The sequence below is a fragment of the Staurois parvus genome, unplaced genomic scaffold (assembly GCF_062004578.1).
Source record: "Staurois parvus isolate SC_StPar_1 unplaced genomic scaffold, SC_StPar_1.0 ptg001181l, whole genome shotgun sequence".
Lineage (NCBI taxonomy): Eukaryota > Metazoa > Chordata > Amphibia > Anura > Ranidae > Staurois > Staurois parvus.
In genome coordinates, this window is record NW_028318977.1 from 2,710,089 (window position 1) to 2,767,999 (window position 57,911).

The 57,911-nt window shown below is 47.5% G+C and overlaps 1 long non-coding RNA gene across 1 annotated transcript; it reads right to left on the bottom strand.

Moving 5' to 3' along the window:
* Positions 1 to 306: 306 nt before the first annotated feature.
* Positions 307 to 16,463, bottom strand: LOC149438575 (uncharacterized). The gene is made up of 4 exons (XR_016307891.1): positions 16,326 to 16,463; positions 11,926 to 12,069; positions 535 to 618; positions 307 to 408 (listed from the first exon to the last, which is right to left on the bottom strand). It is a non-coding gene; the product is annotated as an uncharacterized LOC149438575 (long non-coding RNA).
* Positions 16,464 to 57,911: the final 41,448 nt, after the last annotated feature.

Here is a 57,911-nt window from a genome sequence, read left to right on the forward strand (position 1 = left end):
AGTAATAAAGACAGCTCACTGCTACTATCTCTCCTTGTATAGGGTAACTGGTCTTGTTTCCACCCCCTCTTGTAGATTTCTGCAAACAGCTCATAGTAGGTGGAGCCTTCTTGGTCCCTCCCAAAGTCCTTTTTTTTGTTTTGTTTTTTTGCAGTTTATACCCTCTATTGCTATTAAGGAAAGTTTTTGTGTCCATAGTTCTGCTTTAAATCCTGACAAATTGTTGGTAATGGTGACCCCTCTGTATTGTGTGAAGAAAACTCAGCGTTACAAGTCAGAATTTTTCATTTAAAAAGAAAACAGAAATTGTTATATTAGGATTGAAGAATTCTTTATTTAAAGACAATTCCTATGTGGAGGGATTTCTTGCTGGTCCACAAATGTCTTCAATATCTTCTTATTGTTTGTCTGGAAAGACAATAATGAGCAACATTAATAATAATAGTGTGTGACTGTGGTGGGATCTTAGAGTGCAAGCTCTTCTGGTGCAGAGGCTGATGTGATTGGTTCAGTATTCTCTCTTTACTTTCTCACCTAATGCTTCCACTGGCTCCAGGGGTCCCTGCAGACATTTCCAAGGAAAGATTTTGGACCACACTTGGCAGTTTATAGGTGGTTCTGTGGAGAGAGGATGGAAGGGAAGTTGGTAACGCTCTACAAACCATTCATGAAAGGTATTCATTTCTACTATCTTGGTAGCACAACAATAATATGGCGTTGAAGAACTTTTCCCCTTTCACTTTTGGTGGAGTGATGGTGGGAGGAGTTCCTATAGAGAATGGTGAAAGGTGAGAGGAGAGGTCCATGTACTGGAAAGTTATGATAACAAGTCCAGTATTAATGAACCCGAACCTGTGAATGGTAACATTGGTCCTTTAGTGTAACAGACCTTCAGAAAAATGTTTTTCATTTCCAATATTTTTTATTTGCAGATTTCTAGTAATGCACATCAAACAGAAACAAATGTTTAATAGGGGGAGTTATTATCCATCTGAATCAACCAACAATAACATACAAAATGGGAGGAGGCCTGAGAATAGGTGTTTACATCTACCCCCCATTCAGTAGAAGAGTTCCTAGACTCCAGATAACCAGTCTGTAGTCAAGAAGATAAGAGAAAAGAAAAAAAAGAAAAGAGTAAGTAAAGAATACTGTACAGTGCAATGACAATGGTCCAATCTTGGACTGCAGAAGTTCCTTTAGGCTCTACAAATTCCCTACAAGATAGTTACAGTAATCCAAGGTTCCCAAATCTTTTCAAACTATAGAATTTTATCATTTAGGATGGCTGAGCACTTGGCCTTAATCAGATCAAACAGTATTGTGGGAGGTTTCCACGACTTACCTATCACAATGCAGGCCACCAAGAAGATGAAAGAGATCAGTTTCCTCACGCATCACGGAATTTCTAAAATTGGGTTGTCTGTTAAGCCCTTTTGTGGATTGTTTTTAAGATTTGTGCCCATTAATGAGCAGAAAAAATTGTAGACCTGAATCCTGAATCTACAGACTTTCAGACATTCCTGCTAAATATGGAGGTATGAACCATCTTGGGAACAGCCTCTAACGCGGCATGGGGAGACTCCTGCGATGTAGAAGGCCAATCTCGATGGAACCATATACCATCAAAGTAGCACTTTGCTTATAGAATCAAATTACAAAGTATTAGTATATGTTCTGGATGCATTTCCCGCTCATTTCTGGCAATCTGCAAGATCCAACTCCACTTGCAGGTCCTATTCCCATTTTAGCAGATACTGTTGTTTAGAAGAAGATGACATTAGCGTAGAGTAAATTAAGTAATATCAAACCATAATAATTGTTGTATCTTCTATGTACAGATTCAAAGGCACTCTGGCTATCAATATCCCCTAATCGTTGTACTGACTGTAAGAAATTAAGTAGTTCTGTATACTGGTAGACCTCTGTGTTGGGGAGTTGCTATCTCTTTCGTAATAATTGGAGCAAAAAAACCTCCCCCCCCACACAGAAGTTCCCTCTGCGCTAAAACCATTTACTTGTCCACCATTTGAAAGACGCAGGGTTGAGACCAGGGGTGAACAATGGATTAGACGATATAGGATCAAGGGAGCAATGGGTAGATTGAAGATGATGGGATTTATTGAGTCTGAACCAGAAGCTTAAGGAAAAGACAAGGATGGGATAAAGACTAGGCGGTCTTGCTTTTGACAGTAGCCACATCAGCTGGCTAGGAGGCCTGTGGGGAGTGGCTGAGTACTCTGTGGACATCCAGGGCATCAACGGTTTGTGAGCATGAAAGCAGACAAATTGGGCCAATTGTGCGCTTGAAAATATTTCCAGAGATCCCCCAGGCCGCCTCTTGTTTTAGGAGCGAAGAGCGTCTGTCTATTCACCCTGGGTCTCATGTCCCACCAATGGAATAAGCAGCTTCCGTTGAAACAGAATAAGATCCAAGTTATTTAAGGCTATCCAATGAGTTTGAAAATAATACAGTACCTGGGGCAAAATATTAATTATTGACAATATGCAACCTACCAAACCATGAAGGGGGCTTTATAGACCATCTAGTCAAGTCAGCTGTCAATTTTTGAATAGCGGGGGGGTAGTTATGCTGGTATAAAGTGCTTTACAATGGTGTCAAGTAAAACCCAGATAAGGTAAAGCATATCTCCCAATTTTTTGAGATAGGAATGAGGGACAAAAGCAAAAGTATGTAGGCATGGGGTACACCCCCTGCCATGCCTCCCCTTAAAGGAGAATTGTACAAAAAAAAATGACTGGTTAAACCCACAAGTGCTTTTTTTGCCACTACTATTCCTTTATATTGCCTTTTGGAATTTACAAATGCAACAATTTAGAAATTGGATGAAATGTTTAGCACCGGGAAACTTTTTGATTGATAAGTAGTGGATTTTCTATACAACTATAGAGATCAGAACAAAATGAGGGACAAATGATGAGTGCAATGGAACCGACCCCGACTCCTCTTGGGTACTTCCATTATAATACCGCTTCCCGTCCGAACACCGGCCACAGACACCATCGCTGACCATTCAAGACTAGACGACACCAGTCTTGGAAGTAAACCAGAAAAAAGACTACTTTATTTTAACACAGATGCAAGATATATACATTCAAGGGAACAATTCCTCCTCCCTGCAAAATGACACAAGCCGGGGAAATCCACACCCAGTAACAAGAGACACACCAGCAGACAGTTCCATCAGGGGGAGGGCTGCCGGAAACACCCCCCACCAAGCCAATACACACAAACACATACATTCCATAATAGTTTGCTCCCAAGCAAGACAAACAATAGAACAACGGGATGTAACCACATGGCATTAAACAATCCACAACCCCCCACCCCACCTATACATGTCTACACAATATTAGAACATATCACCCTGCACCTCTAACATGCACAGGGTGACTTACACATAATAGGGATATGGGGAGCTGAGACAGGGGTCTCCCCACCTCTCCAAAGTGAGCTGGGTTCCATGGGCCTCCCACCCAAAGTGATTCCCATCACAAGGAGGAAAGAGGGACAGAGGGACTTTGTTCCAAATGAGAGACAGTCCCTTGAAATCAGGGACAGTTGGGAGCTATGGGTAAAGCATCCTCTCTCTATGTAAACTCGAAATATCTTTTCACGTCCCCTAAAGTCTGACTGTCCAAGGACAAACTCATGGCCTGGGATTTTGTGCGATCAACCACTAAGGCCGACCATGGCCGGCCCCACCATTTACACTGTACCTTGTCCGCTGAGCTTTGCCACCCTCCTCCATTCGCACCCTTAGGGCCAGAACAGGAGAGGGCAGCCTGGTGTGGTAAGCTGTGATCAGTAAAGTCCAGGCAGTGGGTTGCAGCGGTAGAGGGAAGAGAGCCAGGAGATGGTGCAGGCCATCAGTGGAGCTCTCCTCTATACAGCAGATGACATAGGATCGATCTAGCAATCCTATATCATCTGCTGTATGAAGGAGTGCTCCACTGACAGGAGGGGGAGTGCACAGCCCTGTGTAAAGTGTTGTATAGAGGAGTGTTGTCCTGTGTCTTTGTAGTGAGAGGTTTGCAGAGGGGGGAGGCTATTTGTGATGGTTAGGGTAATTTGGGGGGGGTGCTAAGAGGAGGATTGGGGGAGAATATGTGCTAGGAGGGGGATTTCTGGGGCATATGTGCTAAGAGGGGGGATTGGGGGGGGTATGTGCCAGAAACAGGTAATGGAAGGGGGAATATTTGCTAGGTGTAAGTGTTGGAAAGGATATGTACTAGGAGCGGGGCTTGGGAGGGGTATGTGCTAGGAGGGAGTATTGGTGGGGGGATATGTGCTAGGAGAGGGTTTGATGGGGATATATTTGCTAGGAGGGAGGATATGTGCTAGGATGGGGATTGGTGGGGGGGATATGTGATAAGAGGAGGACTAGGGGAGGATATGTGCTAGGAGGGGGATTGGTGGGGGGATATGTGTTAGGAGGGAGGATTGGGGGAGGATATGTGCTAGGAGGGGATTGGTAGGGGGGGATATGTGTTAGGAGGGAGGATTGGGGGAGGATATGTGCTAGGAGGGGATTGGTGGGGGGATATATTTGCTAGGAGGGGGATTGGTGGGGGGATATGTGATAGGAGGGAAAATTGGTGGAAGGATATGTGCTAGAAAGGGGATTGGGATATGTGCCAAGAACAGGTCATGGAAGGGTGCTATGTGCTAGGAGGGGGATTGGGGGGGCATGTGCCAGGAACAGGTAATGAAAGGGGGCATATGTGCTAGGAGGGGAATTGGGGGGTATGTGCCAGGAACAGGTAATGAAAGGGGGCATATGTGCTAGGAGGGAAGGTTGGTGGGAGATATGTGCTAGGAGAGGGATTGGTGGTGGGATATGTGCTAGAAGGAGGATTGGTGGGGGGGTATATGCTAGTAGTAGTATTGGTGGGGGGATATGTGCTAGAAGGAGGATTGGTGGGGGGATATATGCTAGTAGTAGGATTGGTGGGGGGATATGTGCTAGGACGGGGATTGGTGGGGGAGGGGGTATGTGCTAGGAGTGAAGATTAGCAGAGGGATATGTGCTAGGAGGGGGGATTTGGGGGAATTATGTGCCAGGAACAGGTAATGGAAGAGGGAATATTTGCTAGTAGTGGGGATTGTGGGAGGGGGGTGCTAGGAGCAGGGATTGGAAGGGACATATATGCTAAGAGGGGGATTGGGGGGATATGAGCAAGGAGCAGGGAATGGAAGGGGGATATGTGCTAAGAGGAAGATTGGGGGAGGATATGTTCCAGGAGGGGGATTTGTGAGGGGATATGTGCTAGGTGGGGGGATTGGGGGGGATATGTGCTAGGAAAAGGTAATGTAAGGGGGGATATATGCTAGGAGCAGGGGTTGGGGGGATATGTGCTAGGAGCGGAAATGGGTAGAAATATATGTGCTAGGAGGGAGGATTGTGGGGAATATGTGCCAGGAACAGGGAATGGAAGGGGGGGGGGTATGTGCTAGCAGCAGGGATATGTGCTAGGAGTTTGGATTGGGAGGGGTATGAGCTAGGAGGGGGGATGGGGGGAATATGTCTATGAGCAGAGACTGGAAGGAGGATATATCTAGGAGCAGAGATTGGAAGGGGGGATATGTGCTAAGAAGGGGGATTGGGGGGCGAAAGTGCTAGGAGGAGAGATTGAGGGGGATATATTCTAGGGATTAGGGGTGGGAATTATTGGTAGGAGGGGTTGGGAATTTGTGCCATGAGTGGGTGGGGTAATTTGGGTTATGAAGGGAGGGCTGGGGGACAAGACGGGGCTGAGGGATGGACTACAATTCCTACAATGCATTGTGTCGGTGTACAGCCATGGGGTGCAGCTCAGGGCTCCCAGCCGGCCCGGGCCCTCCTGCCCCATCACACCAGTGACAGTGTGATGGGGCAGGTTGAGTGGACAGCAACATCTGGAGTTCATGAAGTGAGCATGGAGGTGTAGGCATCACCAGTGCTGGGAAGAGGGGCTGGAAAGGAGTTGAGTCTGTACTGGGGAGGGAGGGGGTGACACCATGTTTTACCACACCAGGTGACACTAAACCTAGTGACACCACTGTTATATGTTACTCCTTATCAGGGTCGGACTGACAACTCATGGGGCCCCCGGGCAATAGGGGATCATGGGACCCCTGTGTCCTTGCCCAAACTAAAAAAAGCCTATGAAAAAGGTACCAGGGGCATCTCATGGGGCCCCCTACTGACCCCGGGCCCTCGGGCAGTGCCTGAGTTTCCAAATGGTCAGTCCGCCCCTGGTCCTTATCTTATTATTTTTTCTCTTCCTTCTAATTTTGCCTCCCATTTGTCCCTATGCTCTCCCCGAGGAATCCACAGTGCAATATCTATATGTTGTATGTGGGATTTTATGCACAAATGTAGTGAGTATAATTACACAGTACTGTAGATTGTTCTTAAAGTGTTACTAAACCCCCAACAGTACAATCAGTCTGTATATGCAGTAAAGCATGCTTGTTATACTGACTGTGGAACCTAAGGGGTTAATCCTCTGCATTGTGTAAAAAGGCCATTTGATTCTTTCTTCTCTGGTCCTCCCTCTGTTCAAGTGACCACCTCTTATCTCCTGATAAGACAGACTGAACTGTAGGCATGCACATGCTTAGTTTGGTGTGTATTGCTAAATAGATTTTTTTTTTTCTTGGGAGAGTGCATGTGATCAGCACAGGGCCAATCAGCACTCTCCAGACAGAGGTCAGGGGTTTTGCATCCTCCTAGAGCAGAATGAAAACTCCTACAAGATTTAACCACTGCTAGAAACTGATAGAAATCACAAGACTGCTATATACTGCTGATGAGAAAAGGTATTTAGCAGTTTATATTTACTAAAATAATTGCATTCCCATGTTCTGTGTACTGTGGGAGACCGGATATAGTGAATTCAGGGTCCGGGGAGAGTGGATATGGTGAATGCAGGGTCCGGGGAGAGCGGATATAGTGAATGCAAGGTCCGGGGAGAGCAGATATAGTGAATGCAGGGTCTGCGGAGAGTGGATATGGTGAATGCAAGGTCCGGGGAGAGCAGATATAGTGAATGCAGGGTCTGCGGAGAGCGGATATAGTGAATGCAAGGTCCGGGGAGAGCGGATATAGTGAATGCAGGGTCCGGGGAGAGCGGATATAGTGAATGCAGGGTCTGGGGAGAGCGCGGATTTAGTGAGTGCAGGGTCCTGGGAGACCAGATATAGTGAATGTAGGGTCCGGGAAGACCAGATATAGTGAATGCAGGGTCCGGGGAGAGCGGATATAGTAAATGCAGGGTCCGGGAAGACCAGATATAGTGAATGCAGGGTCCGGGAAGACCAGATATAGTGAATGCAGGGTCCGGGGAGACCAGATATAGTGAATGCAGGGTCCAGGGAGACCAGATATAGTGAATGCAGGGTCCGGGGAGAGCGGATATAGTGAATGCAGGGTCCACGGAGACCGGATATAGTGAATGCAGGGTCCTGGGAGACCAGATATAGTGAATGTAGGGTCCGGGAAGACCAGATATAGTGTATGCGGGGTCCAGGGAGACCAGATACAGTGAATGCAGGGTCCGGGGAGAGCGGATATAGTAAATGCAGGGTCCAGGGAGACCAGATACAGTGAATGCAGGGTCCGGGAAGACCGGATATAGTGAATGCGGGGTCCGGGGAGAGCGGATATAGTGAATGCAGGGTCCGGGGAGAGCGGATATAGTGAATGCAAGGTCCGGGGAGAGCGGATATAGTGAATGCGGAGTCCGGGGAGACCAGATATAGTGAATGCAGGGTCCAGGGAGACCAGATATAGTGAATGCAGGGTTTGGGGAGAGCGGATATAGTGAATGCAGGGTCCGGGGAGAGCGCGGATTTAGTGAGTGCAGGGTCCGGGGAGAGCGCGGATATAATGAATGCAGGGTCCTGGGAGACCAGATATAGTGAATGTAGGGTCCGCGAAGACCATATATAGTGAATGCAGGGTCCGGGGAGCCCAGATATAGTGAATGCAGGGTCCGGGAAGACCAGATATAGTGAATGCAGGGTCCGGGGAGCCCAGATATAGTGAATACAGGGTCCAGGGAGACCAGATATAGTGAATGCAGGGTCTGGGGAGAGCGGATATAGTGAATGCAGGGTGTCAGGAATGGACTGGCCAGCAATGGTGGGACTCACCTGCCTTTTGATCTGCAATACCAGGGCTGGCCAGCGGATGCTCCCAGCAATCAGAGACTCAACTTTGCAGCCAGCTAACACCTGGAACTGATTATGCTGGGGTATTTAAGGGATGGCCAGACCCACAGACTCTGCCTTGGTGTTGTGTTTGTCCTGGGCCCTTTATCCTGTTTCTGTCCTGCATCCTGTTTCTGAACCGCTGCTGACTTCTCCTGCTCTGATCCCGGCTCGCTCCTGACCATCCCTCTGCCTGACCCTCTGTACCATGCTGCTTGCTACCTGTTCTGATCCCTGGCTTGTGACCCTGACCATCCCTCTGCCTGACCCTCTGTACTACGCTGCTTGCTACCTGCTGAACCTGGCCTGTGACCCCGACCAATCTCCGCTTGCTCCCCCTGTACCTACCTGCCCTATTGATATTGACCCGGCCTGCCTGACGACGCTTGCTTGTATGTACTGTTATCTGTGGGTGGTTGGTTTGGTTTGGTTTGTTTGCACTGTATTATGTTTTAGTATTGCACTGCGTTTATGTTTGTATTGTTAGTGTCAATAAATTATATTGTTTATAACATATCTGAGGTCTGCGTTTCCCTGCGTCAGCCACACACCTCTGGTCACACCTGGGAGCCCTGACACAGGGTCTGAGGAGAGCAGATATAGTGAATGCAGGATCCAGGGGGAGACCAGATATAGTGAATGCAGAGTCCAGGGAAACCAGATATAGTGAATGCAGGGTTCAGGGAGAGTGATTACACCGCATTCCAAATTATTATGCAAATTCTATTTAATTGTCGCAAAGATGAAATATTTTGTTTTTCAGTGTAACTCATGGATGGCATTGTGTGTCAGGGCTCTTTTGATCACTGAAAACAATCTCGGACACCTGTGATAATTAGATTGGCCGGTGAGCCCAATTTAAGGAAAAACTACTAAAAGAGGGTGTTCCACATTATTAAGCAGAGCACCATTTTCAAGCAATATGGGGAAGAAAAAGGATCTCTCTGCTGCCGAAAAGAGTGAAATAGTTCGATGCCTTGGACGAGGTATGAAAACATTAGATATTTCACGAAAACTTAAGCGTGATCATCGCACTATGAAGAGATTTGTGGCTAATTCAGAGCACAGACGGGTTGGTGCAGATAAAGGCACATTGAGGAAGATTTCTGCCAGATCCATGCATCGGATCAAGAGAGCAGCTGCTAAAATACCATTACATAGCAGAAAACAGATATTTGAAGCTGCTGGTGCCTCTGGAGTCCCACGGACATCAAGGTGTAGAGTCCTCCAGAGTCTTGCAACTGTGCATAAACCTTCTATTCGGCCACCACTAACCAATGCTCACAAGCAGAAACGGCTGCATTGGGCATAAAAATACACGAAGACTAATTTTCAAACAGTCCTGTTCACTGATGAGTGCCGTGCAACACTAGATGGTCCAGATGGATGGAGTAGTGGATGGTTGGTGGATGGCCACCCTGTTCCAACAAGGCTGCGACGTCAGCAAGGCGGTGGTGGAGTCATGTTTTGGGCTGGAATCATGGGAATAGAGCTGTTCGGCACCTTTAGAGCCCCTGAAGGTGTAAAGATGACCTCTGCAAAGTATGTGGAGTTTATGACTGACCACTTTCTTCCCTGGTACAGAAGGAAGAACTGTGCTTTCTGTAATAAAATCATCTTCATGCATGACAATGCACCATCTCATGCTGCAAAGAATACCTCTGCATCAATGGCTGCTATGGGGATAAAAGGAGAGAAAGTCATGGTGTGGCCTCCATCCTCCCCTGACCTCAATCTTATTGAGAACCTTTGGAGCATCCTCAAGCAAAAGATCTATGAGGGTGGGAGGAAGTTTACATCCAAACAGCAGCTCTGGGAGGCTATTCTGACATCTTGCAAACAAATTCAAGCAGAAACTGTCCAAAAACTCACAAGTTCAATGGATGCAAGACTTGTGACGCTGCTATCAAATAAGGGGTCCTATGTTACAATGTAACGTGACCTGGTAAAATGTTTAAAAAGTTAAAATGTTGTTAAAAGTTTGATTGAAATAGCTTTTGATTTCAGTAAAAATGCTGCAAACACAACAAATGACAATTTTCAGTTCTTTACAACCTATAAAGTGTTTTGAAACTTACTGTGCGGAATAATTTGGAACAAAAATCCTGTTATCATTAGGAGGTTTGTTCAATAAAATGTGAATTGTACTCTTTATAGTTGATAACATGAGAATTTTGCTGACTGTTATTTACATCAATTATTTAGGTAAATGAGAAAAATATAATTTGCATAATAATTTGGAACACGGTGTATAGTGAATGCAGGGTCCGGGGAGACCAGATATAGTGAATGCAGAGTCCAGGGAAACCAGATATAGTGAATGCAGGGTCCGGGGAGAGCAGATATAGTGAATGCAGGGTCCTGGGAGACCAGATATAGTGAATGCAGGGTCCGGGGAGACCAGATATAGTGAATGCAGGGTCCGGGGAGACCAGATATAGTGAATGCGGGGTCTGGCGAGACCAAATATACTGAATGCGGGGTCCGGCGAGACCAGATATAGTGAATGCTGGGTCCGGGAAGAGTGGATATAGTGAATTCAGGGTCCAGGGAGACCGGATATAGTGAATGCAGGGTCCGGGGAGACCAGATATAGTGAATGCAGGGTCCGGGGTGACCGGATATAGTGAATGCAGGGTTCGGGAAGAGTGGATATAGTGAATACAGGGTCCGGGGAGATGGGATATAGTAAATGCAGGGTCCACAAAGAACGTATATTGTGAATGCAGGGTCCGGGAAGAGTGGATATAGTGAATTCAGGGTCCAGGGAGACCAGATATAGTGAATGCAGGGTCCGGGGAGACCAGATATAGTGAATGCAGGGTCCGGGGAGACCAGATATAGTGAATGCAGAGTCCAGGGAAACCAGATATAGTGAATGCAGGGTCCTGGGAGACCGGATATAGTGAATGCAGGGTTCGAGGAGAGCGGATATAGTGAATGCAGGTTTTGGGGAGACCAGATATAGTGAATGCAGGGTCTGGGGAGAGCGGATATAGTGAATGCAGGGTCTGGGGAGACCAGATATAGTGAATGCAGGGTCTGGGTAGACCAGATATAGTGAATGCAGGGTCCGGGGAGACCAGATATAGTGAATGCAGGGTCCGGGGAGACCGGATATAGTGAATACAGGGTCCACGGAGAACGGATATAGTGAATGCAGGGTCCAGGGAGACCAGATATTGTGAATGCGGAGTAACACATTAAGCTTATGGGGGGAGGGGTATGGTCTCCATGTATAATACATAAGGGGGATATGATCTCCATGTATAATACATAAGGGGGATATGTCTGCGGCAAAAGAGTTGTAACCTCCACATATTGAAAAACTTCTTCACAGTAAAAGCTGTGAAAATGTGGAATAGACTCCCTCAAGAACTACATCTGGCCAGCTCAGCAGATTGTTTTAAAAAAGAGCAGGATGTATTCCTAAATGTCCAAATGTAACTGAGTACTATAATTTAGGGGTGATAACAGCAGAGGCAGTTGATCAGGAAGGATTAATATTTTTTCCACCCCTGGATTAAATTAGACTATGCTTCCTGAAGGTTTTTTTGCCTTCCTCTGATCAACTGTGGCTATAGGATTGTGTATATGGAGGTTTACTATTTTATATGTATTTATTTGCTTCTAATGGTTGAGCTAGATGGACTTTTTTTGGCGTAACTATGTAACTATGTTATCACTGGGCTTCTTAGCTGTTGTACCTTGTATAATTGGACCACGGCATTTCCATCCGCATTCATTGCAGCACATCTGTCCCAAGGGACAGGGAAGAAGTGGCCCACATTCATCTGTTCTTGACTCCCAGTCGCAGACTGCCATCCAGAGTGGGCATCTCGAAATTCTTACTGTTAAAGAAGACAAAAAGAGACAGTTAGGACACTAGGCATGACAAACTCAAATACATGAATGAGGCCAATGGTGGTAACATCTATGGGCAGCACTTTGCCGATATATATACATATATAGATATATATATAGATATATATATATATCAACTACTCGTCCTTCACAAAGTCCAAGATAATGAAAAGCACATTACAGTTGCATATCCTTTCCCCTCTCTACCATATCATCTCTTCTAGCACAACCCCCCAAATCCCCCCAGTACAACCCTCCTAACCTCCCCAAATCCTCCTAGTACAACTCTCCTAACCTCCCCAAATCCCCCTAGTACAACCCTCCTAATCTCCCCAAATCCCCCTAGTACAACCCTCCTAATCTCCCCAAATCCCCCTAGTACAACCCTCCTAACCTCCCCAAATCCCCCTAGTACAACCCTCCTAATCTCCCCAAATCCCCCTAGTACAACCCTCCTAATCTCCCCAAATCCCCCTAGTACAACCCTCTTAATCTCCCCAAATCCCCCTAGTACAACCCTCCTAACCTCCCCAAATCCCCCTAGTACAACCCTCCTAACCTCCCCAAATCCTCCTAGTACAACCCTCCTTACCTTCCCAAATCCAACTAGCACAAATACTCTTCCTTCCTCGCCACACAAATCCCCCAAATCACCAGTCCTAGCACACCTCCGCAAATGTCTCTTCCTAGAACCATTCTTACCCCCTGCCACCCCCCAAATTCCTCCTCCTACTAACAGAATCTGCCCCCATCTCCTCATTGTGCCCCCCACCTCATATGAAACCACAGTGCCCAGGGCAGCCACCCCTCCTGTCTACCCCGTGTCCTGGCCCTGGCTCCGCCATGCATAGGCACATTGGGTCACTCTGTATGTCAGAGTTGGATTGATACAGTAACTCTGCCCACCCGCAACCTGTAAATCATTCCTGCAGCTTGTCCCTTGTGGATAGTGAAAGGTGGTTGGTGCGGTAGATGTGGCATTCAGGTGATGGATCTGTCTTTTTCCTGTAGCTGTTTTCATTCCCACCACTTGTATACAGCCATATGCTATTGCCTGCAGCCTGGAAAAGTTCTCCTCTGCCCACTGAAGGTGTGGCTACAGAAGAGCTGCCCATGAGTCACATGTTTGACACCCCTGCTATACATATTATACATTCATTGATCAGGTACTCCTGAACAAGAGGCTTTCTGCACCCACCAGGGGCCCTGCATTGTACGTATTTGCAAACACACCAGTGTACTAAGCCAACTGAGTCAATACAGTATAGTTCATATTTCAATTAGCAGCTGGCAAGGAGGGGCGCCGGGCTCTTTTGTCAATTTTTTCAAGGTTAGCCTTACCGGTTGTTTACAGAGATCAATATCTCAAGTTAAATTTAATACACACAAATTAAAGAGTCAGAGCAGCAACTTGCTTATCTTCAGAGAAGTGCCCCCCCATCTCTTTAGAGGGCTCAGTATTGATTTTACATTTTCTATGTTTTTCTTCCTAACTCCAAATCCTAAATACAAATTAATGAGTCAGATCAGCAACATGTTCCCCCCAGAGCAGTGACTATTAACTTCTCCCCCCTTTAGTGGGCTCTGTATAGCATTTCAGCCTTGACTCATGCCTAGATACTGTATGTCAGTCTCTGCTACATACCTGGGGCTAGGCATGGCGTGCAGTTTGTAAGATGTCCATTAAGATGGCAGTATGGGAGAACTTTGGGAGGATTCCATACAATAATTAATTTTTTTTCTTGTATTTTAGACAGTGTTGGAGATTTTTAGTTTTTAGGGGGTTGGGTAGGATGAAGTTTCTCTTTAATCACAACATTGAATTGTAAGGACCATCCATCCCAAGAGATATACAGCCTTGCCTCACAGAGTGAGGTTGGTGACCTGATTATTCTCTTCTGCAAAGAGGAATAAATGGACTGAACACCAATGATATCACAAATGCTAAAGCTGTCTAATCAGATAAGACACGTTCACAACTACCCACCTATCATCTATCATCATCACCTATCATTGCTCCAATGTGTTTCGCCCAGGGAAAGAGCTTAATTATGGAGGCAAGCCTACGTGAATAAGCTCTTTGCTTGGGCGATACATCAGATATGTCTCCATGATTAAGCCCTTTTTTTGGCAGAAGTCATGCTGTGAACTTGTCTTATTAGGATAAACACTTTAAGCATTTGTGACATTATTGGTGTGTGCTCTGTTTATTCCTCTTGAAACTATCCTGTAGAGTAGGGTTTCTCAGCCAGGGTTCCATGCAACCCTGAGGTTCCTCCAGACGTTGCTAGGGGTTCCTCTCAGATAGGTTCCAGCTGACACCATTGATATTTTTAGCTATCTATAAGGGGGTAATTCTTCTCAATGACCACAAGTGTAAGGAATATTCTTTCCACTGATCATCACATGAATGTATCATGGGCCAGTGCTTCTCAACCTTTTTTTAGTCAAGGCACCCTTTAAAATTATGGACAGTCCCGAAGCACCCTTTAAAATTATGGACAGTTTTGAGGTTCCCCATTCTAAAACGGGGTACTTCAAGACTGTCCATACTTTTAAAAGGGCACCCCATTCCAAAATGTGAAAAACTATTCTAAAAGTTTTATATAACGCAGCAACATCCACATACTGTATGTAGGGTGTGACGGGAGTCACTTTGGGTGGGGGGCCCATGGAACACAGCTCACTGTAGAGAGGTGGGGAGACCCCTGTCTCAGCTCCCCATATCCCTCTTATGTGTAAGTCACCCTGTGCCTGCTAGGGGTGCAGGGTGATATGTCATGATATTGTGTAGACATGTATAGGTGGGGTGGGGGGGGGTTGTTCATTGTTTAATGCCATGTGGTTGTATCCCATTGTTCTATTGTGTGTTTTGCTTGGAAGCAAACTATTATGGGATGTATGTGTTTGTGTGTATTGGCTTGGTGGGGGGTGTTTCTGGCAGCCCTTTCTCCTGATGGGACTGTCTGCTGATGCGTCTCTTTTTACTGGGTGTGTATTTCCCTGCCCTGTGTATATATCTTGTATCTGTGTTAAAATAAAGTAGTCTATTTTTCCTGGTTTTCCTTCAAGAGTGGTGTCTGGTCTGTGTTCGGACGGGGAAGTGGGAGTCTAAGGGAAATACCCAAGTGCAGTCGGGGTCCGGTTCCATTACATAGGGCACCCAGCATTAGAGATGATTTATTCTTCCAAAGCAAATACACTTTTGCACACTGGTACTGAGTAGTATTCCAGTGTTTCTCTACTCCCTCAGTTTTTCTCCATCACTGAGCTAATGTAACCTCCAGCACTGATGGAGAGGGGCAGGGGAGGGTCAGACTAGGGTGCTGTGCAGGCAACTGACATCCTCCTTATAAACGTATGATGTAATTGGTTGTCAGGACACCGGCGGATAGAAGGTCATAATGGTGAACAATGAAAACCTGTGACTTTGTGTACATAAAAGGTGGGCTTGTTCCACCCACTGGCTTGTATATACTGTAAGTTTTGGGCAATTTTTAGACATTTTGCCAATGCCCCCCTGAAGAAACCTCAAGGCACCCCTGGGTGCCTGGGCACCCTGGTTGAGAGACTGTCACGGGCTGTAGATACAGTCATTTTTAGCAGGGGTTCCCCAAGACCAAAAAGTAATTTCAAGGGTTCCTCTGTGTTGAATAGGTTGAAAAAGGTTGCTGTGGAGGAAGGATGTGCTCTCAGGTGGGCACCCAATAGCAGCCAAGGATCAATATTTAGAGAGCATTTCCAGAGGGGCAATGATTACTACTTTTCTTCTTTGCAGTTATGCAATGAAGACTGGTCACCTTCCCAGCTCTCCGCTGTGACTAGATGAGGAAGTAGTAACAGCAAGGTAATGAGCTCATCCCTCTGTTCTCTCCGCTTGTCTACTGATTCTATGCCAGCTAATGAGCTTCCAGCACTCCTGATTATCTCCCAGTGCTACCATTCTTTCTTGCAGTGAGTAGTCTACCAGACGCTAATACCAAGACAGTTTTATGTACTTATACTACCTGATACGTTTAATGATTTCTAAATAACACAGAACTGTGATAATTGGAATCATTTTCTTGGAGGTTAGCTTTAATGTTTAAGATGATGGGTGTTCTAGATAAACACACTAGGTTTGCTGAAGTCTTAAATCTTCATTTATGATACATTTCTAAGAATTAGACACACATTTACAAATAGAGGGAGAGAGAAATAAAAGACTTGGAAGGAAGAGTAGTCACAGCATAGGTCAACTTACATGCAGTCACTGCTGGGAGCAGGACTGTCCCCAGAAGGAAGAGAGATGCCACCAACTTCATGTCTGCTGGGAATATAGCTCTGATTATCAGCTCTTCAGATGGATTTTATACCCAGATCTCAGAGGTAATTAGAACTGGTCAGGAACTGAAACAAAATGTTCTTTTAGTACAGTTCCCAGTTTCTCAATAGGTGTGAAACTCTTCAGAACAATGACTGTTTATTAAAATACGAATTAGCTGATTGGTGTAGGAAAGTTAACAAACAAATTAATAAGGCTTTATGAAGTCCATCAAGCTCATTGTGATGACAAATTCCTGGTTCACTCTGAAGATTCCTTTGTTCGCCTTGTATCCTATAAACAAGCCATGATTGTCCGTAGATTGACAAAGGCCTAAGGGTACTTCTGCTATTTGTCAACATTTCCGTAAAGAAACCAAGTTATTAAAATGTTACCTTTATGGGGCCAAGTTATATAAAATGATATGGTTATCTCTATAAATAAGTCATGATTGTTCATGTTTTACTTTTTCCAACAGAATAATCTTAAGCCTTGCCTTTATAAATGACAAACCTTACCTGTCTATTGTAGCCTACCATCCATAGCCTCCAATTTTATCTGGGTGACCACTAAAAAGTCCATAAAAATAATCTGAGCTTTGCAAAGCTGTACAATGGTACCTGCTTACGAGTTTGATCATTATAAATGAAGCTAAATAAATAAATAAAGCTAAATTAGGGGGAGAATAATATCTCTACATATCCTAGAGGTTTATATGTTGTGGAAACAGAGAACTAACACATCTCCTAAGTGTAAGGAGACACACAAGGGCAATGGCAGCATTTAATTTAGAAAGGTAGAAGTGGGATAAAAGCATAGGTTACACTTTGCATATTGTGAGGTTTTCAATAGAGGATAGGGCCGGTGTGTGTGTGTGTGAGACAAGCCTACAAAGTAAGAAATTACAATAATGTGGTAAATGAAACAGTTGGTACTTGTAGGAGGAACCTGCGTTGGACTCTCAAGATTTATAGAGTTAGGACCACAGATACTCAGGGTGATGTGGCTCTGTGGCTTACATATGTATTTGCAAATGTGTGCTAACTAAACCCGTTTTTAAACGCATGTTTTTAGATAGGTTAATTTGTTTTTTGATAGTTGGCTAACTGGCTGGCAGATTGAACTGGCTTTTCTTATCCCCCTCTGTTGATAAGTTATACCTATCCATGTTCCTTGCCGACAATGGCCATTATTAGACTGGGGTAGGCTGGCAAGTTGAACTGGATAGCCCTACTTTTTCACATAGTGGCGCCCTCCATGTTCACTGTTTAAAAAGTCAGTTATAGACCTGGGTACGTGACCAGTTATTTGTATACCAGTCTTTTGTATACTTGTAGGAGGAACCTGCGTTGGCACCCTTAAAAGAAGGAATCACTCATGGAGGATAGCTTCAGTTGCTGGGGATGGTGTTTCTGGACTGAATATCCAAGAGGCAATTTTTGTTTTGGCTCCACACTCCCTTATTGACCACCAAAGTACAAATAGTGTAGAAAGAGCCTCCTTGAGCTTTCCCTACTCACCTGGAACCTCTGAAACATACTGGTGTGTTAGTCAGACCAAAAGCATCCAGTTGAATTTGTAGAACCCTAAAGGAGTAATAGTAGCAGTTTTCTCTTAATCCTCTGAGTAGGCACTGGTCAGTAGCCGTTTGCTAAGTCTAAAATGGATAACAGGTAAGTCTTACCTAGGGCCATCAAAGATTCCTCTACCCATGGTAATAGGTAAAGGTCTAGAAGGATGTTGTCGATGTCATTCAAGATGGTGTCACCCGTATGGATAGGATGATCAAGGACATCAGTGCACTAATATTCTTCTGGTCCTTCTGCAAACACTAGCATGTGTTTTCCCAGTATTTGGTGCATCAGCCACTGTTACTGCAAAGAGAACTCATGCAGGGGTAAGGCCAACTGCTTCAGCAATTCAGTATATGCTATATATGGTATTTCTAATATAGATGTTTCAGCTATCAAGAAGGCAGAGGCTCTCTCCCTCCAGACAAGCCAGTGCAATGCATTTCTTAGGGACCATGTAAACTTCTGCAATAGTCCACTGGGCTGGCAGTGAGGTAGGGGTGGTTCCCAGATTGGCCATTTGGATCAATACCTTGCCTCTATATACTTCAGACAAGGTTCTGACCATCAACCACTCACCATTCACTCACAGGTCTCGTTTGGGCTCAACCACAACAGGTGCTGCTTTGTTAGGGATCTGCCGGCGGTAGCCTCTAGCATTCCACAGACCGAAATTCCCCAAGGCGAGGAATTTAAGCCCCGACGTGCTTGTTCACCAGGGCCCCTGATGGTGGTGATGGACTTGGAGCAGACCAAAACCAGGTCGCGGTCCCTGGGTGCACCAGGAGTTGTATAGCAGGTGAGAGCCTGATGTAAGGAGGTAGAAAGAGCAGAGTCGGGCAGGCAGGGTCGGTAGCGGTGGAGGCAGCACAGTACAAAACAATAGACAGAATAATAAACTGGTCACAAGCCGGGTTCGGTAACAGAAGATCAAAACATGTGGGATTAGACAGGAGAATGGTCAGGCAAGCCAAGGTTCAGAGCAGGAGACAATCAGCACATCAAGGTCAGGCAGGGTCGGCAACAAAGCAATCTAATCTCAGGAACACAGGGTACAGGTAAGACCATATGGCAATTAGAGCACAGACCTGACCTGTTTTAAATAGGGTGCCCTGCGCCCTGATTGGTGCCAAGCACGCGTCCACGATCGCGAGTGCGCATGCGCGACCGCCACTGCCGTCGTGGGTGCCCAGGTCCCAATGCTCGCACGCTAGTGCGGCTGGGCATACCGCACATGCGCAAACCCGTGTGCAATCGCGGCCAGATCTGGGGTCCCTGACATGCTTGTTGCCTCTTCTGAGCTCCCTCAGGGAGGGTGTAAACCACCTCCTGTTTTGGCTTGAGCTGAATCTTGTGCCTTGAGAGCAGTTTCACTACCACATCTTTGGCTGCTGACAGTCCTTCCTGAAGTGGTCCTGGTAGGTGCCAATCAAGTTTTGAAGCTGAAGCTGTTCCTTGAATGAGACGCTTAACTGAGTTGTGACATTTGTTAAGCGTTGTAAAGCCTTAAGCTTTTTTACTTTCATGTATTCTATGCATGAAGGTAAAAAAACCTTTTGTGCCTGTGATCCAACCCAGCCCCACCTATACTTACCTGTATGAGCTGTGCATGAGAGCAGCAGTTCTCCTGGCTCTTTTCCTCCTTACAGGGCAGATTGATAGCAGTGGAAGCCATTGGCTTCCACTGCTGTCAATCAGCCTCTGTGATGAGGAACCGGAGCCGCGCCCTGCTGTCTGTATCTATGTACACATGCAGCGGGTGACTCGGGAACAGCAATGCATGAGTTCCTCAAAGGAAGCAGCTTCCTATGAGAGCACTGGATGAAGAGGAGGAGCACCAGCGAGGGACTCGAGAAAAGGAGAATCGGGGCTGCTCTGTGCAAAACCATTGCACAGGGCAGGTAAGTATGACATTTAATGCTTAACAATCATTTTAAGTAGCTTAGAGAGCTCTAATTCACATAGTGGATTCATGCCCAACACCACTGGGACATCTACTAAGACTGACACACAGGTTATCATTACTCAAATGCAATCTGCCATCTGGCCAAGTACTTTAATGGATGTCCATAGCCCACAGTGGTTAAGTCTGACTGTGTATCAACCAAACACTGGACCTGATGCCCATGCATTAATCTGCAGCATCTGCAGGAGGGGCTTGGTAGTTGTCACAAACAATTGTCAGCCATTCAACTGTGTCTGCTGACAAATGGACACTTTGTCACAAAACCCCATATGGCACTAATATACAGTACATTCAGAGAGGATGCTGGCTAAAAACTAACTCAGCAGCTCAGATGAATAGTAGACAAGCCAGTAGTCCATCTTCTTTACCCAATAATCAGAGAGGATCCAAAAGGGTTGCCAACAGGTAATGGCTCCTCTCTCCGATGCCATGAATCCTTTCCTTGGGTCCTTTGGGTCACTGTGGTTAACATTGTTCCTAGCTATCTCCCCCAGCCACATATACCTCTCAGGGTTTGTGAGAGATGAAACCCACTAATGGGAGCCTGATCCATACTTCTCTTCATGTTCCTCCTGTGCCTGCTGATGCCTCACAATTAGGACAATTTTATGGTACAGTTAATAGAGGCCCCAGCTAGGAATGATGCTCTGCTGGACCTGGTAATCTCAAACCATGCAGAGCTTATTAAGAATGTCCATATAAAAGAACATCTGGGTAGCAGTGACCATAACATGATTTTATTTATTATTAGCTGTAAACAGCAAGCACATACAGGAAAAATAAACATGCTCAATTTCAAGAGAGCTAATTTTCCAAGGCTGAGAGCTGCTCTCCAAGCTTAAGACTGGGAGGAAATATTGGCATTGATGAACACAACACAGAAATGGGAGTTCGTCAAAAAGACTGTATGTGAACACACTGCAAAATATATTCCCATGGGCAACAAATTTAAAAGACTAAAAATCAAACCTATGTGGCTTACGGCCAAAGTTATAAAAACTATAGATAATAAGAAAAGAGCTTTTATTAAATATAAAAATGAAGGAACGCTATCATCATTTAAACACTATAAAGAATACGAGGAGGTGAGCAAAACCTTGGACAGAGGGGTGGTTGTGGATGTGGTATACTTGGACAGAGGGGTGGTTGTGGACATTCTATACTTGGACAGAGGGGTGGCGGTGGACGTGGTATACTTGGACAGAGGGGTGGCAGTGGACGTGGTGTACATGGACAGAGAGTTGGCTGTGGATGTGGTATACTTGGACAGCAGGGTGGCGGTGGATGTTGCATACTTGGACAGAGGGGTGGCTGTGGACGTGGTATACTTGGACAGAGGGGTGGCTGTGGACGTGGCATACTTGGACAGAGGGGTGGCTGTGGACATGGTATACTTGGACAGAGGGGTGGCGGTGGACGTGGTATACTTGGACACAGGGGTGGCGGTGGACGTGGCATACTTGGACAGAGGGGTGGCTGTGGACGTGGTATACTTGGATTTTGAAAAAGCGTTTAATACAGTTCCCCACACATGGCTAATGTGTAAGGTAAAGTCTATGGGCTTGGAAAAATCTGTATGTAAATGGATTGAAAACTGGCTAAAAGATGGTATTCAGAGAGTAGTGGTTAGTGATTCACACTCTGAATGGTCTAGGGTTTTCAGTGGTGTACCTCAAGGTTCAGTATTTGGACCCTTACTTTTTATTATATTTATAAACAATATAGGGTCTGGGATTATAAATCCCATTTCAGTCTTTGCAGATGACACCAAGCTGTGCCGTGGAAAAACATCCTTACAGGATATCTCCAACTTACAAGCCGACCTCAATGCTCTGTGTAATTGGGCAACTATGTGGCCAATGAGGTTTAATGTTGATAAATGTAAGGTTCTGCACTTGGGGGCTAAGAATATGCATGCATCATACATACTAGGGGGGTACAACTGGGCGGGTCAATGGTGGAGAAGGATCTGGGGGAATCAATGGTGGAAAAGGATCTGGGGGTTCTGGTAGATCACAAGCTTAATAATGGCATGCAATGCCAAGCTGCGGTTTCTAAAGCGAAGAAAATCCTCTCTTGTATTAAAAGAGGAATAGACTCCAGAGAGAGAGATATCATTTCCCCCGGGTACAAATCATTAGTAAGACCTCATCTGGAATATGCAGTTCAGTTTTGGGCAACAATTCACAAAAAGAACATTGGGGAACTGGAGAAAGTACAGAGAAGGCAACTAAACTGATACGAGGCATGGAGGAGCTCAGCTATGAGGAAAGATTAGAGGAACTGAATTTATTCTCTCTTGAGAAGAGGAGATTAAGGGAGGATATGATCTCCATGTATAATACATAAGGGGGATATGATCTCCATGTATAATACATAAGGGGGGATATGATCACCATGTATAATACATAAGGGGGGATATGATCTCCATGTATAATACATAAGGGGGGATATGATCTCCATGTATAATACATAAGGGGGGATATGATCTCCATGTATAATACATAAGGGGGGATATGATCTCCATGTATAATACATAAGGGGGGATATGATCTCCATGTATAATACATAAGGGGGATATGATCTCCATGTATAATACATAAGGGGGGATATGATCTCCATGTATAATACATAAGGGGGGATATGATCTCCATGTATAATACATAAGCGGGGATATGATCTCCATGTATAATACATAAGGGGGGGATATGATCACCATGTATAATACATAAGGGGGGATATGATCACCATGTATAATACATAAGGGGGGGGGTATGATCTCCATGTATAATACATAAGGGGGGATATGATCTCCATGTATAATACATAAGGGGGGATATGATCTCCATGTATAATACATAAGGGGGGATATGATCTCCATGTATAATACATAAGGGGGATATGATCTCCATGTATAATACATAAGGGGGATATGATCTCCATGTATAATACATAAGGGGGGATATGATCTCCATGTATAATACATAAGCGGGGATATGATCTCCATGTATAATACATAAGGGGGATATGATCTCCATGTATAATACATAAGGGGAATATGATCACCATGTATAATACATAAGGGTGATATGATCACCATGTATAATACATAAGGGGGGATATGATCACCATTAGAGATGAGCGAATCGAAGTATCCGAAGTGGAATTCGAGTCGAATATCGGAAAAATTTCGATTCGTGCCGAATCCGAAAAACAGCCTAATTCGGACGCGCGAATCGAAATTTTTCCGAAAATGGCGGCTGACATGTGCGGCGACGGAGCGGGGATGTCGGGGAAGGCGCGCAGACAAGGCGCGCTGCCCCATAATGCATTCCTCAACGACATGTGATCGCATCAGCCAATCAGCAGCCAGCCAGCCAGCACTGTGTAATGGTCGAGGTATATATAGCGGTCATTTTGGAAATCTTCATTTGCCTGCAGTCATTGAACAGAGGCAGACCGCTCTGTACTAGGGACAGGGACAGAGTTAGGGCCACAGAAACGAGAATTGGGGACAGAGAGAAGTTACTTAGGGACAGAGAACCATTACTCAGGGACACAGACTTGTTAATGAGGGCCACAGAATCGTTATTTAGGGACAAAGAAACGCTAGTTAGGGCCACAGAATTCATACTCAGGGACAGACAGAATTGTTACTCAGTGCCAGAGAATTGTTACTTAGGGCCACAGAAACGTTATTAGGGCCACAGAATTTTTACTCAGGGACAGACAGAATTGTTACTGAGTGCCAGAGAATTGTTACTCAGGGACAGACAGAATTGTTACTGAGTGCCAGAGAATTCTTAGGGCCACAGAATTCATTCTCAGGGACAGACAGAATTGTTACTCAGGGACAGACAGAATTGTTACTGAGTGCCAGAGAATTGTTACTCAGGGACAGACAGAATTGTTACTGAGTGCCAGAGAATTGTTACTCAGGGACAGACAGAATTGTTACTGAGTGCCAGAGAATTGTTACTCAGGGACAGACAGAATTGTTACTGAGTGCCAGAGAATTGTTACTCAGGGACAGACAGAATTGTTACTGAGTGCCAGAGAATTGTTACTCAGGGACAGACAGAATTGTTACTGAGTGCCAGAGAATTGTTACTCAGGGACAGACAGAATTGTTACTGAGTGCCAGAGAATTGTTACTCAGGGACAGACAGAATTGTTACTGAGTGCCAGAGAATTGTTACTCGCACAGACACAAAATTGTTACTTGCACAGACACAGAATTGTTACTCGCACAGACACAGAATTGTTACTCAGGGCCACAGAATTCATACTCAGGGACAGACAGAATTGTTACTGAGTGCCAGAGAATTGTTACTCAGGGACAGACAGAATTGTTACTGAGTGCCAGAGAATTGTTACTCAGGGACAGACAGAATTGTTACTGAGTGCCAGAGAATTGTTACTCGCACAGACACAAAATTGTTACTTGCACAGACACAGAATTGTTACTCGCACAGACACAGAATTGTTACTCAGGGCCACAGAATTCATACTCAGGGACAGACAGAATTGTTACTGAGTGCCAGAGAATTGTTACTCAGGGACAGACAGAATTGTTACTGAGTGCCAGAGAATTGTTACTCAGGGACAGACAGAATTGTTACTGAGTGCCAGAGAATTGTTACTCGCACAGACACAAAATTGTTACTTGCACAGACACAGAATTGTTACTCGCACAGACACAGAATTGTTACTCAGGGCCACAGAATTCATACTCAGGGATAGACAGAATTGTTACTGAGTGCCAGAGAATTGTTACTCAGGGACAGACAGAATTGTTACTGAGTGCCAGAGAATTGTTACTCAGGGACAGACAGAATTGTTACTGAGTGCCAGAGAATTGTTACTCGCACAGACACAAAATTGTTACTTGCACAGACACAGAATTGTTACTCGCACAGACACAGAATTGTTACTCAGGGCCACAGAATTCATACTCAGGGACAGACAGAATTGTTACTGAGTGCCAGAGAATTGTTACTCAGGGACAGACAGAATTGTTACTGAGTGCCAGAGAATTGTTACTCAGGGACAGACAGAATTGTTACTGAGTGCCAGAGATTTGTTACTCGCACAGACACAAAATTGTTACTTGCACAGACACAGAATTGTTACTCGCACAGACACAGAATTGTTACTCAGGGCCACAGAATTCATACTCAGGGACAGACAGAATTGTTACTGAGTGCCAGAGAATTGTTACTCAGGGACAGACAGAATTGTTACTGAGTGCCAGAGAATTGTTACTCAGGGACAGACAGAATTGTTACTGAGTGCCAGAGAATTGTTACTCAGGGACAGACAGAATTGTTACTGAGTGCCAGAGAATTGTTACTCAGGGACAGACAGAATTGTTACTGAGTGCCAGAGAATTGTTACTCGCACAGACACAAAATTGTTACTTGCACAGACACAGAATTGTTACTCGCACAGACACAGAATTGTTACTCAGGGCCACAGAATTCATACTCAGGGATAGACAGAATTGTTACTGAGTGCCAGAGAATTGTTACTCAGGGACAGACAGAATTGTTACTGAGTGCCAGAGAATTGTTACTCAGGGACAGACAGAATTGTTACTGAGTGCCAGAGAATTGTTACTCGCACAGACACAAAATTGTTACTTGCACAGACACAGAATTGTTACTCGCACAGACACAGAATTGTTACTCAGGGCCACAGAATTCATACTCAGGGACAGACAGAATTGTTACTGAGTGCCAGAGAATTGTTACTCAGGGACAGACAGAATTGTTACTGAGTGCCAGAGAATTGTTACTCAGGGACAGACAGAATTGTTACTGAGTGCCAGAGAATTGTTACTCGCACAGACACAAAATTGTTACTTGCACAGACACAGAATTGTTACTCGCACAGACACAGAATTGTTACTCAGGGCCACAGAATTCATACTCAGGGACAGACAGAATTGTTACTGAGTGCCAGAGAATTGTTACTCAGGGACAGACAGAATTGTTACTGAGTGCCAGAGAATTGTTACTCGCACAGACACAAAATTGTTACTTGCACAGACACAGAATTGTTACTCGCACAGACACAGAATTGTTACTCAGGGCCACAGAATTCATACTCAGGGACAGACAGAATTGTTACTGAGTGCCAGAGAATTGTTACTCAGGGACAGACAGAATTGTTACTGAGTGCCAGAGAATTGTTACTCGCACAGACACAAAATTGTTACTTGCACAGACACAGAATTGTTACTCGCACAGACACAGAATTTTTACTCGCACAGACACATAATTGTTACTCAGGGCCACAGAATTCATACTCAGGGACAGACAGAATTGTTACTGAGTGCCAGAGAATTGTTACTCAGGGACACCTAATCGTTGAATTAAATAGTATGTCAGACAACATGCAGAGGAGTGGCAGAGGAGGCAATGTTTTAGGAGCGAGCAGACGTGGCAGCAGAGGAAGGGGTCGAGGCAGCAGTATTCGCAGCCAGAGGCCAGTGCTCCCGGTGTCATCCAGCGGTCGTGTCTCCACCGACAACCCTGCCGTCATTGATTGGTTGGCTCGGTCGTCTTCCTCTTCCCAGGTCACCTCTGACACCTACAGCCAACGGTCGGTGGGTACGTCAGACACAACCGTTAGTTGGCATGGCCCGGGACCAAGCCCACTGAAATCACGTGTCCTCTACCTGCCCCTGTCCTTTGCTGTTCCCTCACCAAGCGAAGTATCGCATGCTGTGGGCTCAGCCCCACTGTACAGTGAGGAAGAGCTAACAGAGGGCGGTCAGGAACGGGGGGAGACATCGGCCTTTTCAGCAGCCAAGCGAACAAGTACTGGCGAGGAGAGTGGCTCGGTAGCCGGTCTAGAGACAGGTCTGTCTCCTGACCCAGACGCAGCCGAGGGGGCTAGTAGTGAGGCGGAGACCCTACTTGATGATGAGGAGGTTGATCGCACTTGGCAGCCTCGTCGTCATCAGGCAATTTCTTCCGCATCATCAGGAGAAGAGGGTGGCAGCTTGGCAGCGAGCAAAACAGTCGGTGGGTTGCCCAGGAGACAGCAGCAGGGTCGCATCAGTGTCAGTGGAGCCAAACGTCCACGGAGTAGAGCACCAGCTCCACTGCAGCCTACCACCACGGCCAGTAGTGGTGCCGTTGCGCACGGAGGAAGTAGCAGTCAGCCAGTGAAGAGTAGCGGGGGCAAAGTTTCCTACTCGGTGGTGTGGCAATTTTTCCTCAAGCCGCCCGAGGAAGTAAACGTAGCCGTATGTCGACTATGTGGCCAGAAATGCAAGCGTGGCCAGGGGGCCCATGTTGGGACTACAGCGTTGCGTCAGCATATGCAGCGTCACCATTCGGTGGCCTGGGAAAACCGTGATAAACATACGGCGGTTCTGCCTGCCCCAGCCCCCGCTCCATCACCCGCTCCGTTACTTGCTCCGTCACCCGACGTCGTCAATCGCCCTCTATCAGCCAGTCAAGGCTCCAACACCTCTGCTGAGGGGAGTTGTCGCTCATTGGCATCTTCCGCTCGTTCAGATGCTCCTTCTCCTGCTACTCCTCTTCTCGGATTCCGTCAACAGTCTTTCTTGGAATCCGTATCCAAGAGACAACAGTTTGCGAGCACGCACCCGACGGTGCAAAAGCTGAACGTCCTCCTGTCCAAGTTGCTGGTGCTGCAGTCCCTCCCTTTCCAACTGGTGGACTCAGCACCTTTCCGAGAAATGATGGCTTGTGCCGCGCCGCGGTGGAGAGTGCCAAGCCGTCATTTCTTTGCCCAAAAGGCAGTGCCAGCCCTGCATTCACATGTAGAAGAGATGGTGGGCCAGTCTTTGAGCATGTCGGTCTCTGCCAAAGTGCACGGCAGCGCCGACGTGTGGAGCTGTAACTACGGTCAGGGACAGTACATGTCATTTACGGCCCACTGGGTGAACGTGGTGCCGGCACAGCCGCACCAGCAACTTGGACAGGTCACGACGCTTTTGCCTCCACGTTTGCACGTCCTTGGTCCAGCAAGCATGTCCGCCTCTACCACCTCTTTTTCCGCCGTGTCCTCAGCCGCCACCCCCGTGCCAAGTCCCATTACCCGACCGGCATATCACATGTGCAGGGCGCAACGGTGTCACGCTGTGCTGCACCTGGTATGCCTTGGCGAACGTAGTCACACAGGGGAGGAACTGCTGAGTGTAATGAACAGAGAAATCGACAGATGGCTGTCTCCGCGCAAACTAAAAATCGGAACCATGTTGATTGACAACGGAAAGAACATGGTGTCTGCTCTGCGTCAAGGAAGGTTGTGCCATGCGCCATGCATGGCTCACGTGTTCAATCTGGTTGTCAAGCGGTTCCTAAAATCCACCATCCCACTGCAAGACATCCTTAAAATGTCACGTAAACTGTGCATGCATTTCAGCCATTCCTACACCGCAAAGAACACCCTCATTGAGCTGCAGCGGCAGAACGGAATTCCACAGCATCGCCTGATCTGCGACGTTGCAACAAGGTGGAATTCAACCCTACACATGTTAGACCGCCTTTACGAGCAGCGAAAGGCCATCACCGATTTCCTGATGTTACAAGCGGATAAAGGTACTCCCCTGTGTAACTTAGATGTCAGCCATTGGCAGCTCATGCGTGACACCTGCCGCTTGCTCAGGCCCTTTGAGGAGGCCACGCTATTCGTGAGTCGGCAGGACTATGGGATGAACGACGTCATTCCTCTGTTGCACGTCCTGGAACAAATGCTGTTAACAATGGCTGGTCAGGGTGCGGTAGACGTGGCGCACAGATCTCAACGCCACATGACCCCTGTGGGGGCAGGACAGGAAGAAGAGGAGGAGGTAGAGGAGGACATTTGTGCTCAGGAATTATTGAGTGAAATGGGTGGTTTTTCCACTCAGCGGACAGGAGTGGAGGAGCAGGAGCATCTGGTAGAGGAGGAGGAGGAGGAGACAGAGGACCCAGACGCACCGTGGCAGTATGCTGTGGAGATGGAGGCAGGGAGTCCCTCGCATTCCTTGGCACAAATGGCCCATAGCATGCTCGGTTGCTTGCGTAGCGACAGCCGAATAATAACCATCAGACAGAGGGATGACTTTTGGCTGTCCACCTTGTTGGACCCTCGCTACCGGTCCAAAATGGTGGCCTTTTTCACACCTGCTGAGAGGGAGGCCAAAATTACGTACTATAAAAACCACCTATGTAGTCAGTTGGTCTCTGCCTTTGTGCGCCAACGTCCATCCTCAGACACTGTGGGCCCTGTGCGCTCGCGTTCCGCTGGCATGGCAGCAGGGGAGGGGTGGGGTGGTAGGAGCAGTGGCAGCTCCACCAGCAGTGGCTGCCTCAGTCTGCAGTCGATGATGAGTAGCTTTCTTCACCAGCGCAGTGAGGAAACTACTAACCAGCCGCAGCAGCAGCAGCAGCATCAGGTGGACCTGGAGCAGGAGCTCAAACAACAGGCTTGGGCCTACTTGGACAGCACCCTGCCAACCGAGGTAGACAATCCCCTTGACTACTGGGCAACGAAACTTGACCTTTGGCCCCAACTAGCTGAATTTGCCCTTGAAAGGCTGTCATGCCCGGCCAGTAGCGTGGCATCGGAGCGCGTGTTTAGTGCGGCAGGAGGTATTGTAACTCCGCGGAGGACACGACTGTCCACCCAAAGTGTGGAGAGACTCACGTTTGTGAAAATGAATCAGGCGTGGATTAGTCTGGATTTCAAACCACCAGTTCCTGACACGACTGACTAAATCCGCCATGAATCATGCCTCAAACATGTGCCACTTTCAGGTCTCCTCACACTGCTGGTGTGTTTAATTTTTTGACATAGGGTGCTGGCAGATTACGGGCCTCCTATAGCTGCTGCCAGGCCCCTAATCTGCCATGGGCCCCTATATACCGCCTCCTCATGCTGCTGCCAAGTCCAGAGTCTGTCATGGGTCCCTGTATGGCCTCCCATTGCTGCTGTCTCCATCGCCACACTCTGCTGCCATGTGCCACTTTCAGGTCTCTTCACACTGCTGGTGTGTTAAATTTTTTGACATAGGGTGCAGGCAGATTACGGGCCTCACATAGCTGCTGCCAGGCCCCTAATCTGCCATGGGCCCCTATATACCGCCTCCTCATGCTGCTGCCAAGTCTAGAGTCTGTCATGGGTCCCTGTACGGCCTCCCATTGCTGCTGTCTCCATCGCCACACTCTGCTGCCATGTGCCACTTTCAGGTCTCCTCACACTGCTGGTGTGTAGAATTTTTTGACATAGGGTGCTGGCAGATTATGGGCCTCCTATAGCTGCTGCCAGGCCCCTAATCTGCCATAGGCCCCTATATACCGCCTCCTCATGCTGCTGCCAGGTCCAGAGTCTCTCATGGGTCCCTGTACGGCCTCCCATTGCTGCTGTCTCCATCGCCACACTCTGCCATGTGCCACTTTCAGGTCTCCTCACACACTGCTGGTGTGTAGAATTTTTTGACATAGGGTGCTGGCAGATTATGGGCCTCCTATAGCTGCTGCCAGGCCCCTAATCTGCCATAGGCCCCTATATACCGCTTCCTCATGCTGCTGCCAGGTCCAGAGTCTCTCATGGGTCCCTGTACGGCCTCCCATTGCTGCTGTCTCCATCGCCACACTCTGCTGCCATGTGCCACTTTCAGGTCTCTTCACACTGCTGGTGTGTTAAATTTTTTGACATAGGGTGCAGGCAGATTACGGGCCTCACATAGCTGCTGCCAGGCCCCTAATCTGCCATGGGCCCCTATATACCGCCTCCTCATGCTGCTGCCAAGTCCAGAGTCTGTCATGGGTCCCTGTATGGCCTCCCATTGCTGCTGTCTCCATCGCCACACTCTGCTGCCATGTGCCACTTTCAGGTCTCTTCACACTGCTGGTGTGTTAAATTTTTTGACATAGGGTGCAGGCAGATTACGGGCCTCACATAGCTGCTGCCAGGCCCCTAATCTGCCATGGGCCCCTATATACCGCCTCCTCATGCTGCTGCCAAGTCTAGAGTCTGTCATGGGTCCCTGTACGGCCTCCCATTGCTGCTGTCTCCATCGCCACACTCTGCTGCCATGTGCCACTTTCAGGTCTCCTCACACTGCTGGTGTGTAGAATTTTTTGACATAGGGTGCTGGCAGATTATGGGCCTCCTATAGCTGCTGCCAGGCCCCTAATCTGCCATGGGCCCCTATATACCGCCTCCTCATGCTGCTGCCAAGTCTAGAGTCTCTCATGGGTCCCTGTACGGCCTCCCATTGCTGCTGTCTCCATCGCCACACTCTGCTGCCATGTGCCACTTTCAGGTCTCTTCACACTGCTGGTGTGTTAAATTTTTTGACATAGGGTGCAGGCAGATTACGGGCCTCACATAGCTGCTGCCAGGCCCCTAATCTGCCATGGGCCCCTATATACCGCCTCCTCATGCTGCTGCCAAGTCTAGAGTCTCTCATGGGTCCCTGTACGGCCTCCCATTGCTGCTGTCTCCATCGCCACACTCTGCTGCCATGTGCCACTTTCAGGTCTCTTCACACTGCTGGTGTGTTAAATTTTTTGACATAGGGTGCAGGCAGATTACGGGCCTCACATAGCTGCTGCCAGGCCCCTAATCTGCCATGGGCCCCTATATACCGCCTCCTCATGCTGCTGCCAAGTCCAGAGTCTGTCATGGGTCCCTGTATGGCCTCCCATTGCTGCTGTCTCCATCGCCACACTCTGCTGCCATGTGCCACTTTCAGGTCTCTTCACACTGCTGGTGTGTTAAATTTTTTGACATAGGGTGCAGGCAGATTACGGGCCTCACATAGCTGCTGCCAGGCCCCTAATCTGCCATGGGCCCCTATATACCGCCTCCTCATGCTGCTGCCAAGTCTAGAGTCTGTCATGGGTCCCTGTACGGCCTCCCATTGCTGCTGTCTCCATCGCCACACTCTGCTGCCATGTGCCACTTTCAGGTCTCCTCACACTGCTGGTGTGTAGAATTTTTTGACATAGGGTGCTGGCAGATTATGGGCCTCCTATAGCTGCTGCCAGGCCCCTAATCTGCCATGGGCCCCTATATACCGCCTCCTCATGCTGCTGCCAAGTCTAGAGTCTCTCATGGGTCCCTGTACGGCCTCCCATTGCTGCTGTCTCCATCGCCACACTCTGCTGCCATGTGCCACTTTCAGGTCTCTTCACACTGCTGGTGTGTTAAATTTTTTGACATAGGGTGCAGGCAGATTACGGGCCTCACATAGCTGCTGCCAGGCCCCTAATCTGCCATGGGCCCCTATATACCGCCTCCTCATGCTGCTGCCAAGTCTAGAGTCTGTCATGGGTCCCTGTACGGCCTCCCATTGCTGCTGTCTCCATCGCCACACTCTGCTGCCATGTGCCACTTTCAGGTCTCTTCACACTGCTGGTGTGTTAAATTTTTTGACATAGGGTGCAGGCAGATTACGGGCCTCACATAGCTGCTGCCAGGCCCCTAATCTGCCATGGGCCCCTATATACCGCCTCCTCATGCTGCTGCCAAGTCCAGAGTCTGTCATGGGTCCCTGTATGGCCTCCCATTGCTGCTGTCTCCATCGCCACACTCTGCTGCCATGTGCCACTTTCAGGTCTCTTCACACTGCTGGTGTGTTAAATTTTTTGACATAGGGTGCAGGCAGATTACGGGCCTCACATAGCTGCTGCCAGGCCCCTAATCTGCCATGGGCCCCTATATACCGCCTCCTCATGCTGCTGCCAAGTCTAGAGTCTGTCATGGGTCCCTGTACGGCCTCCCATTGCTGCTGTCTCCATCGCCACACTCTGCTGCCATGTGCCACTTTCAGGTCTCCTCACACTGCTGGTGTGTAGAATTTTTTGACATAGGGTGCTGGCAGATTATGGGCCTCCTATAGCTGCTGCCAGGCCCCTAATCTGCCATAGGCCCCTATATACCGCCTCCTCATGCTGCTGCCAGGTCCAGAGTCTCTCATGGGTCCCTGTACGGCCTCCCATTGCTGCTGTCTCCATCGCCACACTCTGCCATGTGCCACTTTCAGGTCTCCTCACACACTGCTGGTGTGTAGAATTTTTTGACATAGGGTGCTGGCAGATTATGGGCCTCCTATAGCTGCTGCCAGGCCCCTAATCTGCCATAGGCCCCTATATACCGCTTCCTCATGCTGCTGCCAGGTCCAGAGTCTCTCATGGGTCCCTGTACGGCCTCCCATTGCTGCTGTCTCCATCGCCACACTCTGCTGCCATGTGCCACTTTCAGGTCTCTTCACACTGCTGGTGTGTTAAATTTTTTGACATAGGGTGCAGGCAGATTACGGGCCTCACATAGCTGCTGCCAGGCCCCTAATCTGCCATGGGCCCCTATATACCGCCTCCTCATGCTGCTGCCAAGTCCAGAGTCTGTCATGGGTCCCTGTATGGCCTCCCATTGCTGCTGTCTCCATCGCCACACTCTGCTGCCATGTGCCACTTTCAGGTCTCTTCACACTGCTGGTGTGTTAAATTTTTTGACATAGGGTGCAGGCAGATTACGGGCCTCACATAGCTGCTGCCAGGCCCCTAATCTGCCATGGGCCCCTATATACCGCCTCCTCATGCTGCTGCCAAGTCTAGAGTCTGTCATGGGTCCCTGTATGGCCTCCCATTGCTGCTGTCTCCATCGCCACACTCTGCTGCCATGTGCCACTTTCAGGTCTCCTCACACTGCTGGTGTGTAGAATTTTTTGACATAGGGTGCTGGCAGATTATGGGCCTCCTATAGCTGCTGCCAGGCCCCTAATCTGCCATGGGCCCCTATATACCGCCTCCTCATGCTGCTGCCAAGTCTAGAGTCTCTCATGGGTCCCTGTACGGCCTCCCATTGCTGCTGTCTCCATCGCCACACTCTGCTGCCATGTGCCACTTTCAGGTCTCTTCACACTGCTGGTGTGTTAAATTTTTTGACATAGGGTGCAGGCAGATTACGGGCCTCACATAGCTGCTGCCAGGCCCCTAATCTGCCATGGGCCCCTATATACCGCCTCCTCATGCTGCTGCCAAGTCTAGAGTCTCTCATGGGTCCCTGTACGGCCTCCCATTGCTGCTGTCTCCATCGCCACACTCTGCTGCCATGTGCCACTTTCAGGTCTCTTCACACTGCTGGTGTGTTAAATTTTTTGACATAGGGTGCAGGCAGATTACGGGCCTCACATAGCTGCTGCCAGGCCCCTAATCTGCCATGGGCCCCTATATACCGCCTCCTCATGCTGCTGCCAAGTCCAGAGTCTGTCATGGGTCCCTGTATGGCCTCCCATTGCTGCTGTCTCCATCGCCACACTCTGCTGCCATGTGCCACTTTCAGGTCTCTTCACACTGCTGGTGTGTTAAATTTTTTGACATAGGGTGCAGGCAGATTACGGGCCTCACATAGCTGCTGCCAGGCCCCTAATCTGCCATGGGCCCCTATATACCGCCTCCTCATGCTGCTGCCAAGTCTAGAGTCTCTCATGGGTCCCTGTACGGCCTCCCATTGCTGCTGTCTCCATCGCCACACTCTGCTGCCATGTGCCACTTTCAGGTCTCTTCACACTGCTGGTGTGTTAAATTTTTTGACATAGGGTGCAGGCAGATTACGGGCCTCACATAGCTGCTGCCAGGCCCCTAATCTGCCATGGGCCCCTATATACCGCCTCCTCATGCTGCTGCCAAGTCCAGAGTCTGTCATGGGTCCCTGTATGGCCTCCCATTGCTGCTGTCTCCATCGCCACACTCTGCTGCCATGTGCCACTTTCAGGTCTCTTCACACTGCTGGTGTGTTAAATTTTTTGACATAGGGTGCAGGCAGATTACGGGCCTCACATAGCTGCTGCCAGGCCCCTAATCTGCCATGGGCCCCTATATACCGCCTCCTCATGCTGCTGCCAAGTCTAGAGTGTGTCATGGGTCCCTGTACGGCCTCCCATTGCTGCTGTCTCCATCGCCACACTCTGCTGCCATGTGCCACTTTCAGGTCTCCTCACACTGCTGGTGTGTAGAATTTTTTGACATAGGGTGCTGGCAGATTATGGGCCTCCTATAGCTGCTGCCAGGCCCCTAATCTGCCATAGGCCCCTATATACCGCCTCCTCATGCTGCTGCCAGGTCCAGAGTCTCTCATGGGTCCCTGTACGGCCTCCCATTGCTGCTGTCTCCATCGCCACACTCTGCCATGTGCCACTTTCAGGTCTCCTCACACACTGCTGGTGTGTAGAATTTTTTGACATAGGGTGCTGGCAGATTATGGGCCTCCTATAGCTGCTGCCAGGCCCCTAATCTGCCATAGGCCCCTATATACCGCTTCCTCATGCTGCTGCCAGGTCCAGAGTCTCTCATGGGTCCCTGTACGGCCTCCCATTGCTGCTGTCTCCATCGCCACACTCTGCCATGTGCCACTTTCAGGTCTCCTCACACACTGCTGGTGTGTTAAATTTTTTGACATAGGGTGCAGGCAGATTACGGGCCTCACATAGCTGCTGCCAGGCCCCTAATCTGCCATGGGCCCCTATATACCGCCTCCTCATGCTGCTGCCAAGTCTAGAGTCTCTCATGGGTCCCTGTACGGCCTCCCATTGCTGCTGTCTCCATCGCCACACTCTGCTGCCATGTGCCACTTTCAGGTCTCTTCACACTGCTGGTGTGTTAAATTTTTTGACATAGGGTGCAGGCAGATTACGGGCCTCACATAGCTGCTGCCAGACATGTAATCTGCCATGGGCCCCCGTACCGACTCCTCATGCTGTGACGTTGCAACAAGGTGGAATTCAACCCTACATATGTTAGACCGCCTTTACGAACAGCTAAAGGCCATCACAGATTTCCTGATGTTAAAAGCGGATAAAGGTACTCCCTGTGTAACTTAGATGTCAGCCATTGGCAGCTCATGTGTGACACCTGCGCTTGCTCAGGCCCTTTGAGGAGGCCACGCTATTCGTGAGTCGGCAGGACTATGGGATGAATGAGGTCAAATCGGCCATGGGCCCCCGTACCGCCTGTTCACGCTGATGCTGGTCCCACAGTGTGACCTGGGTCCCTGTACGGCCTTCCATTGCTTCCACTCTGCCATGTGCCACTTTGAAATCTCCTCACACTCCTGCGGTTGTCCATTTTGTCATAGGTTGCTGGCAGATTACAGGCCTTCCATAGGTGCCACCAAGCCCCATATCGGCCATGGGCCCCCGTACCGCCTGGTCACGCTGCTGCTGGGCCCATAGTGTGACCTGGGTCCCTGTACCGCCTCCCATTGCTCCCACTCTGCCATGTGCCACTTTCAGGTCTCCTCACGCTCCTGCTGGTTTCCATTTTGTCATAGGTTGCTGTATGGCCTCCCATTGCTGCTGCCTCCACCGCCACACTGTGGCTCCAAACACTGGTTTTGGCCCCGTGACTGGCCAAAGGAGTGAAGTGTGCAGTGATTCTAAGATCGACGGCACTCATCTGCATGTCATACTGACAGACAGTATTATTTCTCTTCCCCAGCAGACTCCAAGGGCATTTAAATTAAAGGTACAGTGTTCTGCACTAATATTAAGTCTCTCTGAAGCCTAGAAACACCCTTTTTTAAGTTAAATTCACAGCGAATTTATTCGACTCGAATCGAATATTGTCCACGAATTCGCCGAATCAGTCGAATCGAATTTTTCATTTCTTCGCTCATCTCTAATCACCATGTATAATACATAAGGGGGGATATGATCTCCATGTATAATACATAAGGGGGATTTGATCTCCATGTATAATACATAAGGGGGATATGATCACCATGTATAATACATAAGGGGGGGATATGATCTCCATGTATAATACATAAGGGGGGATATGATCACCATGTATAATACATAAGGGGGGGGATATGATCTCCATGTATAATACATAAGGGGGGATATGATCTCCATGTATAATACATAAGGGGGGATATGATCTCCATGTATAATACATAAGGGGGGATATGATCTCCATGTATAATACATAAGGGGGATATGATCTCCATGTATAATACATAAGGGGGATATGATCTCCATGTATAATACATAAGGGGGGATATGATCTCCATGTATAATACATAAGGGGGGATATGATCACCATGTATAATACATAAGGGGGAATATGATCGCCATGTATAATACATAAGGGAGGATATGATCTCCATGTATAATACATAAGGGGATATGATCTCCATGTATAATACATAAGGGGGGATATGATCTCCATGTATAATACATAAGGGGGATATGATCTCCATGTAAAATACATAAGCGGGGATATGATCTCCATGTATAATACATAAGGGGGGATATGATCGCCATGTATAATACATAAGGGAGGATATGATCTCCATGTACAATACATAAGGGGGGATATGATCTCCATGTATAATGCAGAAGGGGGATATGATCACCATGTATAATACATAAGGGGGGATATGATCTCCATGTATAATACATAAGGGGGGATATGATCTCCATGTATAATACATAAGGGGGGATATGATCTCCATGTATAATACATAAGGGGGGATATGATCTCCATGTATAATACAGAAGGGGGATATGATCACCATGTATAATACATAAGGGGGGATATGATCTCCATGTATAATACATAAGGGGGACATGATCACCATGTATAATACATAAGGCGGGATATGATCTCCATGTATAATACATAAGGGGGGATATGATCTCCATGTATAATACATAAGGGGGGATATGATCTCCATGTATAATACATAAGGGGGGATATGATCTCCATGTATAATACATAAGGGGGGATATGATCTCCCTGTACAATACATAAGGGGGATATGATCTCCATTTATAATACATAGGGGGGATATGATCTCCATGTATAATACATAAGGGGGATATGATCTCCATGTATAATACATAAGGGGGGATATGATCTCCATGTATAATACATAAGGGGGGGTATGATCTCCATGTATAATACATAAGGGGGGATATGATCTCCATGTATAATACAGAAGGGGGATATGATCGCCATGTATAAAACATAAGGGAGGATATGATCTCCATGTGCAATACATAAGGGGGGATATGATCTCCATGTATAATACATAAGGGGGATATGATCACCATGTATAATACATAAGGGGGGATATGATCTCCATGTATAATACATAAGGGGGGATATGATCTCCATGTATAATACATAAGGGGGGATATGATCACCATGTATAATACATAAGGGGGGATATGATCTCCATGTATAATACATAAGGGGGGATATGATCTCCATGTATAATACATAAGGGGGGATATGATCACCATGTATAATACATAAGGGGCGATATGATCTCCATGTATAATACATAAGGGGGGATATGATCTCCATGTATAATACATAAGGGGGGATATGATCTCCATGTATAATACATAAGGGGGGATATGATCTCCATGTATAATACATAAGGGGAGATATGATCTCCATGTATAATACATAAGGGGGGATATGATCTCCATGTATAATACATAAGGGGGATATGATCTCCATGTATAATACATAAGGGGGATATGATCTTCATGTATAATACATAAGGGGGGATATGATCTCCATGTATAATACATAAGGGGGGATATGATCTCCTTGTATAATACATAAGGGGGATATGATCACCATGTATAATACATAAGGGGGATATGATCTCCATGTATAATACATAAGGGGGGGATATGATCTCCATGTATAATACATAAGGGGGGATATGATCTCCATGTATAATACATAAGGGGGATATGATCTCCATGTATAATACATAAGGGGGGATATGATCTCCATGTATAATACATGAGGGGGGATATGATCACCATGTATAATACATAAGGGGGGATATGATCTCCATGTATAATACATAAGGGGGGATATGATCTCCATGTATAATACATAAGGGGGGATATGATCTCCATGTATAATACATAAGGGGGGATATGATCAACATGTATAAATACATCAGTGGTTCATATAGTGAACTCGGTGTAGTTATTCACCCTGAGGTCATCACAGAGGACAAGGGGGCACTCTTTACATCTGGAGGAAAAGAAATGTAATCTCCAAACATGGAAAGGTTTCTTCACAGTAAGAGCTGTGAAAATGTGGAATAGACTCCCTCAAGAGTTGGTTGTGGCCAGCTCAGTGGATTGCTGTAGGAAAGTCCTGGATTGTTTCTTGGATACACAGAATATAACTGGATATAACATTTATAGGTAAAGTTGATCCAGGAAATATCTGATTGCCTCTCAGGGGGATCAGGAAGGAATTTTTCCCCGTAGGAGCAAATTGGTTCATGCTTTGCTGGGCTTTTTTTTCCTTCTTCTGGATCAACTGCAGGTATAGGATTATAACTTTTTTTTTTTATGATCGAACTGGATGGACTTTTGTCTTTTTTCAGCCAGACTAACTATGTAACTCAGAGGGATGGCATCTGGATATAGCAGTCCCTAAGACACCAGAATGTCACCCTCTTTCTCCTTCTGCTCTGCTTCCAGTGCCCTGTCTATAAATAGGCAGGAACACCACAAGGAATATTGATGCCGATGCCTGCTTATGCACAGCTCACCATTCTGGCTGCCTACTCAAATGGCAATAGTACAGTGCATGCATCCTGTATGAGGCACTCCAGCTCCTCCGAGTCCATCCTCATGCCATAATTGCACAGGTACTCATTTATGACCTGCTGATGTATGTGCAGTGACTGCATCATGGCCAAGCTGGTGTTACGTTGAGTGGGCTTGTCACATATCAAGTGATGTATAGGCAGATGGAGTTCCCACTGAACGTCACCCAGGCATACACTATCTGAACATCACTGCTTAAAATGGTGATGAACTTTTCTGACCTGCCTCAGGACATCCTGTAAGAAAGGGAACCTATCCAGGAACCATTGCACCACCACGTTGAGGTTGTATGCGAGAACTCCTAAATGATTTGATAAATTTTCCTTTAGTAACCATTGGGGGCAATAGATGGCATTGTTGAACAAAAGCAAACAAGGGCGCACTCTCATCGTGCATTACCGTGATACACTACGTATTTATTGAAAAAACATATAGATATATACTCACAAACCAAAAGAGAATAAAAACAGAGCAGGTAGTCCACAATATCAGTCCAATGGAATATTGTGCCCTTTGTAGGGATAGGCTGACCAGTTTCGGGAGACAAACTCCCTTCTTCAGAGCCCGTCTCCTGAAATGAGTCAGTATATCTATCATGTATCTGGTGATGGAGGCCAATGGAAAGAGGGCTTCCCTTGTGGCTAAGTTGCAGACTCCCCTGGGGGTGGGACAGTGGGAGGCAGGCCCAAAGGTGCACAGGTTGCCTGTAGGAGTGCTGGTTGGTGGTCCACTCAGAGGCACAGCTGGTTCATGGAGATAGGTCTGCAGACAGGAGGTGCCTGTGTGTGGTATTCAAGCCCTTTGGGGATTTGGATGTTTACTGGGTAGTTGGTTCAAGCCAATGTTGAGTACCAGGTGGAAATCAGAGCGGATGTAGTCAGATGGGACAGCTGAGGTCATTCACAGAGGAGAGAGAGAATATATCTGTAAGCCAAGCTGAGTTCAGATCAGGGGTAAATCAGAGTAGACAGGTCCAGAGGAAAGCTGAGTGTCAGAGCCTGGGATTGAACCTGGTTCTTCTGCAGTGTGAGGCAATGTCTCTTCTCACTGAGCTATCTGCAACGCTGGACAGCTCCCTTGACAATTCTTGGATAATCCTGCCTTGTGCCTTGATTTCTCTTGAACCTTGAACTCCTTGCTCCTCCCATGAACTTCCTTATAAAAGCCATGTCCATGCACTTCCTCCTTGCCAGATTATTGTGCCTTACCAGCCAATATCCCGCTTATTGTTCCTGCTGCTGTTTTCATCTACGTTACCGACCTTTGTTTGCTACTGACTACGATTCTGCCTCATCCTATCTACAACCATTGGTGACCGACCCTTGGCTTGTGACTGACTCCACTTCTGTTTGATCCCTGAACTGTTTGATCCACTTTTGGTTTCCAGCCTACTCATTCCCTGGTGGGGTGATCCTGAGATCTGCGACCTGGCATTCACATGCAGCCAAATCCATCTCCACCATTAGGAGCTCTGGGGAAGACCGGTGGATGTTTAGACCCCGCACCTCAGGTGAGCCTGAATCATTCCCAGGGTGGGCCGCTGGTGCACCAATCCTGCTGGTTTCAGGTACGCCTTACAACTGCTGTAGCAACTGGTCTCTGAACCTGACCTTATATCGTGACACTGAGTTGGTAACAGGAAATCACAAGTCAGAATCACAGGAAACAGGAACCAGGAACGGGGCACGGGGAGCTAGAGATCCTCCAGCAACTAGAAGAAGTGATGAACCTCCTTATAAAGGCCGTCTGGCACCAGAATGAGGCTGATATGTACTTCTGCGGCCATGTAGAGTACTGACAAAAATGCCAGATCTTCCAGAACTCCTGTCGTGGACAGGACCCTGACACTATCCCTACACAGGGCACAGTATTCCATTGGACTGATATTGCGGACTACCTGCTCTGTTTTTATTCTCTCTTGGTTTGTGAGTATATATCTATATGTTTTTTCAATAAATACATGGTGTACCATGGTAATGCATGATGAGAGTGCGCCCTTGTTTGCTTTTGTTCACCAGTACGAAAATTTCCCGATCTTTGAAAGGCTGCACCTCACCGTTTGACATTCCGAATACTCTAGTCTGCATGAGAATTTGAGCGCTGGTTTTGTTTGTTCTTTTGGATTTCAATAGATGGCATGCATAAGTTGTTGCAGTTCCTTCTTATGAAAGGTTTTTTCACTGGACCTTCTCCATCTAGAGAAAAAGTGAGAAGTTTTTGAATGTAGATTGAGTTCAGCATCCAGTTCCTTTCTGGAAAATATATATTAAAGAGCTGTTTTAACATTCGTTATTGTAGGCACCTATTAACTACTTCCCGACCGGCCGTTGCATATAAACGGCCAGACGGTGGCACTGCAGGGTTGGGTGGCCGTTTATGAACGGCCTCTCCGCACCCTGCTTGTGCGCGCTCCCTGGGAGCGCGCAGCACCGCGATCCGGTGCCCGCTGTGTCCTCTGGACACAGTAAAACACCGATCGTCGGACGGGACCTCTGTACGAGGTCCCGATCATGTGATCACTGATTGGCCAATCAGTGATCACATGCAAAGTAGTAAGCAAGATGTCACTTGTGACATCATTGCTTACTACGTGTGAAATCTGTGAATGATCACAGAGGTCACATGGTACAAGGCTATTCACAACAGTCTTGTACCATGTGACAAGCTGTGACCAATCACAGCTCACTCTGTATTTCTCAATGAGTGCAGGAATGCAGACAGAGAGAAAGAGAAATGATTGCTTTTACATCCTATATGGGTGTAAAAGCAATCAGTGTAAAAAAAAAAAAAAAAAAAAAAATCTTCATCACCCTCCACAAGTAGTACAGTGTCACCATGGTGACACTGTACTGCTAGGGTGACAGTATGTAAAAAAAAAAATATATATATATAAAAAATAATAATATAAAAAAATAAAATAAAAATGTAAAAAAAATTTTAAAAATTATAATTTTTGGTTATAAACTAATTTGTTTTTGTTTTTTTTTTACTAAAAAGATAACGAAATACATTTTGGCAAAGATTTATGATGAAATATTATTTATTTGCAAACTTTTATAAAAAAAAACACTTTTGTTCAAAATTTTTGGACTTTTTCATTTACATAGCAAAAAAAATAAAAATCCCAGCAGTGAATAAATACCACCAAAATAAAGCTTTATCTGTCGCAAAAAAAATGGTAAAAAATTAATTTGGGTACAGTGTTGCATGACTGCGCAATTGTCATTCAAAGTGTGATAGCGCTGAAAGCTGAAAATTGCCCTGGTCAGGAAGGGGGTAAAAGTGTCCGGTCTGGAAGTGGTTAAAAAGGACTCTAAACAAAACCATCACTGACCAAAGTCTTGCACCCTCTGGCCAACTGAAAGCAGGAGCGGACTGACAACTCATGGGGCCCCCGGGCAATAGGGGATCATGGGGCCCCTGTGTCCTTGCCCAAATTCAAAAAAGCCTATGAAAAAGGTACCAGGGGCATCTTATGGGGCCCCCTACTGACCCCGGGTCCTTGGGCAGTGCCAGAGTTTCCAAATGGTCAGTCCGCCCTTGACTGAAAGATTTGGCCAATGGGGGTTGTTTGCAATGCATATTGGGATGTTATTTGGTGGAGCAATTGTCTAAAAGTTCAGAATTATTATGTCCGAACAGTCAATATTCAGACCAGATGCATTATCTATTATACATCTAACAATCATCTCCATGGCATTGAGCAGATATAAATACGTATTAGCTATAAAATTCAGTCATTACATGGCAGTGAAAGTAAATTATTAAATTAGTGTTCAGTACTTAATTAAAAGTAATCATACTACCTAGTTCTTACTTAGCAAACAATTAAACTTTGTATTCTTCTGTACTATGATGCAAACCGTGAAAACCACACTCTTTATTTCCTCTTGTGCAATCTCCAATAAATACTGCTGAAAACAATACTTGGCTTCTAGCAACCACCTTCCTCCTTATTGGTCTCATTCAACAAACCAAGTTTGTTTTCTTTTTGTCTTTTTTTCAGAAAGGTCGATATGTGTTTTTCCACCAAATAACTTTAACAGAGCCAGAATTGACAACTCAATTAATAACCTCCTATTCTGTGAACCCACCAAAAAGTCACACTTTCTCCCTAGAAAGTATACTATAATAAACCTTTTTGTGATATACTATCTATAAAGTAAATAAATGTACATATAGATAAATAAAGTTAACCTCCCTGGCGGTATGATTATTTCAGATTTTTGGTGCTGAAAGCGGTACCATTATTTTGCATGGAAATATGTCGTTTTTTTATTGTAGGCCTGTAATTTTTAGGAATAACTCACTGAAATCTGTCCGAACAAGAGTCTAGTAAACATTCCGGGTAGGATAAAATTTGAAACACAAAATCATAAATTATAATTTAATAAATAATCATAAAAAATAATAATATAATAATAATACATTTAATTCAATAATATAATCAAACCAAAAACACTGAAATGTGAAATATAGCGCCAAGTTCGCACATCGCTGAGCAAAGTCGCAAAATTGTTTTCAGTGTCTGATGACGAATTTCCCCACAAATCATTATCACTCAATTCTGCAAGTGGTTCTGATTTACTATTGCTGTTCTCTAGCTGGTCTAAAACTGCTTTTGACCTAAAGAGACGCTTTTTGGATGCCATGGACTTTTCTAAGTTTCCAGGCAGAAAGAACAGACAAAATGCAGACAGGGGACAGGACAAAGCACTCGGGACAAAATTTATGTGAAATGGGTTGAAACAGCAATGTTTTACTATGTAAAATCGTTTTGAAAAAAATGACATTTTTTAAAAATTTTCAAATTTCCCGCAGCCGGTGGCGCCCGTACGTCCCGACGTCACAGGGACCGGAACACAGAAGCCGGATGCCGGCATCAGCCGGAGGAGATGGCCGGGGACGCTGCAGGGGACACATCGTGGGAGCGAAGGACAAGGTAAGTGCTGGAGGGACTCCCTATACAGCGCTGCATGGTAAGTCCGAGTGTAGCTCGGGGTTACCGCTTTTGGTATAGACATTTTACCCCGAACTACACTCGGGAATACCGCCAGGGAGGTTAAATAAAGTCCATAAATCCTAAAGTGTTCAATTCAACAAAAGTCCCACATGTGTCCAATAAAGTCCAAAGATCCAAATTTCCATCCAGTAAGAAGGATTAACTCCTATTAATCTAATGATACCTCAAAAAATGAGAAATATACACCATAGTGCATTACCTTTTACATTTTCAAAATAAATCAATATTGTGCATACACAAAATCATGCAAAAAAGTGAAAAAAAACAAAACTTATATATGTATATATATATATATATATATATATATATATATACACTACACCCCAAGTTGTGAACACTCTGTGATCAACTGCAACACTGTGAACACTCCGTGGGACAACACCCAATAGTGCTAGGTACTATTACCCTCTGTGAGTAATTATGCACAAATCGAAAATATGGGACCATAATCTTCCATTCTTCCTTTATGTATACTCCTTCCAAGGTCCTCACAAAGACAAGAAGAGTCTTAAGACAGATTTCCAAGCATAGATAAAATTTAATAGTAACTTACATTATAGTAACCAACTTCCAGCCCTGACAAAAGGTTTTCTGTAGAGGTTTACCAAACACTGGCACACACCATGTGTAGGTAACCAACAAAATGGCCACGGCGACACTTCCGGTTAGCGTTCGTGCGTCTTGACGTCACCCTCTAACGCGTTTCGTCACTTCCGGACTTCGTCTGAAGGGATCCTTCCACCTTCCTCCTTATCGGTCTCATTCAACAAACCAAGTTTGTTTTCTTTTTGTCTTTTTTTCAGAAAGGTCGATATGTGTTTCTCCACCAAATAACTCAAACAGAGCCAGAATTGGAGAGAGAGAGAGAGAGGAAAGAACTCACTGACCGCCCAGCTTGCCACGCTACCAAGCAGGCCACTCTGACAACAGGAAACAGAGTGGGACCCTAAATCTGAACCAGAGGGCATGTGGATTGTCCCTATCCATTGGGAGAGATGGATCGAGGCAGTCCACTGAACCACATTGATCGGGTCAGAGAGGGTTTTTGACAATATTTCAGGATTTTAACACTGTGGATCTTCTTAAGCACTTCATGTCCGGATACTTTTACCCCCTTCCTGCCCAGGCCAATTTTCAGCTTTCAGCGCTGTCACACTTTGAATGACAATTGCGCAGTCATGCAACACTGTATCCAAATGAATTTTTTAGCATTTTTTTGAGACAGATAAAACTTTATTTTGGTGGTATTTATTCACCACTGGGATTTTTTTTTTTTTTTTTGCTATATAAACGAAAAAGTTCAAACATTTTGAAAAAAAGTCTTATCTTATAAAATTTTGCAAATAAATAATATTTCTTCATAAATCTTGGCCAAAAATTATTCAGTTATCTTTTTAGTAAAAAAAAATAACCCAAATTAGTTTATAAACAAAAAATTATAATTAAAAAAAAAAAAAAATTACATTATTTTTATTTATTTTTTGTTTTTTTTAACATACTGTCACCCTAGCGACACTGTACTACTTGTGGAGGGTGATGAAATTTTTTTTTCATTTTACACTGATTGCTGTTACACCCAAAATGGCTGTAAAAGTGATCATTTCTCCTTGTCTCTGGCTGCATTCTTGCAGTCATTGAGAAGTACTGTGTGAGCTGTGATTGGTCACAGCTTGTCACATGGTACAAGGCTCTTGTGAATAGCCCTGTACCATGTGATCTCTGTGATCATTCACAGATTTCACACGTAGTAAGCGATGATATCAGAAGTGACATCTTGCTTACACCTATTCATGTGATCACTGATTGGCCAATCAATGATCACATGATCGGGACCTCACACAGTGGTCCCGTACAGTGATCAGTGTTCCGCTGTGTCTGGAGGATACAGCGGGCACCAGCTCGCGGTGCCGCACGCTCCCAGGGAGCGCACACAATCCAAAATGGTGGGCGCCGTTTATGAACGGCAACCCGTCCCTGGACTGTCACTGTCTGGCCATTCATATACAGCGGCTGGACGGGAAGTGATTAATGTATGATGTTGATAATCTATGTGAAAGATGAGTTGGTGGAAAAATACAAGGCAATACAAGGAGTATTGCTGGAAAAGTGCATATTGACCTGTCTAAAAATACATAAATTTGGTATTGCATTGCTGCAGACAATGAGAAATACTGTGCAAGCTGTGATTGGTCATAACTTTCCACATGGTACAAGGCCATTGTGAATAGCCCTGTACCATGTGATCTCTGTGATCATTCACAGATTTCACTAGTAGTAAGCAATGATGTCATAAGTGACATCTTGTTTACTACTATTTATGTGATCACTGATTGGCCAATCAGTGATCACATGATCGGGACCACACGCAGAGGTCCCATACAGCGACGGAGGATATTTAGAAACATCCATCCACATTGGCAGTGCTGCCGTCGTTTATCGGCAATGGGCAGGACAGAAAGAGGTTAAAGGATAAGTTCACATTTTCCACAAAAATAATGCACTTTTTTTGCAGGAAAAAAATTGTAAATTTTGTTTTGACCAAAGGAGCCTAGAAAGCATTGCACCAGTGATCAGTAGATCGATGCCATACAGGTCTCCTGCAGACCTGTCAGAATATCGCCTTGCCATACAGGGATGTACAAGCAAGCAGATATTCTGACAGGAAGCTTCAATGAGCTACTACAGCGCTCCACAGCTCCATGGTAGTTCATTTGTATCTACAAGCCCACAGCGGCTTAGGCTGTCAGGACTTACAGATCATTCATTCACAGAAGTCTGTGAATGAATGAGGCGGTCATGTGGGCGGAGCCCAGCACGGTCTCACTGTTTTCAAATTTGACAGATATTATGGGGAAACTTCTCCTTGTACTATTTGTCAGAGGGTGGGGGGGGGGGGGCGCGGCTGCGGCTGTGGCTATGGGAATATTCTACATGTTCCACCCTAAAAATGAGTGCAACATGTAACATGTTCCAAAGGTGAACTTATCCTTTAACCTCCTGGTGCCGGCCTCACGCGAATGTGTTACCTCCCGGCATCTGGGCCTTGACGCCGAGTGGCCGCACATTTGCGTGCAATTAGGAAAAACATGTGCTGAGAGCTCGCGCCCTGCACACTCCCAGCACACATGTCCGGTACTCACAGAAAGATCCTGATCTCCTCTTTTGATCGGGACCTTTCCCGATCATGTGACCGCCATGAAAGCGAATCACGGTGGTCACATGACCCTAAAATCCCACCCCACCTCCTGGCTTCTGAAACTCTTAAAGGGGTGGGAGGCACCGGCGCCAAGGGGTTAAGGATAAGTTTACCTTTGGGAACATTTTACATGTTCCACCCGTTTTTAGGTTGCTGTGAAGGTTAGTAGGAGAGTGTCAGTCGTGTTATACTGTATGTATATATATATATATATATATATATATATATATTGTGTTATAGCTTTTATTAAAGGACCTTCAGTATATCACTTTTATTTGGTACACTTAAACAAAAAAATGAAAAGAGTTTTTTGGTAATTTTTTTTTAACATTTGAAATTAACACTGTACTTGTCTTCTTTTCACACTGTATTATTTTTCTCCTAATGAGTGTACAGGAGAAGAGTGTAGAGGGTATGACAGTGATCAATGTGTACAGGAGAGGAGTGTGGAGGGTATGACAGTGGGCAGTATGTACAGGAGAGGAGTGTGGAGGGTATGACAGTGATCAATGTGTACAGGAGAGGAGTGTGGAGGGTATGACAGTGATCAATGTGTATAGGAGAGGAGTGTGGAGGGTATGACAGTGATCAATGTGTATAGGAGAGGAGTGTGGAGGGTATGACAGGGGGCAGTATGTACAGGAGGGGAGTGTGGAGGGTATGACAGTGGGCAGTATGTACAGAAGAGGAGTGTGGAGGGTATGACAGTGGGCAGTATGTACAGAAGAGGAGTGTGGAGGGTATGACAGTGGGCAGTATGTCCAGGAGAGGAGTGTGGAGGGTATGACAGTGGGCAGTATGTCCAGGAGAGGAGTGTGGAGGGTATGACAGTGGGCAGTATGTACAGGAGAGGAGTGTGGAGGGTATGACAGTGGACAGAATGTACAGGAGAGGAGTGTGGAGGGTATGACACTGAGCAGTATGTACAGAGGAGGAGTGTGGAGGGTATGACAGTGATCATTATGTACAGGAGAGGAGTGTGGAGGGTATGACAGTGTGCAGTATGTACAGGAGAGGAGTGTGAAGTGTATTATAGAGGGCAGTATGTACAGGAGAGGAGTATGGAGGGTATGACAGTGGGCAGAATGTACAGGAGAGGAGTGTGGAGGGTATGACAGTGGGCAGTATGTCCAGGAGAGGAGTGTGGAGGGTATGACAGTGATCAGTACTGTATGTACAATCGAGGAGTGTGGAGGATATGTCAGTAAGCAGTATGTACAGCAGGGGAGTGTGGAGGGTATGACAGTGGGCAGTATGTACAGGAGAGGAGTGTGGAGAGTATGACAGTGGGCAGTATGTACAGGAGAGGAGTGTGGAGGGTATGACAGTGGGCCGTATGTATAGGAGGGGAGCGTGGAGGTTATGATAGTGTGCAGTATGTACTCAAACACAAAAATCTAATTAAAACTTTAACTCTTACCCAAAAATAAACAAGAAAAATATTCATATTACTGTATTTGGCTGGAGCATACAGTGATCAGTATAGTAGAGGAGAGGAGTGTGGAGGGTATGAATCTGGACAGTATGAAAAGAAAAGGAGAGTGGAGGGTATGACATTGGGAAGTATGTACAGGAGAGGAGTGTGGAGGGTATGACAGTGGGCGCTATGTACAGGAGAGGAGTGTGGAAGGTATGACATTGGGAAGTATGTACAGGAGAGGAGTGTGGAGGGTATGACAGTGGAAACTATGTGCAGGAGAGGAATGTGGAGGGTATGACAGTGGATAGTATGTACAGGAGAGGAGTGTGGAGGGTATGACAGTGGGCACTATGTACAGGAGAGGCGTGTGGAGGGTTTGTCAGTGGGAAGTATGTACAGGAGAGGAGTGTGAAGAGCATGACAGTGGGTAGCATGTACAGGAGAGGCATGTGGAGGGTTTGTCAGTGGGAAGTATGTACAGGAGGGGAGTGTGGAAGGTATGACAGTGGGCACTATGTACAGGAGAGGAGTGTGCAGGGTATGACAGTGAGCAGTATGTACAGGAGAGGAGTGTGAAGGGTATGACAGTGGGAAATATGTACAGGAGAGGAATGTGGAGGGTATGACAGTGTGCAGTATGTACAGGAGAGGAGTGTGGAGGGTATGACAGTGGGCAGTATGTACAGGAGAGGAGTGTGGAGGGTATGACAGTGGGCAGTATGTACAGAGGAGGAGTGTAGAGGGTATGACAGTGGGCAGTATGTACAGGAGAGGAGTGTGGAGGGTATGACAGTGGGCAGTATGTACAGAGGAGGAGTGTAGAGGGTATGACAGTGATCATTATGTACAGGAGAGGAGTGTAAAGGGTATGACAGTGGGTAGTATGTACAGGAGAGGAGTGTGGAAGGTATGACAGTGATCAGTATGTAGAGGAGAGGAGTGTGGAGGATATGACAGTGGCGGTGTGTACAGGAGAGGAGTGTGGAGGGTATGACAGTGAGCAGTATGTACAGGAGAGGAGTGTGGAGGGTATGACAGTGTGCAGTATGTACAGGAGGGGAGTGTGGAGGGTATGACAGTGGGCACTATGTACAGGAGAGGAGTGTGCAGGGTATGACAGTGAGCAGTATGTACAGGAGAGGAGTGTGGAGGTTATGACTAGAGATGAGCGAAGAAATGAAAAATTCGATTCGACTGATTCGGCGAATTCGTGGACAATATTCGATTCGAGTCGAATAAATTCGCTGTGAATTTAACTTAAAAAAGGGTGTTTCTAGGCTTCAGAGAGACTTAATATTAGTGCAGAACACTGTACCTTTAATTTAAATGCCCTTGGAGTCTGCTGGGGAAGAGAAATAATACTGTCAGTCAGTATGACATGCAGATGAGTGCCGTCGATCTTAGAATCACCGCACACTTCACTCATTTGGGCAGTCACGGGGCCAAAACCAGAGTGTGGAGCCACAGTGTGGCGGTGGAGGCAGCAGCAATGGGAGGCCATACAGCACCCTATGACAAAAATGGAAACCACCAGCAGTGTGAGGAGACCTGAAAGTGGCACATGGCAGAGTGTGGCGATAGAGACAGCAGCAATGGGAGGCCGTACAGGGACCCATGACACACTCTGGACCTGGCAGCAGCATGAGGAGGCGGTACAGGGGCCCATGACAGATTACGGGCCTGGCAGCAGCATGAGGAGTCGGTACAGGGGCCCATGGCAGATTACGGGCCTGGCAGCAGCAATGGGAGGCCGTACAGGGACCCATGACACACTCTGGACCTGGCAGCAGCATGGGGAGGCGGTACAGGGGCCCATGACAGATTACGGGCCTGGCAGCAGCATGAGGAGTCGGTACGGGGGCCCATGACACACTCTGGACCTGGCAGCAGCATGAGGAGGCGGTACAGGGGCGCATGACAGATTACGAGCCTGGCAGCAGCAACTTGGACAGGAGGACGTTCAGCTTCTGCACCGTCGGGTGCGTGCTCGCAAACTGTTGTCTCTTGGAAACGGATTCCAAGAAAGACTGCTGACGGAATCCGTGAAGAGGAGTAGCAGGAGAAGGAGCATCTGAACGAGCGGAATATGCCAACAAGCGACAACAGTGGCCCATGACAGATTACGGGCCTGGCAGCAGCATGAGGAGTCGGTACGGGGGCCCATGGCAGATTACGGGCCTGGCAGCAGCTATGGGAGGCCCGTAATCTGCCAGCACCCTATGACAAAAAATGGAACCCACCAGCAGTGTGAGGAGACCTGAAAGTGGCACATGGCAGAGTGTGGCGATGGAGACAGCAGCAATGGGAGGCCGTACAGGGACCCATGAGAGACTCTGGACCTGGCAGCAGCATGAGGAGGCGGTATAGGGGCCCATGGCAGATTAGGGGCCTGGCAGCAGCTATGGGAGGCCCGTAATCTGCCAGCACCCTATGACAAAAAATGGAACACACCAGCAGTGTGAGGAGACCTGAAAGTGGCACATGGCAGAGTGTGGCGATGGAGGCAGCAGCAATGGGAGGCCGTACAGGGACCCATGAGAGACTCTGGACTTGGCAGCAGCATGAGGAGGCGGTATAGGGGCCCATGGCAGATTAGGGGCCTGGCAGCAGCTATGGGAGGCCCGTAATCTGCCAGCACCCTATGACAAAAAATGGAACACACCAGCAGTGTGAGGAGACCTGAAAGTGGCACATGTTTGGGGCATGATTCATGGCGGATTTAGTCAGTTGTGTCAGGAACTGGTGGTTTGAAATCCAGACTAATCCACGCCTGATTCATTTTCACAAACGTGAGTCTCTCCACACTTTGGGTGGACAGTCGTGTCCTCCGCGGAGTTGCAATACCTCCTGCCGCACTAAACACGCGCTCCGATGCCACGCTACTGGCCGGGCATGACAGCCTTTCAAGGGCAAATTCAGCTAGTTGGGGCCAAAGGTCAAGTTTCGTTGCCCAGTAGTCAAGGGGATTGTCTACCTCGGTTGGCAGGGTGCTGTCCAAGTAGGCCTAAGCCTGTTGTTTGAGCTCCTGCTCCAGGTCCACCTGATGCTGCTGCTGCTGCTGCGGCTGGTTAGTAGTTTCCTCACTGCGCTGGTGAAGAAAGCTACTCATCATCGACTGCAGACTGAGGCAGCCGCTGCTGGTGGAGCTGCCACTGCTCCTACCACCCCACCCCTCCCCTGCTGCCATGGCAGCGGAACACGAGCGCACAGGGCCCACAGTGTCTGAGGATGGACGTTGGCGCAGACAGGCAGAGACCAGCTGACTACATAGGTGTTTTTTATAGTACGTTATTTTGGCCTCCCTCTCAGCAGGTGTGAAAAAGGCCACCATTTTTGAACGGTAGCGAGGGTCCAACAAGGTGGACAGCCAAAAGTCATCCCTCTGTCTGATGGTTATTATTCGGCTGTCGCTACGCAAGCAACCGAGCATGCTATGGGCCATTTGTGCCAAGGAATGCGAGGGACTCCCTGCCTCCATCTCCACAGCATACTGCCACGGTGCGTCTAGGTCCTCTGTCTCCTCTTCCTCCTCCTCTACCAGATGCTCCTGCTCCTCCACTCCTGTCCGCTGAGTGGAAAAACCACCCATTTCACTCAATAATTCCTGAGCACCAATGTCCTCCTCTACCTCCTCCTCTTCTTCCAGTCCTGCCCCCACAGGGGCCATGTGGCGTTGAGATCTGTGCGCCACGTCTACCGCACCCTGACCAGCCATTGTTAACAGCATTTGTTCCAGGACGTGCAACAGAGGAATGACGTCGTTCATCCCATAGTCCTGCCGACTCACGAATAGCGTGGCCTCCTCAAAGGGCCTGAGCAAGCGCAGGTGTCACGCATGAGCTGCCAATGGCTGACATCTAAGTTACACAGGGAGTACCTTTATCTGCTTTTAACATCAGGAAATCTGTGATGGCCTTTTGCTGTTCGTAAAGGCGGTCTAACATATGTAGGGTTGAATTCCACCTTGTTGCAACGTCACAGCATGAGGAGTCGGTATAGGGGCCCATGGCAGATTAGGGGCCTGGCAGCAGTTATGGGAGGCCCATAATCTGCCAGCACCCTATGACAAAAAATGGAACACACCAGCAGTGTGAGGAGACCTGAAAGTGGCACATGGCAGAGTGTGGCGATGGAGACAGCAGCAATGGGAGGCCGTACAGGGACCCATGAGAGACTCTGGACCTGGCAGCAGCATGAGGAGGCGGTATATAGGGGCCTACGGCAGATTAGGGGCCTGGCAGCAGCTATAGGAGGCCCGTAATCTGCCAGCACCCTATGTCAAAAAATTCAACACACCAGCAGTGTGTGAGGAGACCTGAAAGTGGCACATGGCAGAGTGTGGCGATGGAGACAGCAGCAATGGGAGGCCGTACAGGGACCCATGACAGACTCTGGACTTGGCAGCAGCATGAGGAGGCGGTATATAGGGGCTTATGGCAGATTAGGGGCCTGGCAGCAGCTATAGGAGGCCCGTAATCTGCCAGCACCCTATGTCAAAAAATTCAACACACCAGCAGTGTGAGGAGACCTGAAAGTGGCACATGGCAGAGTGTGGCGATGGAGACAGCAGCAATGGGAGGCCGTACAGGGACCCATGACAGACTCTGAACTTGGCAGCAGCATGAGGAGGCGGTATATAGGGGCCCATGGCAGATTAGGGGCCTGGCAGCAGCTATAGGAGGCCCGTAATCTGCCAGCACCCTATGTCAAAAAATTCAACACACCAGCAGTGTGAGGAGACCTGAAAGTGGCACATGGCAGAGTGTGGCGATGGAGACAGCAGCAATGGGAGGCCGTACAGGGACCCATGACAGACTCTGGACTTGGCAGCAGCATGAGGAGGCGGTATATAGGGGCCCATGGCAGATTAGGGGCCTGGCAGCAGCTATGGGAGGCCCGTAATCTGCCAGCACCCTATGTCAAAAAATTCTACACACCAGCAGTGTGTGAGGAGACCTGAAAGTGGCACATGGCAGAGTGTGGCGATGGAGACAGCAGCAATGGGAGGCCGTACAGGGACCCATGACAGACTCTGGACTTGGCAGCAGCATGAGGAGGCGGTATATAGGGGCCCATGGCAGATTAGGGGCCTGGCAGCAGCTATGGGAGGCCCGTAATCTGCCAGCACCCTATGTCAAAAAATTCAACACACCAGCAGTGTGTGAGGAGACCTGAAAGTGGCACATGGCAGAGTGTGGCGATGGAGAAAGCAGCAATGGGAGGCCGTACAGGGACCCATGAGAGACTCTGGACCTGGCAGCAGCATGAGGAGGCGGTATATAGGGGCCTATGGCAGATTAGGGGCCTGGCAGCAGCTATGTGAGGCCCGTAATCTGCCTGCACCCTATGTCAAAAAATTAAACACACCAGCAGTGTGAAGAGACCTGAAAGTGGCACATGGCAGAGTGTGGCGATGGAGACAGCAGCAATGGGAGGCCGTACAGGGACCATGACAGACTCTGGACTTGGCAGCAGCATGAGGAGGCGGTATATAGGGGCCCATGGCAGATTAGGGGCCTGGCAGCAGCTATGTGAGGCCCGTAATCTGCCTGCACCCTATGTCAAAAAATTTAACACACCAGCAGTGTGAAGAGACCTGAAAGTGGCACATGGCAGCAGAGTGTGGCGATGGAGACAGCAGCAATGGGAGGCCGTACAGGGACCCATGAGAGACTCTAGACTTGGCAGCAGCATGAGGAGGCGGTATATAGGGGCCCATGGCAGATTAGGGGCCTGGCAGCAGCTATGTGAGGCCCGTAATCTGCCTGCACCCTATGTCCAAAAATTAAACACACCAGCAGTGTGAAGAGACCTGAAAGTGGCACATGGCAGCAGAGTGTGGCGATGGAGACAGCAGCAATGGGAGGCCGTACAGGGACCCATGAGAGACTCTAGACTTGGCAGCAGCATGAGGAGGCGGTATATAGGGGCCCATGGCAGATTAGGGGCCTGGCAGCAGCTATGTGAGGCCCGTAATCTGCCTGCACCCTATGTCAAAAAATTAAACACACCAGCAGTGTGAAGAGACCTGAAAGTGGCACATGGCAGCAGAGTGTGGCGATGGAGACAGCAGCAATGGGAGGCCGTACAGGGACCATGACAGACTCTGGACTTGGCAGCAGCATGAGGAGGCGGTATATAGGGGCCCATGGCAGATTAGGGGCCTGGCAGCAGCTATGTGAGGCCCGTAATCTGCCTGCACCCTATGTCAAAAAATTAAACACACCAGCAGTGTGAAGAGACCTGAAAGTGGCACATGGCAGCAGAGTGTGGCGATGGAGACAGCAGCAATGGGAGGCCGTACAGGGACCCATGAGAGACTCTAGACTTGGCAGCAGCATGAGGAGGCGGTATATAGGGGCCCATGGCAGATTAGGGGCCTGGCAGCAGCTATGTGAGGCCCGTAATCTGCCTGCACCCTATGTCAAAAAATTAAACACACCAGCAGTGTGAAGAGACCTGAAAGTGGCACATGGCAGCAGAGTGTGGCGATGGAGACAGCAGCAATGGGAGGCCGTACAGGGACCATGACAGACTCTGGACTTGGCAGCAGCATGAGGAGGCGGTATATAGGGGCCCATGGCAGATTAGGGGCCTGGCAGCAGCTATGTGAGGCCCGTAATCTGCCTGCACCCTATGTCAAAAAATTAAACACACCAGCAGTGTGAAGAGACCTGAAAGTGGCACATGGCAGAGTGTGGCGATGGAGACAGCAGCAATGGGAGGCCGTACAGGGACCATGACAGACTCTGGACTTGGCAGCAGCATGAGGAGGCGGTATATAGGGGCCCATGGCAGATTAGGGGCCTGGCAGCAGCTATGTGAGGCCCGTAATCTGCCTGCACCCTATGTCCAAAAATTTAACACACCAGCAGTGTGAAGAGACCTGAAAGTGGCACATGGCAGCAGAGTGTGGCGATGGAGACAGCAGCAATGGGAGGCCGTACAGGGACCCATGAGAGACTCTAGACTTGGCAGCAGCATGAGGAGGCGGTATATAGGGGCCCATGGCAGATTAGGGGCCTGGCAGCAGCTATGTGAGGCCCGTAATCTGCCTGCACCCTATGTCAAAAAATTAAACACACCAGCAGTGTGAAGAGACCTGAAAGTGGCACATGGCAGAGTGTGGCGATGGAGACAGCAGCAATGGGAGGCCGTACAGGGACCATGACAGACTCTGGACTTGGCAGCAGCATGAGGAGGCGGTATATAGGGGCCCATGGCAGATTAGGGGCCTGGCAGCAGCTATGTGAGGCCCGTAATCTGCCTGCACCCTATGTCAAAAAATTTAACACACCAGCAGTGTGAAGAGACCTGAAAGTGGCACATGGCAGCAGAGTGTGGCGATGGAGAAAGCAGCAATGGGAGGCCGTACAGGGACCCATGAGAGACTCTGGACCTGGCAGCAGCATGAGGAGGCGGTATATAGGGGCCTATGGCAGATTAGGGGCCTGGCAGCAGCTATGTGAGGCCCGTAATCTGCCTGCACCCTATGTCAAAAAATTAAACACACCAGCAGTGTGAAGAGACCTGAAAGTGGCACATGGCAGAGTGTGGCGATGGAGACAGCAGCAATGGGAGGCCGTACAGGGACCATGACAGACTCTGGACTTGGCAGCAGCATGAGGAGGCGGTATATAGGGGCCCATGGCAGATTAGGGGCCTGGCAGCAGCTATGTGAGGCCCGTAATCTGCCTGCACCCTATGTCAAAAAATTTAACACACCAGCAGTGTGAAGAGACCTGAAAGTGGCACATGGCAGCAGAGTGTGGCGATGGAGACAGCAGCAATGGGAGGCCGTACAGGGACCATGACAGACTCTGGACTTGGCAGCAGCATGAGGAGGCGGTATATAGGGGCCCATGGCAGATTAGGGGCCTGGCAGCAGCTATGGGAGGCCCGTAATCTGCCAGCACCCTATGTCAAAAAATTTAACACACCAGCAGTGTGAAGAGACCTGAAAGTGGCACATGGCATGAGAGACTCTGGACCTGGCAGCAGCAGGAGGAGGCGGTATAGGGGCCCATGGCTGATTAGGGGCCTGGCAGCAGCTATGTGAGGCCCGTTATCTTGCAGCACCCTATGTCAAAAAATTTAACACACCAGCAGTGTGAAGAGACCTGAAAGTGGCACATGGCAGCAGAGTGTGGCGATGGAGACAGCAGCAATGGGAGGCCGTACAGGGACCATGACAGACTCTGGACTTGGCAGCAGCATGAGGAGGCGGTATATAGGGGCCCATGGCAGATTAGGGGCCTGGCAGCAGCTATGTGAGGCCCGTAATCTGCCTGCACCCTATGTCAAAAAATTTAACACACCAGCAGTGTGAAGAGACCTGAAAGTGGCACATGGCAGAGTGTGGCGATGGAGACAGCAGCAATGGGAGGCCGTACAGGGACCATGACAGACTCTGGACTTGGCAGCAGCATGAGGAGGCGGTATATAGGGGCCCATGGCAGATTAGGGGCCTGGCAGCAGCTATGTGAGGCCCGTAATCTGCCTGCACCCTATGTCAAAAAATTTAACACACCAGCAGTGTGAAGAGACCTGAAAGTGGCACATGGCAGCAGAGTGTGGCGATGGAGACAGCAGCAATGGGAGGCCGTACAGGGACCATGACAGACTCTGGACTTGGCAGCAGCATGAGGAGGCGGTATATAGGGGCCCATGGCAGATTAGGGGCCTGGCAGCAGCTATGTGAGGCCCGTAATCTGCCTGCACCCTATGTC